This window comes from Symphalangus syndactylus, chromosome 1, assembly GCF_028878055.3.
Source record: "Symphalangus syndactylus isolate Jambi chromosome 1, NHGRI_mSymSyn1-v2.1_pri, whole genome shotgun sequence".
Lineage (NCBI taxonomy): Eukaryota > Metazoa > Chordata > Mammalia > Primates > Hylobatidae > Symphalangus > Symphalangus syndactylus.
Genome location: NC_072423.2, coordinates 2581523 through 2653611, shown reverse-complemented (window position 1 = coordinate 2653611; position 72089 = coordinate 2581523).

Here is a 72089-nt window from a genome sequence, read left to right as displayed (position 1 = left end):
TGTTGAAAATGCAACTGGACATTTGGAGCGCTAAGAGCGTAGTAGTGGAAAAAGGAATATATTCAAATATAAACTACACAGAAGCATTCTGTGAAACTTCTTTCTGATCTGAGCATTCAGCTAACAGAGTTAAACCATACTTTTTATTGAGCAGTTTTGAAACACTCTGTCTGTAGAAAATGCAACTGGACATTCGTAGCGCTAAGTGGGTAATAGTGGAAAAAAGAATATGTTCAAATATAAACTACACAGAAGCATTGTATGAAACTTCTTTCTGTTCTGTGCATTCAACTAACAGAGTTGAACCTTACTTTTGATTGAGCCTTTCTGAAACACTCTTTCTGTAGAAACTGCAATTGGACATTCTGAGCGCTAAGAGGCCTATATTGGGAAAAATAATATCTTCAAATAAAAACTACACAGAAGCATTGTGTGAAACTTATTTCTGATATGTTCATTAAGCTAACAGAGTTAAACCATACTTTTGATTGCGCAGTTCTGAACACTCTTTCTGTAGAAAATGCAAGTGGACATTCGGAGCGCTAAGAGGGTAATAGTGGAAAAAGGAATATATTCAATATAAACTACACAGTAGCATTCTGTGAAAATTCTTTCTGTTCTGTGCATTCAACTAACAGAGTTGAACCTTACTTTTGATTGAGCCGTTCTGAAACACTCTTTCTGTAGAAACTGCAATTGGACATGCTAAGCGCTAAAAGGCCTACATTGGGAAAAAGAATATCTTCAAATAAAAACTACACAGATGCATTCTGTGAAACTTATTTCTGATCTGTAAATTCAGTTAACAGAGATAAAACATATTTTTGATTGAGCAGTTATGAAACACTCTTTTTGTAGAAAATGCAAGTGGAGATTCGGAGTGCTAAGAGGGTAATAGTGGAAAAAGGAATGTCTTCAAATATAAACTACACAGAATCATTCGGTGAAACTTCTTTCTGATCTGTGCATTCAGCTAACAGAGTTAAACCATACTTTTGATTGAGCAGATCTGAACACTCTTTCTGTAGAAAATGCAACGGGACATTTGGAGCACTAAGAGCGTAGTAGTGGAAAAAGGAATATATTCAAATATAAACTACACAGAAGCATTCTGTGAAACTTCTTTCTGATCTGAGCATTCAGCTAACAGAGTTAAACCATACTTTTGATTGAGCAGTTTTGAAACACTCTGTCTGTAGAAAATGCAACTGGACATTCGTAGCGCTAAGTGGGTAATAGTGGAAAAAAGAATATGTTCAAATATAAACTACACAGAAGCATTGTATGAAACTTCTTTCTGTTCTGTGCATTCAACTAACAGAGTTGAACCTTACTTTTGATTGAGCCGTTCTGAAACACTCTTTCTGTAGAAACTGCAATTGGACATTCTGAGCGCTAAGAGGCCTATATTGGGAAAAAGAATGTCTACAAATAAAAACTACACAGAAGAATTGTGTGAAACTTCTTTCTGTTCTGTTTGTTCAACTAAAAGAGTTGAACCTTAGTTTTTATTGAGCCGTTCTGAAACACTCTTTCTGTAGAAAATGCAAGTGGAGATTCGGAGCGCTAAGAGGGTAATAGTGGAAAAAGGAATGTATCCAAATATAAACTACACAGAATCATTCTGTGAAACTTCTTTCTGATCTCTGCATTCAGCTAACAGAGTTAAACCATACTTTTGATTGAGCAGATCTGAACTCTCTTTCTGTAGAAAATGCAACTGGACATTTGGAGCGCTAAGAGAGTAGTAGTGGAAAAAGGAATATATTCAAATATAAACTACACAGAAGCATTCTGTGAAACTTCTTTCTGATCTGAGCATTCAGCTAACAGAGTTAAACCATACTTTTGATTGAGCAGTTTTGAAACACTCTGTAGAAAATGCAACTGGACATTCGTAGCACTAAGTGGGTAATAGTGGAAAAAAGAATATGTTCAAATATAAACTACACAGCAGCATTGTATGAAACTTCTTTCTGTTCTGTGCATTCAACTAACAGAGTTGAACCTTACTTTTGATTGAGCCGTTCTGAAACACTCTTTCTGTAGAAACTGCAATTGGACATTCTGAGCGCTAAGAGGCCTATATTGGGAAAAAGAATGTCTACAAATAAAAACTACACAGAAGGATTGTGTGAAACTTCTTTCTGTTCTGTTTGTTCAACTAAAAGAGTTGAACCTTAGTTTTGATTGAGCCGTTCTGAAACACTCTTTCTGTAGAAAATGCAAGTGGAGATTCGGAGCGCTAAGAGGGTAATAGTGGAAAAAGGAATATCTCCAAATATAAACTACACAGAATCATTCTGTGAAACTTCTTTCTGATCTGTGCATTCAGCTAACAGAGTTAAACCATACTTTTGATTGAGCAGATCTGAACTCTCTTTCTGTAGAAAATGCAACTGGACATTTGGAGCGCTAAGAGAGTAGTAGTGGAAAAAGGAATATATTCAAATATAAACTACACAGAAGCATTCTGTGAAACTTCTTTCTGATCTGAGCATTCAGCTAACAGAGTTAAACCATACTTTTGATTGAGCAGTTTTGAAACACTCTGTCTGTAGAAAATGCAACTGGACATTCGTAGCGCTAAGTGGGTAATAGTGGAAAAAAGAATATGTTCAAATATAAACTACACAGAAGCATTGTATGAAACTTCTTTCTGTTCTGTGCATTCAACTAACAGAGTTGAACCTTACTTTTGATTGAGCCGTTCTGAAACACTCTTTCTGTAGAAACTGCAATTGGACATTCTGAGCGCTAAGAGGCCTATATTGGGAAAAAGAATGTCTACAAATAAAAACTACACAGAAGAATTGTGTGAAACTTCTTTCTGTTCTGTTTGTTCAACTAAAAGAGTTGAACCTTAGTTTTGATTGAGCCGTTCTGAAACACTCTTTCTGTAGAAAATGCAAGTGGAGATTCAGAGCGCTAAGAGGGTAATAGTGGAAAAAGGAATGTCTCCAAATATAAACTACACAGAACCATTCTGTGAAACTTCTTTCTGATCTGTGCATTCAGCTAACAGAGTTAAACCATACTTTTGATTGAGCAGATCTGAACACTCTTTCTGTAGAAAATGCAACTGGACATTTGGAGCGCTAAGAGAGTAGTAGTGGAAAAAGGAATATGTTCAAATATAAACTACACAGAAGCATTCTGTGAAACTTCTTTCTGATCTGAGCATTCAGCTAACAGAGTTAAACCATACTTTTGATTGAGCAGTTTTGAAACACTCTGTCTGTAGAAAATGCAACTGGACATTCGTAGCGCTAAGTGGGTAATAGTGGAAAAAAGAATATGTTCAAATATAAACTACACAGAAGCATTGTATGAAACTTCTTTCTGTTCTGTGCATTCAACTAACAGAGTTGAACCTTACTTTTGATTGAGCCTTTCTGAAACACTCTTTCTGTAGAAACTGCAATTGGACATTCTGAGCGCTAAGAGGCCTCTATTGGGAAAAATAATATCTTCAAATAAAAACTACACAGAAGCATTGTGTGAAACTTATTTCTGATATGTTCATTAAGCTAACAGAGTTAAACCATACTTTTGATTGCACAGTTCTGAACACTCTTTCTGTAGAAAATGCAAGTGGACATTCGGAGCGCTAAGAGGGTAATAGTGGAAAAAGGAATATATTCAAATATAAACTACACAGTAGCATTCTGTGAAAATTCTTTCTGTTCTGTGCATTCAACTAACAGAGTTGAACCTTACTTTTGATTGAGCCGTTCTGAAACACTCTTTCTGTAGAAATTGCAATTGGACATGCTAAGCGCTAAGAGGCCTACATTGGGAAAAAGAATATCTTCAAATAAAAACTACACAGATGCACTCTGTAAAACTTATTTCTGATCTGTAAATTCAGTTAACAGAGATAAAACATAATTTTGATTGAGCAGTTATGAAACACTCTTTTTGTAGAAAATGCAAGTGGAGATTCGGAGCGCTAAGAGGGTAATAGTGGAAAAAGGAATGTCTTCAAATATAAACTACACAGAATCATTCGGTGAAACTTCTTTCTGATCTGTGCATTCAGCTAACAGTGTTAAACCATACTTTTGATTGAGCAGATCTGAACACTCTTTCTGTAGAAAATGCAAATGGACATTTGGAGCGCTAAGAGCGTCGTAGTGGAAAAAGGAATATATTCAAATATAAACTACACAGAAGCATTCTGTGAAACTTCTTTCTGATCTGAGCATTCAGCTAACAGAGTTAAACCATACATTTGATTGAGCAGTTTTGAAACACTCTGTCTGTAGAAAATGCAACTGGACATTCGTAGCGCTAAGTGGGTAATAGTGGAAAAAAGAATATGTTCAAATATAAACTACACAGAAACATTGTATGAAACTTCTTTCTGTTCTGTGCATTCAACTAACAGAGTTGAACCTTACTTTTGATTGAGCCGTTCTGAAACACTCTTTCTGTAGAAACTGCAATTGGACATTCTGAGCGCTAAGAGGCCTCTATTGGGAAAAAGAATCTCTACAAATAAAAACTACACAGAAGAATTGTGTGAAACTTCTTTCTGTTCTGTTTGTTCAACTAAATGAGTTGAACCTTAGTTTTTATTGAGCCGTTCTGAAACACTCTTTCTGTAGAAAATGCAAGTGGAGATTCGGAGCGCTAAGAGGGTAATAGTGGAAAAAGGAATGTCTCCAAATATAAACCACACAGAATCATTCTGTGAAACTTCTTTCTGATCTGTGCATTCAGCTAACAGATTTAAACCATACTTTTGATTGAGCAGATCTGAACTCTCTTTCTGTAGAAAATGCAACTGGACATTTGGAGCGCTAAGAGCGTATTAGTGGAAAAAGGAATATATTCAAATATAAACTACACAGAAGCATTCTGTGAAACTTCTTTCTGATCTGAGCATTCAGCTAACAGAGTTAAACCATACTTTTGATTGAGCAGTTTTGAAACACTCTGTCTGTAGAAAATGCAACTGGACATTCGTAGCGCTAAGTGGGTAATAGTGGAAAAAAGAATATGTTCAAATATAAACTACACAGAAGCATTGTATGAAACTTCTTTCTGTTCTGTGCATTCAACTAACAGAGTTGAACCTTACTTTTGATTGAGCCGTTCTGAAACACTCTTTCTGTAGAAACTGCAATTGGACATTCTGAGCGCTAAGAGGCCTATATTGGGAAAAAGAATGTCTACAAATAAAAACTACACCGAAGGATTGTGTGAAACTTCTTTCTGTTCTGTTTGTTCAACTAAAAGAGTTGAACCTTAGTTTTGATTGAGCCGTTCTGAAACACTCTTTCTGTAGAAAATGCAAGTGGAGATTCGGAGCGCTAAGAGGGTAATAGTGGAAAAAGGAATGTCTCCAAATATAAACTACACAGAATCATTCTGTGAAACTTCTTTCTGATCTGTGCATTCAGCTAACAGAGTTAAACCATACTTTTGATTGAGCAGATCTGAACTCTCTTTCTGTAGAAAATGCAACTGGACATTTGGAGCGCTAAGAGAGTAGTAGTGGAAAAAGGAATATATTCAAATATAAACTACACAGAAGCATTCTGTGAAACTTCTTTCTGATCTGAGCATTCAGCTAACAGAGTTAAACCATACTTTTGATTGAGCAGTTTTGAAACACTCTGTAGAAAATGCAACTGGACATTCGTAGCGCTAAGTGGGTAATAGTGGAAAAAAGAATATGTTCAAATATAAACTACACAGAAGCATTGTATGAAACTTCTTTCTGTTCTGTGCATTCAACTAACAGATTTGAACCTTACTTTTGATTGAGCCGTTCTGAAACACTCTTTCTGTAGAAACTGCAATTGGACATTCTGAGCGCTAAGAGGCCTATATTGGGAAAAAGAATGTCTACAAATAAAAACTACACAGAAGAATTGTGTGAAACTTCTTTCTGTTCTGTTTGTTCAACTAAAAGAGTTGAACCTTACTTTTGATTGAGCCGTTCTGAAACACTCTTTCTGTAGAAAATGCAAGTGGAGATTCAGAGCGCTAAGAAGGTAATAGTGGAAAAAGGAATTTCTCCAAATATAAACTACCCAGAATCATTCTGTGAAACTTCTTTCTGATCTGTGCATTCAGCTAACAGAGTTAAACCATACTTTTGATTGAGCAGATCTGAACACTCTTTCTGTAGAAAATGCAACTGGACATTTGGAGCGCTAAGGGAGTAGTAGTGGAAAAAGGAATATGTTCAAATACAAACTACACAGAAGCATTCTGTGAAACTTCTTTCTGATCTGAGCATTCAGCTAACAGAGTTAAACCATACTTTTGATTGAGCAGTTTTGAAACACTCTGTCTGTAGAAAATGCAACTGGACATTCGTAGCGCTAAGTGGGTAATAGTGGAAAAAAGAATATGTTCAAATATAAACTACACAGAAGCATTGTATGAAACTTCTTTCTGTTCTGTGCATTCAACTAACAGAGTTGAACCTTACTTTTGATTGAGCCTTTCTGAAACACTCTTTCTGTAGAAACTGCAATTGGACATTCTGAGCGCTAAGAGGCCTCTATTGGGAAAAATAATATCTTCAAATAAAAACTACACAGAAGCATTGTGTGAAACTTATTTCTGATATGTTCATTAAGCTAACAGAGTTAAACCATACTTTTGATTGCACAGTTCTGAACACTCTTTCTGTAGAAAATGCAAGTGGACATTCGGAGCGCTAAGAGGGTAATAGTGGAAAAAGGAATATATTCAAATATAAACTACACAGTAGCATTCTGTGAAAATTCTTTCTGTTCTGTGCATTCAACTAACAGAGTTGAACCTTACTTTTGATTGAGCCGTTCTGAAACACTCTTTCTGTAGAAACTGCAATTGGACATGCTAAGCGCTAAGAGGCCTACATTGGGAAAAAGAATATCTTCAAATAAAAACTACACAGATGCACTCTGTGAAACTTATTTCTGATCTGTAAATTCAGTTAACAGAGATAAAACATAATTTTGATTGAGCAGTTATGAAACACTCTTTTTGTAGAAAATGCAAGTGGAGATTCGGAGCGCTAAGAGGGTAATAGTGGAAAAAGGAATGTCTTCAAATATAAACTACACAGAATCATTCGGTGAAACTTCTTTCTGATCTGTGCATTCAGCTAACAGTGTTAAACCATACTTTTGATTGAGCAGATCTGAACACTCTTTCTGTAGAAAATGCAACTGGACATTTGGAGCGCTAAGAGCGTAGTAGTGGAAAAAGGAATATATTCAAATATAAACTACACAGAAGCATTCTGTGAAACTTCTTTCTGATCTGAGCATTCAGCTAACAGAGTTAAACCATACATTTGATTGAGCAGTTTTGAAACACTCTGTCTGTAGAAAATGCAACTGGACATTCGTAGCGCAAAGTGGGTAATAGTGGAAAAAAGAATATGTTCAAATATAAACTACACAGAAACATTGTATGAAACTTCTTTCTGTTCTGTGCATTCAACTAACAGAGTTGAACCTTACTTTTGATTGAGCCGTTCTGAAACACTCTTTCTGTAGAAACTGCAATTGGACATTCTGAGCGCTAAGAGGCCTCTATTGGGAAAAAGAATGTCTACAAATAAAAACTACACAGAAGAATTGTGTGAAACTTCTTTCTGTTCTGTTTGTTCAACTAAATGAGTTGAACCTTAGTTTTTATTGAGCCGTTCTGAAACACTCTTTCTGTAGAAAATGCAAGTGGAGATTCGGAGCGCTAAGAGGGTAATAGTGGAAAAAGGAATGTCTCCAAATATAAACCACACAGAATCATTCTGTGAAACTTCTTTCTGATCTGTGCATTCAGCTAACAGATTTAAACCATACTTTTGATTGAGCAGATCTGAACTCTCTTTCTGTAGAAAATGCAACTGGACATTTGGAGCGCTAAGAGCGTAGTAGTGGAAAAAGGAATATATTCAAATATAAACTACACAGAAGCATTCTGTGAAACTTTTTTCTGATCTGAGCATTCAGCTAACAGAGTTAAACCATACTTTTGATTGAGCAGTTTTGAAACACTCTGTCTGTAGAAAATGCTACTGGACATTCGTAGCGCTAAGTGGGTAATAGTGGAAAAAAGAATATGTTCAAATATAAACTACACAGAAGCATTGTATGAAACTTCTTTCTGTTCTGTGCATTCAACTAACAGAGTTGAACCTTACTTTTGATTGAGCCGTTCTGAAACACTCTTTCTGTAGAAACTGCAATTGGACATTCTGAGCGCTAAGAGGCCTATATTGGGAAAAAGAATGTCTACAAATAAAAACTACACCGAAGGATTGTGTGAAACTTCTTTCTGTTCTGTTTGTTCAACTAAAAGAGTTGAACCTTAGTTTTGATTGAGCCGTTCTGAAACACTCTTTCTGTAGAAAATGCAAGTGGAGATTCGGAGCGCTAAGAGGGTAATAGTGGAAAAAGGAATGTCTCCAAATATAAACTACACAGAATCATTCTGTGAAACTTCTTTCTGATCTGTGCATTCAGCTAACAGAGTTAAACCATACTTTTGATTGAGCAGATCTGAACTCTCTTTCTGTAGAAAATGCAACTGGACATTTGGAGCGCTAAGAGAGTAGTATTGGAAAAAGGAATATATTCAAATATAAACTACACAGAAGCATTCTGTGAAACTTCTTTCTGATCTGAGCATTCAGCTAACAGAGTTAAACCATACTTTTGATTGAGCAGTTTTGAAACACTCTGTCTGTAGAAAATGCAACTGGACATTCGTAGCGCTAAGTGGGTAATAGTGGAAAAAAGAATATGTTCAAATATAAACTACACAGAAGCATTGTATGAAACTTCTTTCTGTTCTGTGCATTCAACTAACAGAGTTGAACCTTACTTTTGATTGAGCCGTTCTGAAAAACTCTTTCTGTAGAAACTGCAATTGGACATTCTGAGCGCTAAGAGGCCTATATTGGGAAAAAGAATGTCTACAAATAAAAACTACACAGAAGAATTGTGTGAAACTTCTTTCTGTTCTGTTTGTTCAACTAAAAGAGTTGAACCTTAGTTTTTATTGAGCCTTTCTGAAACACTCTTTCTGTAGAAAATGCAAGTGGAGATTCGGAGCGCTAAGAGGGTAATAGTGGAAAAAGGAATGTCTCCAAATATAAACTACACAGAATCATTCTGTGAAACTTCTTTCTGATGTGTGCATTCAGCTAACAGAGTTAAACCATACTTTTGATTGAGCAGATCTGAACTCTCTTTCTGTAGAAAATGCAACTGGACATTTGGAGCGCTAAGAGAGTACTAGTAGAAAAAGGAATATATTCAAATATAAACTACACAGAAGCATTCTGTGAAACTTCTTTCTGATCTGAGCATTCAGCTAACAGAGTTAAACCATACTTTTGATTGCGCAGTTTTGAAACACTCTGTAGAAAATGCAACTGGACATTCGTAGCGCTAAGTGGGTAATAGTGGAAAAAAGAATATGTTCAAATATAAACTACACAGAAGCATTGTATGAAACTTCTTTCTGTTCTGTGCATTCAACTAACAGATTTGAACCTTACTTTTGATTGAGCCGTTCTGAAACACTCTTTCTGTAGAAACTGCAATTGGACATTCTGAGCGCTAAGAGGCCTATATTGGGAAAAAGAATGTCTACAAATAAAAACTACACAGAAGAATTGTGTGAAACTTCTTTCTGTTCTGTTTGTTCAACTAAAAGAGTTGAACCTTAGTTTTGATTGAGCCGTTCTGAAACACTCTTTCTGTAGAAAATGCAAGTGGAGATTCAGAGCGCTAAGAAGGTAATAGTGGAAAAAGGAATTTCTCCAAATATAAACTACACAGAATCATTCTGTGAAACTTCTTTCTGATCTGTGCATTCAGCTAACAGAGTTAAACCATACTTTTGATTGAGCAGATCTGAACACTCTTTCTGTAGAAAATGCAACTGGACATTTGGAGCGCTAAGGGAGTAGTATTGGAAAAAGGAATATGTTCAAATATAAACTACACAGAAGCATTCTCTGAAACTTCTTTCTGATCTGAGCATTCAGCTAACAGAGTTAAACCATACTTTTGATTGAGCAGTTTTGAAACCCTCTGTCTGTAGAAAATGCAACTGGACATTCGTAGCGCTAAGTGGGTAAGTGGAAAAAAGAATATGTTCAAATATAAACTACACAGAAGCATTTTATGAAACTTCTTTCTGTTCTGTGCATTCAACTAACAGAGTTGAACCTTACTTTTGATTGAGCCTTTCTGAAACACTCTTTCTGTAGAAACTGCAATTGGACAGTCTGAGCGCTAAGAGGCCTCTATTGGGAAAAATAATATCTTCAAATAAAAACTACACAGAAGCATTGTGTGAAACTTATTTCTGATATGTTCATTAAGCTAACAGAGTTAAACCATACTTTTGATTGCACAGTTCTGAACACTCTTTCTGTAGAAAATGCAAGTGGACATTCGGAGCGCTAAGAGGGTAATACTGGAAAAAGGAATATATTCAAATATAAACTACACAGTAGCATTCTGTGAAAATTCTTTCTGTTCTGTGCATTCAACTAACAGAGTTGAACCTTACTTTTGATTGAGCCGTTCTGAAACACTCTTTCTGTAGAAACTGCAATTGGACATGCTAAGCGCTAAGAGGCCTACATTGGGAAAAAGAATATCTTCAAATAAAAACTACACAGATGCACTCTGTGAAACTTATTTCTGATCTGTAAATTCAGTTAACAGAGATAAAACATAATTTTGATTGAGCAGTTATGAAACACTCTTTTTGTAGAAAATACAAGTGGAGATTCGGAGCGCTAAGAGGGTCATAGTGGAAAAAGGAATGTCTTCAAATATAAACTACACAGAATCATTCGGTGAAACTTCTTTCTGATCTGTGCATTCAGCTAACAGAGTTAAACCATACTTTTGATTGAGCAGATCTGAACACTCTTTCTGTAGAAAATGCAACTGAACATTTGGAGCGCTAAGAGCGTAGTAGTGGAAAAAGGAATATATTCAAATATAAACTACACAGAAGCATTCTGTGAAACTTCTTTCTGATCTGAGCATTCAGCTAACAGAGTTAAACCATACTTTTGATTGAGCAGTTTTGAAACACTCTGTCTGTAGAAAATGCAACTGGACATTCGTAGCGCTAAGTGGGTAATAGTGGAAAAAAGAATATGTTCAAATATAAACTACACAGAAGCATTGTATGAAACTTCTTTCTGTTCTGTGCATTCAACTAACAGAGTTGAACCTTAATTTTGATTGAGCCGTTCTGAAACACTCTTTCTGTAGAAACTGCAATTGGACATTCTGAGCGCTAAGAGGCCTATATTGGGAAAAAGAATGTCTACAAATAAAAACTACACAGAAGGATTGTGTGAAACTTCTTTCTGTTCTGTTTGTTCAACTAAAAGAGTTGAATCTTAGTTTTGATTGAGCCGTTCTGAAACACTCTTTCTGTAGAAAATGCAAGTGGAGATTCGGAGCGCTAAGAGGGTAATAGTGGAAAAAGGAATGTCTCCAAATATAAACTACACAGAATCATTCTGTGAAACTTCTTTCTGATCTGTGCATTCAGCTAACAGAGTTAAACCATACTTTTGATTGAGCAGATCTGAACTCTCTTTCTGTAGAAAATGCAACTGGACATTTGGAGCGCTAAGAGAGTAGTAGTGGAAAAAGGAATATATTCAAATATAAACTACACAGAAGCATTCTGTGAAACTTCTTTCTGATCTGAGCATTCAGCTAACAGAGTTAAACCATACTTTTGATTGAGCAGTTTTGAAACACTCTGTCTGTAGAAAATGCAACTGGACATTCGTAGCGCTAAGTGGGTAATAGTGGAAAAAAGAATATGTTCAAATATAAACTACACAGAAGCATTGTATGAAACTTCTTTCTGTTCTGTGCATTCAACTAACAGAGTTGAACCTTACTTTTGATTGAGCCGTTCTGAAACACTCTTTCTGTAGAAACTGCAATTGGACATTCTGAGCGCTAAGAGGCCTATATTGGGAAAAAGAATGTCTACAAATAAAAACTACAAAGAAGAATTGTGTGAAACTTCTTTCTGTTCTGTTTGTTCAACTAAAAGAGTTGAACCTTAGTTTTGATTGAGCCGTTCTGAAACACTCTTTCTGTAGAAAATGCAAGTGGAGATTCGGAGCGCTAAGAGGGTAATAGTGGAAAAAGGAATGTCTCCAAATATAAACTACACAGAATCATTCTGTGAAACTTCTTTCTGATCTCTGCATTCAGCTAACAGAGTTAAACCATACTTTTGATTGAGCAGATCTGAACTCTCTTTCTGTAGAAAATGCAACTGGACATTTGGAGCGCTAAGAGAGTAGTAGTGGAAAAAGGAATATATTCAAATATAAACTACACAGAAGCATTCTGTGAAACTTCTTTCTGATCTGAGCATTCAGCTAACAGAGTTAAACCATACTTTTGATTGAGCAGTTTTGAAACACTCTGTAGAAAATGCAACTGGACATTCGTAGCGCTAAGTGGGTAATAGTGGAAAAAAGAATATGTTCAAATATAAACTACACAGAAGCATTGTATGAAACTTCTTTCTGTTCTGTGCATTCAACTAACAGAGTTGAACCTTACTTTTGATTGAGCCGTTCTGAAACACTCTTTCTGTAGAAACTGCAATTGGACATTCTGAGCGCTAAGAGGCCTATATTGGGAAAAAGAATGTCTACAAATAAAAACTACACAGAAGAGTTGTGTGAAACTTCTTTCTGTTCTGTTTGTTCAACTAAAAGAGTTGAACCTTAGTTTTGATTGAGCCGTTCTGAAACACTCTTTCTGTAGAAAATGCAAGTGGAGATTCAGAGCGCTAAGAAGGTAATAGTGGAAAAAGGAATGTCTCCAAATATAAACTACACAGAATCATTCTGTGAAACTTCTTTCTGATCTGTGCATTCAGCTAACAGAGTTAAACCATACTTTTGATTGAGCAGATCTGAACTCTCTTTCTGTAGAAAATGCAACTGGACATTTGGAGCGCTAAGAGAGTAGTAGTGGAAAAAGGAATATATTCAAATATAAACTAAACAGAAGCATTCTGTGAAACTTCTTTCTGATCTGAGCATTCACCTAACAGAGTTAAACCATACTTTTGATTGAGCAGTTTTGAAACACTCTGTCTGTAGAAAATGCAACTGGACATTCGCAGCGCTAAGTGGGTAATAGTGGAAAAAAGAATATGTTCAAATATAAACTACACAGAAGCATTGTATGAAACTTCTTTCTGTTCTGTGCATTCAACTAACAGAGTTGAACCTTACTTTTGATTGAGCCGTTCTGAAACACTCTTTCTGTAGAAACTGCAATTGGACATTCTGAGCGCTAAGAGGCCTATATTGGGAAAAAGAATGTCTACAAATAAAAACTACACAGAAGGATTGTGTGAAACTTCTTTCTGTTCTGTTTGTTCAACTAAAAGAGTTGAACCTTAGTTTTGATTGAGCCGTTCTGAAACACTCTTTCTGTAGAAAATGCAAGTGGAGATTCGGAGCGCTAAGAGGGTAATAGTGGAAAAAGGAATGTCTCCAAATATAAACTACACAGAATCATTCTGTGAAACTTCTTTCTGATCTCTGCATTCAGCTAACAGAGTTAAACCATACTTTTGATTGAGCAGATCTGAACTCTCTTTCTGTAGAAAATGCAACTGGACATTTGGAGCGCTAAGAGAGTAGTAGTGGAAAAAGGAATATATTCAAATATAAACTACACAGAAGCATTCTGTGAAACTTCTTTCTGATCTGAGCATTCAGCTAACAGAGTTAAACCATACTTTTGATTGAGCAGTTTTGAAACACTCTGTAGAAAATGCAACTGGACATTCGTAGCGCTAAGTGGGTAATAGTGGAAAAAAGAATATGTTCAAATATAAACTACACAGAAGCATTGTATGAAACTTCTTTCTGTTCTGTGCATTCAACTAACAGAGTTGAACCTTACTTTTGATTGAGCCGTTCTGAAACACTCTTTCTGTAGAAACTGCAATTGGACATTCTGAGCGCTAAGAGGCCTATATTGGGAAAAAGAATGTCTACAAATAAAAACTACACAGAAGAGTTGTGTGAAACTTCTTTCTGTTCTGTTTGTTCAACTAAAAGAGTTGAACCTTAGTTTTGATTGAGCCGTTCTGAAACACTCTTTCTGTAGAAAATGCAAGTGGAGATTCAGAGCGCTAAGAAGGTAATAGTGGAAAAAGGAATGTCTCCAAATATAAACTACACAAAATCATTCTGTGAAACTTCTTTCTGATCTGTGCATTCAGCTAACAGAGTTAAACCATACTTTTGATTGAGCAGATCTGAACACTCTTTCTGTAGAAAATGCAACTGGACATTTGGAGCGCTAAGGGAGTAGTAGTGGAAAAAGGAATATGTTCAAATATAAACTACACAGAAGCATTCTCTGAAACTTCTTTCTGATCTGAGCATTCAGCTAACAGAGTTAAACCATACTTTTGATTGAGCAGTTTTGAAACACTCTGTCTGTAGAAAATGCAACTGGACATTCGTAGCCCTAAGTGGGTAATAGTGGAAAAAAGAATATGTTCAAATATAAACTACACAGAAGCATTGTATGAAACTTCTTTCTGTTCTGTGCATTCAACTAACAGAGTTGAACCTTACTTTTGATTGAGCCTTTCTGAAACACTCTTTCTGTAGAAACTGCAATTGGACATTCTGAGCGCTAAGAGGCCTCTATTGGGAAAAATAATATCTTCAAATAAAAACTACACAGAAGCATTGTGTGAAACTTATTTCTGATATGTTCATTAAGCTAACAGAGTTAAACCATACTTTTGATTGCACAGTTCTGAACACTCTTTCTGTAGAAAATGCAAGTGGACATTCGGAGCGCTAAGAGGGTAATAGTGGAAAAAGGAATATATTCAAATATAAACTACACAGTAGCATTCTGTGAAAATTCTTTCTGTTCTGTGCATTCAACTAACAGAGTTGAACCTTACTTTTGATTGAGCCGTTCTGAAACACTCTTTCTGTAGAAACTGCAATTGGACATGCTAAGCGCTAAGAGGCCTACATTGGGAAAAAGAATATCTTCAAATAAAAACTACACAGATGCACTCTGTGAAACTTATTTCTGATCTGTAAATTCAGTTAACAGAGATAAAACATAATTTTGATTGAGCAGTTATGAAACACTCTTTTTGTAGAAAATACAAGTGGAGATTCGGAGCGCTAAGAGGGTCATAGTGGAAAAAGGAATGTCTTCAAATATAAACTACACAGAATCATTCGGTGAAACTTCTTTCTGATCTGTGCATTCAGCTAACAGAGTTAAACCATACTTTTGATTGAGCAGATCTGAACACTCTTTCTGTAGAAAATGCAACTGGACATTTGGAGCGCTAAGAGCGTAGTAGTGGAAAAAGGAATATATTCAAATATAAACTACACAGAAGCATTCTGTGAAACTTCTTTCTGATCTGAGCATTCAGCTAACAGAGTTAAACCATACTTTTGATTGAGCAGTTTTGAAACACTCTGTCTGTAGAAAATGCAACTGGACATTCGTAGCGCTAAGTGGGTAATAGTGGAAAAAAGAATATGTTCAAATATAAACTACACAGAAGCATTGTATGAAACTTCTTTCTGTTCTGTGCATTCAACTAACAGAGTTGAACCTTAATTTTGATTGAGCCGTTCTGAAACACTCTTTCTGTAGAAACTGCAATTGGACATTCTGAGCGCTAAGAGGCCTATATTGGGAAAAAGAATGTCTACAAATAAAAACTACACAGAAGGATTGTGTGAAACTTCTTTCTGTTCTGTTTGTTCAACTAAAAGAGTTGAACCTTAGTTTTGATTGAGCCGTTCTGAAACACTCTTTCTGTAGAAAATGCAAGTGGAAATTCGGAGCGCTAAGAGGGTAATAGTGGAAAAGGGAATGTCTCCAAATATAAACTACACAGAATCATTCTGTGAAACTTCTTTCTGATCTGTGCATTCAGCTAACAGAGTTAAACCATACTTTTGATTGAGCAGATCTGAACTCTCTTTCTGTAGAAAATGCAACTGGACATTTGGAGCGCTAAGAGAGTAGTAGTGGAAAAAGGAATATATTCAAATATAAACTACACAGAGGCATTCTGTGAAACTTCTTTCTGATCTGAGCATTCAGCTAACAGAGTTAAACCATACTTTTTATTGAGCAGTTTTGAAACACTCTGTCTGTAGAAAATGCAACTGGACATTCGTAGCGCTAAGTGGGTAATAGTGGAAAAAAGAATATGTTCAAATATAAACTACACAGAAGCATTGTATGAAACTTCTTTCTGTTCTGTGCATTCAACTAACAGAGTTGAACCTTACTTTTGATTGAGCCGTTCTGAAACACTCTTTCTGTAGAAACTGCAATTGGACATTCTGAGCGCTAAGAGGCCTATATTGGGAAAAAGAATGTCTACAAATAAAAACTACACAGAAGAATTGTGTGAAACTTCTTTCTGTTCTGTTTGTTCAACTAAAAGACTTGAACCTTAGTTTTGATTGAGCCGTTCTGGAACACTCTTTCTGTAGAAAATGCAAGTGGAGATTCGGAGCGCTAAGAGGGTAATAGTGGAAAAAGGAATGTCTCCAAATATAAACTACACAGAATCATTCTGTGAAACTTCTTTCTGATCTGTGCATTCAGCTAACAGAGTTAAACCATACTTTTGATTGAGCAGATCTGAACTCTCTTTCTGTAGAAAATGCAACTGGACATTTGGAGCGCTAAGAGAGTAGTAGTGGAAAAAGGAATATATTCAAATATAAACTACACAGAAGCATTCTGTGAAACTTCTTTCTGATCTGAGCATTCACCTAACAGAGTTAAACCATACTTTTGATTGAGCAGTTTTGAAACACTCTGTCTGTAGAAAATGCAACTGGACATTCGCAGCGCTAAGTGGGTAATAGTGGAAAAAAGAATATGTTCAAATATAAACTACACAGAAGCATTGTATGAAACTTCTTTCTGTTCTGTGCATTCAACTAACAGAGTTGAACCTTACTTTTGATTGAGCCGTTCTGAAACACTCTTTCTGTAGAAACTGCAATTGGACATTCTGAGCGCTAAGAGGCCTATATTGGGAAAAAGAATGTCTACAAATAAAAACTACACAGAAGAATTGTGTGAAACTTCTTTCTGTTCTGTTTGTTCAACTAAAAGAGTTGAACCTTAGTTTTTATTGAGCCGTTCTGAAACACTCTTTCTGTAGAAAATGCAAGTGGAGATTCGGAGCGCTAAGAGGGTAATAGTGGAAAAAGGAATGTATCCAAATATAAACTACACAGAATCATTCTGTGAAACTTCTTTCTGATCTCTGCATTCAGCTAACAGAGTTAAACCATACTTTTGATTGAGCAGATCTGAACTCTCTTTCTGTAGAAAATGCAACTGGACATTTGGAGCGCTAAGAGAGTAGTAGTGGAAAAAGGAATATATTCAAATATAAACTACACAGAAGCATTCTGTGAAACTTCTTTCTGATCTGAGCATTCAGCTAACAGAGTTAAACCATACTTTTGATTGAGCAGTTTTGAAACACTCTGTCTGTAGAAAATGCAACTGGACATTCGTAGCACTAAGTGGGTAATAGTGGAAAAAAGGATATGTTCAAATATAAACTACACAGAAGCATTGTATGAAACTTCTTTCTGTTCTGTGCATTCAACTAACAGAGTTGAACCTTACTTTTGATTGAGCCGTTCTGAAACACTCTTTCTGTAGAAACTGCAATTGGACATTCTGAGCGCCTAGAGGCCTATATTGGGAAAAAGAATGTCTACAAATAAAAACTACACAGAAGGATTGTGTGAAACTTCTTTCTGTTCTGTTTGTTCAACTAAAAGAGTTGAACCTTAGTTTTGATTGAGCCGTTCTGAAACACTCTTTCTGTAGAAAATGCAAGTGGAGATTCGGAGCGCTAAGAGGGTAATAGTGGAAAAAGGAATGTCTCCAAATATAAACTACACAGAATCATTCTGTGAAACTTCTTTCTGATCTGTGCATTCAGCTAACAGAGTTAAACCATACTTTTGATTGAGCAGATCTGAACTCTCTTTCTGTAGAAAATGCAACTGGACATTTGGAGCGCTAAGAGAGTAGTAGTGGAAAAAGGAATATATTCAAATATAAACTACACAGAAGCATTCTGTGAAACTTCTTTCTGATCTGAGCATTCAGCTAACAGAGTTAAACCATACTTTTGATTGAGCAGTTTTGAAACACTCTGTCTGTAGAAAATGCAACTGGACATTCGTAGCGCTAAGTGGGTAATAGTGGAAAAAAGAATATGTTCAAATATAAACTACACAGAAGCATTGTATGAAACTTCTTTCTGTTCTGTGCATTCAACTAACAGAGTTGAACCTTACTTTTGATTGAGCCGTTCTGAAACACTCTTTCTGTAGAAACTGCAATTTTACATTCTGAGCGCTAAGAGGCCTATATTGGGAAAAAGAATGTCTACAAATAAAAACTACACAGAAGAATTGTGTGAAACTTCTTTCTGTTCTGTTTGTTCAACTAAAAGAGTTGAACCTTTGTTTTGATTGAGCCGTTCTGAAACACTCTTTCTGTAGAAAATGCAAGTGGAGATTCGGAGCGCTAAGAGGGTAATAGTGGAAAAAGGAATGTCTCCAAATATAAACTACACAGAATCATTCTGTGAAACTTCTTTCTGATCTCTGCATTCAGCTAACAGAGTTAAACCATACTTTTGATTGAGCAGATCTGAACTCTCTTTCTGTAGAAAATGCAACTGGACATTTGGAGCGCTAAGAGAGTAGTAGTGGAAAAAGGAATATATTCAAATATAAACTACACAGAAGCATTCTGTGAAACTTCTTTCTGATCTGAGCATTCAGCTAACAGAGTTAAACCATACTTTGATTGAGCAGTTTTGAAACACTCTGTCTGTAGAAAATGCAACTGGACATTCGTAGCGCTAAGTGGGTAATAGTGGAAAAAAGAATATGTTCAAATATAAACTACACAGAAGCATTGTATGAAACTTCTTTCTGTTCTGTGCATTCAACTAACAGAGTTGAACCTTACTTTTGATTGAGCCTTTCTGAAACACTCTTTCTGTAGAAACTGCAATTGGACATTCTGAGCGCTAAGAGGCCTCTATTGGGAAAAATAATATCTTCAAATAAAAACTACACAGAAGCATTGTGTGAAACTTATTTCTGATATGTTCATTAAGCTAACAGAGTTAAACCATACTTTTGATTGCACAGTTCTGAACACTCTTTCTGTAGAAAATGCAAGTGGACATTCGGAGCGCTAAGAGGGTAATAGTGGAAAAAGGAATATATTCAAATATAAACTACACAGTAGCATTCTGTGAAAATTCTTTCTGTTCTGTGCATTCAACTAACAGAGTTGAACCTTACTTTTGATTGAGCCGTTCTGAAACACTCTTTCTGTAGAAACTGCAATTGGACATGCTAAGCGCTAAGAGGCCTACATTGGGAAAAAGAATATCTTCAAATAAAAACTACACAGATGCACTCTGTGAAACTTATTTCTGATCTGTAAATTCAGTTAACAGAGATAAAACATAATTTTGATTGAGCAGTTATGAAACACTCTTTTTGTAGAAAATGCAAGTGGAGATTCGGAGCGCTAAGAGGGTCATATTGGAAAAAGGAATGTCTTCAAATATAAACTACACAGAATCATTCGGTGAAACTTCTTTCTGATCTGTGCATTCAGCTAACAGTGTTAAACCATACTTTTGATTGAGCAGATCTGAACACTCTTTCTGTAGAAAATGCACTGGACATTTGGAGCGCTAAGAGCGTAGTAGTGGAAAAAGGAATATATTCAAATATAAACTACACAGAAGCATTCTGTGAAACTTCTTTCTGATCTGAGCATTCAGCTAACAGAGTTAAACCATACTTTTGATTGAGCAGTTTTGAAACACTCTGTCTGTAGAAAATGCAACTGGACCTTCGTAGCGCGAAGTGGGTAATAGTGGAAAAAAGAATATGTTCAAATATAAACTACACAGAAGCATTGTATGAAACTTCTTTCTGTTCTGTGCATTCAACTAACAGAGTTGAACCTTACTTTTGATTGAGCCTTTCTGAAACACTCTTTCTGTAGAAACTGCAATTGGACATTCTGAGCGCTAAGAGGCCTCTATTGGGAAAAATAATATCTTCAAATAAAAACTACACAGAAGCATTGTGTGAAACTTATTTCTGATATGTTCATTAAGCTAACAGAGTTAAACCATACTTTTGATTGCACAGTTCTGAACACTCTTTCTGTAGAAAATGCAAGTGGACATTCGGAGCGCTAAGAGGGTAATAGTGGAAAAAGGAATATATTCAAATATAAACTACACAGTAGCATTCTGTGAAAATTCTTTCTGTTCTGTGCATTCAACTAACAGAGTTGAACCTTACTTTTGATTGAGCCGTTCTGAAACACTCTTTCTGTAGAAACTGCAATTGGACATGCTAAGCGCTAAGAGGCCTACATTGGGAAAAAGAATATCTTCAAATAAAAACTACACAGATGCACTCTGTGAAACTTATTTCTGATCTGTAAATTCAGTTAACAGAGATAAAACATAATTTTGATTGAGCAGTTATGAAACACTCTTTTTGTAGAAAATGCAAGTGGAGATTCGGAGCGCTAAGAGGGTCATAGTGGAAAAAGGAATGTCTTCAAATATAAACTACACAGAATCATTCGGTGAAACTTCTTTCTGATCTGTGCATTCAGCTAACAGAGTTAAACCATACTTTTGATTGAGCAGATCTGAACACTCTTTCTGTAGAAAATGCAACTGGACATTTGGAGCGCTAACAGCGTAGTAGTGGAAAAAGGAATATATTCAAATATAAACTACACAGAAGCATTCTGTGAAACTTCTTTCTGATCTGAGCATTCAGCTAACAGAGTTAAACCATACTTTTGATTGAGCAGTTTTGAAACACACTGTCTGTAGAAAATGCAACTGGACATTCGTAGCGCTAAGTGGGTAATAGTGGAAAAAAGAATATGTTCAAATATAAACTACACAGAAACATTGTATGAAACTTCTTTCTGTTCTGTGCATTCAACTAACAGAGTTGAACCTTACTTTTGATTGGGCCGTTCTGAAACACTCTTTCTGTAGAAACTGCAATTGGACATTCTGAGCGCTAAGAGGCCTCTATTGGGAAAATGAATGTCTACAAATAAAAACTACACAGAAGAATTGTGTGAAACTTCTTTCTGTTCTGTTTGTTCAACTAAAAGAGTTGAACCTTAGTTTTTATTGAGCCGTTCTGAAACACTCTTTCTGTAGAAAATGCAAGTGGAGATTCGGAGCGCTAAGAGGGTAATAGTGGAAAAAGGAATGTCTCCAAATATAAACTACACAGAATCATTCTGTGAAACTTCTTTCTGATCTGTGCATTCAGCTAACAGATTTAAACCATACTTTTGATTGAGCAGATCTGAACTCTCTTTCTGTAGAAAATGCAACTGGACATTTGGAGCGCTAAGAGCGTAGTAGTGGAAAAAGGAATATATTCAAATATAAACTACACAGAAGCATTCTGTGAAACTACTTTCTGATCTGAGCATTCAGCTAACAGAGTTAAACCATACTTTTGATTGAGCAGTTTTGAAACACTCTGTCTGTAGAAAATGCAACTGGACATTCGTAGCGCTAAGTGGGTAATAGTGGAAAAAAGAATATGTTCAAATATAAACTACACAGAAGCATTGTATGAAACTTCTTTCTGTTCTGTGCATTCAACTAACAGAGTTGAACCTTACTTTTGATTGAGCCGTTCTGAAACACTCTTTCTGTAGAAACTGCAATTGGACATTCTGAGCGCTAAGAGGCCTATATTGGGAAAAATAATATCTTCAAATAAAAACTACACAGAAGCATTGTGTGAAACTTATTTCTGATATGTTCATTAAGCTAACAGAGTTAAACCATACTTTTGATTGCACAGTTCTGAACACTCTTTCTGTAGAAAATGCAAGTGGACATTCGGAGCGCTAAGAGGGTAATAGTGGAAAAAGGAATATATTCAAATATAAACTACACAGTAGCATTCTGTGAAAATTCTTTCTGTTCTGTGCATTCAACTAACAGAGTTGAACCTTACTTTTGATTGAGCCGTTCTGAAACACTCTTTCTGTAGAAACTGCAATTGGACATGCTAAGCGCTAAGAGGCCTACATTGGGAAAAAGAATATCTTCAAATAAAAACTACACAGATGCACTCTGTGAAACTTATTTCTGATCTGTAAATTCAGTTAACAGAGATAAAACATAATTTTGATTGAGCAGTTATGAAACACTCTTTTTGTAGAAAATGCAAGTGGAGATTCGGAGCGCTAAGAGGGTCATATTGGAAAAAGGAATGTCTTCAAATATAAACTACACAGAATCATTCGGTGAAACTTCTTTCTGATCTGTGCATTCAGCTAACAGTGTTAAACCATACTTTTGATTGAGCAGATCTGAACACTCTTTCTGTAGAAAATGCAACTGGACATTTGGAGCGCTAAGAGCGTAGTAGTGGAAAAAGGAATATATTCAAATATAAACTACACAGAAGCATTCTGTGAAACTTCTTTCTGATCTGAGCATTCAGCTAACAGAGTTAAACCATACTTTTGATTGAGCAGTTTTGAAACACTCTGTCTGTAGAAAATGCAACTGGACCTTCGTAGCGCGAAGTGGGTAATAGTGGAAAAAAGAATATGTTCAAATATAAACTACACAGAAACATTGTATGAAACTTCTTTCTGTTCTGTGCATTCAACTAACAGAGTTGAACCTTACTTTTGATTGAGCCGTTCTGAAACACTCTTTCTGTAGAAACTGCAATTGGACATTCTGAGCGCTAAGAGGCCTCTATTGGGAAAAAGAATGTCTACAAATAAAAACTACACAGAAGAATTGTGTGAAACTTCTTTCTGTTCTGTTTGTTCAACTAAAAGAGTTGAACCTTAGTTTTTATTGAGCCGTTCTGAAACACTCTTTCTGTAGAAAATGCAAGTGGAGATTCGAAGCGCTAAGAGGGTAATAGTGGAAAAAGGAATGTCTCCAAATATAAACTACACAGAATCATTCTGTGAAACTTCTTTCTGATCTGTGCATTCAGCTAACAGATTTAAACCATACTTTTGATTGAGCAGATCTGAACTCTCTTTCTGTAGAAAATGCAACTGGACATTTGGAGCGCTAAGAGAGTAGTAGTGGAAAAAGGAATATATTCAAATATAAACTACACAGAAGCATTCTGTGAAACTTCTTTCTGATCTGAGCATTCAGCTAACAGAGTTAAACCATACTTTTGATTGAGCAGTTTTGAAACACTCTGTCTGTAGAAAATGCAACTGGACATTCGTAGCGCTAAGTGGGTAATAGTGGAAAAAAGAATATGTTCAAATATAAACTACACAGAAACATTGTATGAAACTTCTTTCTGTTCTGTGCATTCAACTAACAGAGTTGAACCTTACTTTTGATTGAGCCGTTCTAAAACACTCTTTCTGTAGAAACTGCAATTGGACATTCTGAGCGCTAAGAGGCCTCTATTGGGAAAAAGAATGTCTACAAATAAAAACTACACAGAAGAATTGTGTGAAACTCCTTTCTGTTCTGTTTGTTCAACTAAAAGAGTTGAACCTTAGTTTTTATTGAGCCGTTCTGAAACACTCTTTCTGTAGAAAATGCAAGTGGAGATTCGGAGCGCTAAGAGGGTAATAGTGGAAAAAGGAATGTCTCCAAATATAAACTACACAGAATCATTCTGTGAAACTTCTTTCTGATCTGTGCATTCAGCTAACAGATTTAAACCATACTTTTGATTGAGCAGATCTGAACTCTCTTTCTGTAGAAAATGCAACTGGACATTTGGAGCGCTAAGAGCGTAGTAGTGGAAAAAGGAATATATTCAAATATAAACTACACAGAAGCATTCTGTGAAACTACTTTCTGATCTGAGCATTCAGCTAACAGAGTTAAACCATACTTTTGATTGAGCAGTTTTGAAACACTCTGTCTGTAGAAAATGCAACTGGACATTCGTAGCGCTAAGTGGGTAATAGTGGAAAAAAGAATATGTTCAAATATAAACTACACAGAAGCATTGTATGAAACTTCTTTCTGTTCTGTGCATTCAACTAACAGAGTTGAACCTTACTTTTGATTGAGCCGTTCTGAAACACTCTTTCTGTAGAAACTGCAATTGGACATTCTGAGCGCTAAGAGGCCTCTATTGGGAAAAAGAATGTCTACAAATAAAAACTACACCGAAGGATTGTGTGAAACTTCTTTCTGTTCTGTTTGTTCAACTAAAAGAGTTGAACCTTAGTTTTGATTGAGCCGTTCTGAAACACTCTTTCTGTAGAAAATGCAAGTGGAGATTCGGAGCGCTAAGAGGGTAATAGTGGAAAAAGGAATGTCTCCAAATATAAACTACACAGAATCATTCTGTGAAACTTCTTTCTGATCTGTGCATTCAGCTAACAGAGTTAAACCATACTTTTGATTGAGCAGATCTGAACTCTCTTTCTGTAGAAAATGCAACTGGACATTTGGAGCGCTAAGAGAGTAGTAGTGGAAAAAGGAATATATTCAAATATAAACTACACAGAAGCATTCTGTGAAACTTCTTTCTGATCTGAGCATTCAGCTAACAGAGTTAAACCATACTTTTGATTGAGCAGTTTTGAAACACTCTGTCTGTAGAAAATGCAACTGGACATTCGTAGCGCTAAGTGGGTAATAGTGGAAAAAAGAATATGTTCAAATATAAACTACACAGAAGCATTGTATGAAACTTCTTTCTGTTCTGTCCATTCAACTAACAGAGTTGAACCATACTTTTGATTGAGCCGTTCTGAAACACTCTTTCTGTAGAAACTGCAATTGGACATTCTGAGCGCTAAGAGGCCTACATTGAGAAAAAGAATGTCTACAAATAAAAACTACACAGAAGAATTGTGTGAAACTTCTTTCTGTTCTGTTTGTTCAACTAAAAGAGTTGAACCTTAGTTTTGATTGAGCCGTTCTGAAACACTCTTTCTGTAGAAAATGCAAGTGGAGATTCAGAGCGCTAAGAGGGTAATAGTGGAAAAAGGAATGTCTCCAAATATAAACTACACAGAATCATTCTGTGAAACTTCTTTCTGATCTGTGCATTCAGCTAACAGAGTTAAACCATACTTTTGATTGAGCAGATCTGAACACTCTTTCTGTAGAAAATGCAACTGGACATTTGGAGCGCTAAGAGAGTAGTAGTGGAAAAAGGAATATGTTCAAATATAAACTACACAGAAGCATTCTGTGAAACTTCTTTCTGATCTGAGCATTCAGCTAACAGAGTTAAACCATACTTTTGATTGAGCAGTTTTGAAACACTCTGTCTGTAGAAAATGCAACTGGACATTCGTAGCGCTAAGTGGGTAATAGTGGAAAAAAGAATATGTTCAAATATAAACTACACAGAAGCATTGTATGAAACTTCTTTCTGTTCTGTGCATTCAACTAACAGAGTTGAACCTTACTTTTGATTGAGCCTTTCTGAAACACTCTTTCTGTAGAAACTGCAATTGGACATTCTGAGCGCTAAGAGGTCTCTATTGGGAAAAATAATATCTTCAAATAAAAACTACACAGAAGCATTGTGTGAAACTTATTTCTGATATGTTCATTAAGCTAACAGAGTTAAACCATACTTTTGATTGCACAGTTCTGAACACTCTTTCTGTAGAAAATGCAAGTGGACATTCGGAGCGCTAAGAGGGTAATAGTGGAAAAAGGAATATATTCAAATATAAACTACACAGTAGCATTCTGTGAAAATTCTTTCTGTTCTGTGCATTCAACTAACAGAGTTGAACCTTACTTTTGATTGAGCCGTTCTGAAACACTCTTTCTGTAGAAACTGCAATTGGACATGCTAAGCGCTAAGAGGCCTACATTGGGAAAAAGAATATCTTCAAATAAAAACTACACAGATGCACTCTGTGAAACTTATTTCTGATCTGTAAATTCAGTTAACAGAGATAAAACATAATTTTGATTGAGCAGTTATGAAACACTCTTTTTGTAGAAAATGCAAGTGGAGATTCGGAGCGCTAAGAGGGTCATATTGGAAAAATGAATGTCTTCAAATATAAACTACACAGAATCATTCGGTGAAACTTCTTTCTGATCTGTGCATTCAGCTAACAGTGTTAAACCATACTTTTGATTGAGCAGATCTGAACACTCTTTCTGTAGAAAATGCAACTGGACATTTGGAGCGCTAAGAGCGTAGTAGTGGAAAAAGGAATATATTCAAATATAAACTACACAGAAGCATTCTGTGAAACTTCTTTCTGATCTGAGCATTCAGCTAACAGAGTTAAACCATACTTTTGATTGAGCAGTTTTGAAACACTCTGTCTGTAGAAAATGCAACTGGACATTCGTAGCGCTAAGTGGGTAATAGTGGAAAAAAGAATATGTTCAAATATAAACTACACAGAAACATTGTATGAAACTTCTTTCTGTTCTGTGCATTCAACTAACAGAGTTGAACCTTACTTTTGATTGAGCCGTTCTGAAACACTCTTTCTGTAGAAACTGCAATTGGACATTCTGAGTGCTAAGAGGCCTCTATTGGGGAAAAGAATGTCTACAAATAAAAACTAAACAGAAGAATTGTGTGAAACTTCTTTCTGTTCTGTTTGTTCAACTAAAAGAGTTGAACCTTAGTTTTTATTGAGCCGTTCTGAAACACTCTTTCTGTAGAAAATGCAAGTGGAGATTCGGAGCGCTAAGAGGGTAATAGTGGAAAAAGGAATGTCTCCAAATATAAACTACACAGAATCATTCTGTGAAACTTCTTTCTGATCTGTGCATTCAGCTAACAGATTTAAACCATACTTTTGATTGAGCAGATCTGAACTCTCTTTCTGTAGAAAATGCAACTGGACATTTGGCGCGCTAAGAGAGTAGTAGTGGAAAAAGGAATATATTCAAATATAAACTACACAGAAGCATTCTGTGAAACTTCTTTCTGATCTCAGCATTCAGCTAACAGAGTTAAACCATACTTTTGATTGAGCAGTTTTGAAACACTCTGTCTGTAGAAAATGCAACTGGACATTCGTAGCGCTAAGAGGGTAATAGTGGAAAAAAGAATATGTTCAAATATAAACTACACAGAAACATTGTATGAAACTTCTTTCTGTTCTGTGCATTCAACTAACAGAGTTGAACCTTACTTTTGATTGAGCCGTTCTGAAACACTCTTTCTGTAGAAACTGCAATTGGACATTCTGAGCGCTAAGAGGCCTCTATTGGGAAAAAGAATGTCTACAAATAAAAACTACACAGAAGAATTGTGTGAAACTTCTTTCTGTTCTGTTTGTTCAACTAAAAGAGTTGAACCTTAGTTTTTATTGAGCCGTTCTGAAACACTCTTTCTGTAGAAAATGCAAGTGGAGATTCGGAGCGCTAAGAGGGTAATAGTGGAAAAAGGAATGTCTCCAAATATAAACTACACAGAATCATTCTGTGAAACTTCTTTCTGATCTGTGCATTCAGCTAACAGAGTTAAACCATACTTTTGATTGAGCAGATCTGAACTCTCTTTCTGTAGAAAATGCAACTGGACATTTGGAGCGCTAAGAGAGTAGTAGTGGAAAAAGGAATATATTCAAATATAAACTACACAGAAGCATTCTGTGAAACTTCTTTCTGATCTGAGCATTCAGCTAACAGAGTTAAACCATACTTTTGATTGAGCAGTTTTGAAACACTCTGTCTGTAGAAAATGCAACTGGACATTCGTAGCGCTAAGTGGGTAATAGTGGAAAAAAGAATATGTTCAAATATAAACTACACAGAAGCATTGTATGAAACTTCTTTCTGTTCTGTCCATTCAACTAACAGAGTTGAACCATACTTTTGATTGAGCCGTTCTGAAACACTCTTTCTGTAGAAACTGCAATTGGACATTCTGAGCGCTAAGAGGCCTACATTGAGAAAAAGAATGTCTACAAATAAAAACTACACAGAAGAATTGTGTGAAACTTCTTTCTGTTCTGTTTGTTCAACTAAAAGAGTTGAACCTTAGTTTTGATTGAGCCGTTCTGAAACACTCTTTCTGTAGAAAATGCAAGTGGAGATTCAGAGCGCTAAGAGGGTAATAGTGGAAAAAGGAATGTCTCCAAATATAAACTACACAGAATCATTCTGTGAAACTTCTTTCTGATCTGTGCATTCAGCTAACAGAGTTAAACCATACTTTTGATTGAGCAGATCTGAACACTCTTTCTGTAGAAAATGCAACTGGACATTTGGAGCGCTAAGAGAGTAGTAGTGGAAAAAGGAATATGTTCAAATATAAACTACACAGAAGCATTCTGTGAAACTTCTTTCTGATCTGAGCATTCAGCTAACAGAGTTAAACCATACTTTTGATTGAGCAGTTTTGAAACACTCTGTCTGTAGAAAATGCAACTGGACATTCGTAGCGCTAAGTGGGTAATAGTGGAAAAAAGAATATGTTCAAATATAAACTACACAGAAGCATTGTATGAAACTTCTTTCTGTTCTGTGCATTCAACTAACAGAGTTGAACCTTACTTTTGATTGAGCCTTTCTGAAACACTCTTTCTGTAGAAACTGCAATTGGACATTCTGAGCGCTAAGAGGACTCTATTGGGAAAAATAATATCTTCAAATAAAAACTACACAGAAGCATTGTGTGAAACTTATTTCTGATATGTTCATTAAGCTAACAGAGTTAAACCATACTTTTGATTGCACAGTTCTGAACACTCTTTCTGTAGAAAATGCAAGTGGACATTCGGAGCGCTAAGAGGGTAATAGTGGAAAAAGGAATATATTCAAATATAAACTACACAGTAGCGTTCTGTGAAAATTCTTTCTGTTCTGTGCATTCAACTAACAGAGTTGAACCTTACTTTTGATTGAGCCGTTCTGAAACACTCTTTCTGTAGAAACTGCAATTGGACATGCTAAGTGCTAAGAGGCCTACATTGGGAAAAAGAATATCTTCAAATAAAAACTACACAGATGCACTCTGTGAAACTTATTTCTGATCTGTAAATTCAGTTAACAGAGATAAAACATAATTTTGATTGAGCAGTTATGAAACACTCTTTTTGTAGAAAATGCAAGTGGAGATTCGGAGCGCTAAGAGGGTCATAGTGGAAAAAGGAATGTCTTCAAATATAAACTACACAGAATCATTCGGTGAAACTTCTTTCTGATCTGTGCATTCAGCTAACAGTGTTAAACCATACTTTTGATTGAGCAGATCTGAACACTCTTTCTGTAGAAAATGCAACTGGACATTTGGAGCGCTAAGAGCGTAGTAGTGGAAAAAGGAATATATTCAAATATAAACTACACAGAAGCATTCTGTGAAACTTCTTTCTGATCTGAGCATTCAGCTAACAGAGTTAAACCATACTTTTGATTGAGCAGTTTTGAAACACTCTGTCTGTAGAAAATGCAACTGGACATTCGTAGCGCTAAGTGGGTAATAGTGGAAAAAAGAATATGTTCAAATATAAACTACACAGAAACATTGTATGAAACTTCTTTCTGTTCTGTGCATTCAACTAACAGAGTTGAACCTTACTTTTGATTGGGCCGTTCTGAAACACTCTTTCTGTAGAAACTGCAATTGGACATTCTGAGCGCTAAGAGGCCTCTATTGGGAAAAAGAATGTCTACAAATAAAAACTACACAGAAGAATTGTGTGAAACTTCTTTCTGTTCTGTTTGTTCAACTAAAAGAGTTGAACCTTAGTTTTTATTGAGCCGTTCTGAAACACTCTTTCTGTAGAAAATGCAAGTGGAGATTCGGAGCGCTAAGAGGGTAATAGTGGAAAAAGGAATGTCTCCAAATATAAACTACACAGAATCATTCTGTGAAACTTCTTTCTGATCTGTGCATTCAGCTAACAGATTTAAACCATACTTTTGATTGAGCAGATCTGAACTCTCTTTCTGTAGAAAATGCAACTGGACATTTGGAGCGCTAAGAGCGTAGTAGTGGAAAAAGGAATATATTCAAATATAAACTACACAGAAGCATTCTGTGAAACTACTTTCTGATCTGAGCATTCAGCTAACAGAGTTAAACCATACTTTTGATTGAGCAGTTTTGAAACACTCTGTCTGTAGAAAATGCAACTGGACATTCGTAGCGCTAAGTGGGTAATAGTGGAAAAAAGAATATGTTCAAATATAAACTACACAGAAGCATTGTATGAAACTTCTTTCTGTTCTGTGCATTCAACTAACAGAGTTGAACCTTACTTTTGATTGAGCCGTTCTGAAACACTCTTTCTGTAGAAACTGCAATTGGACATTCTGAGCGCTAAGAGGCCTCTATTGGGAAAAAGAATGTCTACAAATAAAAACTACACCGAAGGATTGTGTGAAACTTCTTTCTGTTCTGTTTATTCAACTAAAAGAGTTGAACCTTAGTTTTGATTGAGCCGTTCTGAAACACTCTTTCTGTAGAAAATGCAAGTGGAGATTCGGAGCGCTAAGAGGGTAATAGTGGAAAAAGGAATGTCTCCAAATATAAACTACACAGAATCATTCTGTGAAACTTCTTTCTGATCTGTGCATTCAGCTAACAGAGTTAAACCATACTTTTGATTGAGCAGATCTGAACATTCTTTCTGTAGAAAATGCAACTGGACATTTGGAGCGCTAAGAGAGTGGTAGTGGAAAAAGGAATATGTTCAAATATAAACTACACAGAAGCATTCTGTGAAACTTCTTTCTGATCTGAGCATTCAGCTAACAGAGTTAAACCATACTTTGATTGAGCAGTTTTGAAACACTCTGTCTGTAGAAAATGCAACTGGACATTCGTAGCGCTAAGTGGGTAATAGTGGAAAAAAGAATATGTTCAAATATAAACTACACAGAAGCATTGTATGAAACTTCTTTCTGTTCTGTGCATTCAACTAACAGAGTTGAACCTTACTTTTGATTGAGCCTTTCTGAAACACTCTTTCTGTAGAAACTGCAATTGGACATTCTGAGCGCTAAGAGGCCTCTATTGGGAAAAATAATATCTTCAAATAAAAACTACACAGAAGCATTGTGTGAAACTTATTTCTGATATGTTCATTAAGCTAACAGAGTTAAACCATACTTTTGATTGCACAGTTCTGAACACTCTTTCTGTAGAAAATGCAAGTGGACATTCGGAGCGCTAAGAGGGTAATAGTGGAAAAAGGAATATATTCAAATATAAACTACACAGTAGCATTCTGTGAAAATTCTTTCTGTTCTGTGCATTCAACTAACAGAGTTGAACCTTACTTTTGATTGAGCCGTTCTGAAACACTCTTTCTGTAGAAACTGCAATTGGACATGCTAAGCGCTAAGAGGCCTACATTGGGAAAAAGAATATCTTCAAATAAAAACTACACAGATGCACTCTGTGAAACTTATTTCTGATCTGTAAATTCAGTTAACAGAGATAAAACATAATTTTGATTGAGCAGTTATGAAACACTCTTTTTGTAGAAAATGCAAGTGGAGATTCGGAGCGCTAAGAGGGTCATATTGGAAAAAGGAATGTCTTCAAATATAAACTACACAGAATCATTCGGAGAAACTTCTTTCTGATCTGTGCATTCAGCTAACAGTGTTAAACCATACTTTTGATTGAGCAGATCTGAACACTCTTTCTGTAGAAAATGCAACTGGACATTTGGAGCGCTAAGAGCGTAGTAGTGGAAAAAGGAATATATTCAAATATAAACTACACAGAAGCATTCTGTGAAACTTCTTTCTGATCTGAGCATTCAGCTAACAGAGTTAAACCATACTTTTGATTGAGCAGTTTTGAAACACTCTGTCTGTAGAAAATGCAACTGGACCTTCGTAGCGCGAAGTGGGTAATAGTGGAAAAAAGAATATGTTCAAATATAAACTACACAGAAGCATTGTATGAAACTTCTTTCTGTTCTGTGCATTCAACTAACAGAGTTGAACCTTACTTTTGATTGAGCCTTTCTGAAACACTCTTTCTGTAGAAACTGCAATTGGACATTCTGAGCGCTAAGAGGCCTCTATTGGGAAAAATAATATCTTCAAATAAAAACTACACAGAAGCATTGTGTGAAACTTATTTCTGATATGTTCATTAAGCTAACAGAGTTAAACCATACTTTTGATTGCACAGTTCTGAACACTCTTTCTGTAGAAAATGCAAGTGGACATTCGGAGCGCTAAGAGGGTAATAGTGGAAAAAGGAATATATTCAAATATAAACTACACAGTAGCATTCTGTGAAAATTCTTTCTGTTCTGTGCATTCAACTAACAGAGTTGAACCTTACTTTTGATTGAGCCGTTCTGAAACACTCTTTCTGTAGAAACTGCAATTGGACATGCTAAGCGCTAAGAGGCCTACATTGGGAAAAAGAATATCTTCAAATAAAAACTACACAGATGCACTCTGTGAAACTTATTTCTGATCTGTAAATTCAGTTAACAGAGATAAAACATAATTTTGATTGAGCAGTTATGAAACACTCTTTTTGTAGAAAATGCAAGTGGAGATTCGGAGCGCTAAGAGGGTCATAGTGGAAAAAGGAATGTCTTCAAATATAAACTACACAGAATCATTCGGTGAAACTTCTTTCTGATCTGTGCATTCAGCTAACAGAGTTAAACCATACTTTTGATTGAGCAGATCTGAACACTCTTTCTGTAGAAAATGCAACTGGACATTTGGAGCGCTAAGAGCGTAGTAGTGGAAAAAGGAATATATTCAAATATAAACTACACAGAAGCATTCTGTGAAACTTCTTTCTGATCTGAGCATTCAGCTAACAGAGTTAAACCATACTTTTGATTGAGCAGTTTTGAAACACTCTGTCTGTAGAAAATGCAACTGGACATTCGTAGCGCTAAGTGGGTAATAGTGGAAAAAATAATATGTTCAAATATAAACTACACAGAAACATTGTATGAAACTTCTTTCTTTTCTGTGCATTCAACTAACAGAGTTGAACCTTACTTTTGATTGGGCCGTTCTGAAACACTCTTTCTGTAGAAACTGCAATTGGACATTCTGAGCGCTAAGAGGCCTCTATTGGGAAAAAGAATGTCTACAAATAAAAACTACACAGAAGAATTGTGTGAAACTTCTTTCTGTTCTGTTTGTTCAACTAAAAGAGTTGAACCTTAGTTTTTATTGAGCCGTTCTGAAACACTCTTTCTGTAGAAAATGCAAGTGGAGATTCGGAGCGCTAAGAGGGTAATAGTGGAAAAAGGAATGTCTCCAAATATAAACTACACAGAATCATTCTGTGAAACTTCTTTCTGATCTGTGCATTCAGCTAACAGATTTAAACCATACTTTTGATTGAGCAGATCTGAACTCTCTTTCTGTAGAAAATGCAACTGGACATTTGGAGCGCTAAGAGCGTAGTAGTGGAAAAAGGAATATATTCAAATATAAACTACACAGAAGCATTCTGTGAAACTACTTTCTGATCTGAGCATTCAGCTAACAGAGTTAAACCATACTTTTGATTGAGCAGTTTTGAAACACTCTGTCTGTAGAAAATGCAACTGGACATTCGTAGCGCTAAGTGGGTAATAGTGGAAAAAAGAATATTTTCAAATATAAACTACACAGAAGCATTGTATGAAACTTCTTTCTGTTCTGTGCATTCAACTAACAGAGTTGAACCTTACTTTTGATTGAGCCGTTCTGAAACACTCTTTCTGTAGAAACTGCAATTGGACATTCTGAGCGCTAAGAGGCCTATATTGGGAAAAATAATATCTTCAAATAAAAACTACACAGAAGCATTGTGTGAAACTTATTTCTGATATGTTCATTAAGCTAACAGAGTTAAACCATACTTTTGATTGCACAGTTCTGAACACTCTTTCAGTAGAAAATGCAAGTGGACATTCGGAGCGCTAAGAGGGTAATAGTGGAAAAAGGAATATATTCAAATATAAACTACACAGTAGCATTCTGTGAAAATTCTTTCTGTTCTGTGCATTCAACTAACAGAGTTGAACCTTACTTTTGATTGAGCCGTTCTGAAACACTCTTTCTGTAGAAACTGCAATTGGACATGCTAAGCGCTAAGAGGCCTACATTGGGAAAAAGAATATCTTCAAATAAAAACTACACAGATGCACTCTGTGAAACTTATTTCTGATCTGTAAATTCAGTTAACAGAGATAAAACATAATTTTGATTGAGCAGTTATGAAACACTCTTTTTGTAGAAAATGCAAGTGGAGATTCGGAGCGCTAAGAGGGTCATATTGGAAAAAGGAATGTCTTCAAATATAAACTACACAGAATCATTCGGTGAAACTTCTTTCTGATCTGTGCATTCAGCTAACAGTGTTAAACCATACTTTTGATTGAGCAGATCTGAACACTCTTTCTGTAGAAAATGCACTGGACATTTGGAGCGCTAAGAGCGTAGTAGTGGAAAAAGGAATATATTCAAATATAAACTACACAGAAGCATTCTGTGAAACTTCTTTCTGATCTGAGCATTCAGCTAACAGAGTTAAACCATACTTTTGATTGAGCAGTTTTGAAACACTCTGTCTGTAGAAAATGCAACTGGACCTTCGTAGCGCGAAGTGGGTAATAGTGGAAAAAAGAATATGTTCAAATATAAACTACACAGAAACATTGTATGAAACTTCTTTCTGTTCTGTGCATTCAACTAACAGAGTTGAACCTTACTTTTGATTGAGCCGTTCTGAAACACTCTTTCTGTAGAAACTGCAATTGGACATTCTGAGCGCTAAGAGGCCTCTATTGGGAAAAAGAATGTCTACAAATAAAAACTACACAGAAGAATTGTGTGAAACTTCTTTCTGTTCTGTTTGTTCAACTAAAAGAGTTGAACCTTAGTTTTTATTGAGCCGTTCTGAAACACTCTTTCTGTAGAAAATGCAAGTGGAGATTCGAAGCGCTAAGAGGGTAATAGTGGAAAAAGGAATGTCTCCAAATATAAACTACACAGAATCATTCTGTGAAACTTCTTTCTGATCTGTGCATTCAGCTAACAGATTTAAACCATACTTTTGATTGAGCAGATCTGAACTCTCTTTCTGTAGAAAATGCAACTGGACATTTGGAGCGCTAAGAGAGTAGTAGTGGAAAAAGGAATATATTCAAATATAAACTACACAGAAGCATTCTGTGAAACTTCTTTCTGATCTGAGCATTCAGCTAACAGAGTTAAACCATACTTTTGATTGAGCAGTTTTGAAACACTCTGTCTGTAGAAAATGCAACTGGACATTCGTAGCGCTAAGTGGGTAATAGTGGAAAAAAGAATATGTTCAAATATAAACTACACAGAAACATTGTATGAAACTTCTTTCTGTTCTGTGCATTCAACTAACAGAGTTGAACCTTACTTTTGATTGAGCCGTTCTAAAACACTCTTTCTGTAGAAACTGCAATTGGACATTCTGAGCGCTAAGAGGCCTCTATTGGGAAAAAGAATGTCTACAAATAAAAACTACACAGAAGAATTGTGTGAAACTCCTTTCTGTTCTGTTTGTTCAACTAAAAGAGTTGAACCTTAGTTTTTATTGAGCCGTTCTGAAACACTCTTTCTGTAGAAAATGCAAGTGGAGATTCGGAGCGCTAAGAGGGTAATAGTGGAAAAAGGAATGTCTCCAAATATAAACTACACAGAATCATTCTGTGAAACTTCTTTCTGATCTGTGCATTCAGCTAACAGATTTAAACCATACTTTTGATTGAGCAGATCTGAACTCTCTTTCTGTAGAAAATGCAACTGGACATTTGGAGCGCTAAGAGCGTAGTAGTGGAAAAAGGAATATATTCAAATATAAACTACACAGAAGCATTCTGTGAAACTACTTTCTGATCTGAGCATTCAGCTAACAGAGTTAAACCATACTTTTGATTGAGCAGTTTTGAAACACTCTGTCTGTAGAAAATGCAACTGGACATTCGTAGCGCTAAGTGGGTAATAGTGGAAAAAAGAATATGTTCAAATATAAACTACACAGAAGCATTGTATGAAACTTCTTTCTGTTCTGTGCATTCAACTAACAGAGTTGAACCTTACTTTTGATTGAGCCGTTCTGAAACACTCTTTCTGTAGAAACTGCAATTGGACATTCTGAGCGCTAAGAGGCCTCTATTGGGAAAAAGAATGTCTACAAATAAAAACTACACCGAAGGATTGTGTGAAACTTCTTTCTGTTCTGTTTATTCAACTAAAAGAGTTGAACCTTAGTTTTGATTGAGCCGTTCTGAAACACTCTTTCTGTAGAAAATGCAAGTGGAGATTCGGAGCGCTAAGAGGGTAATAGTGGAAAAAGGAATGTCTCCAAATATAAACTACACAGAATCATTCTGTGAAACTTCTTTCTGATCTGTGCATTCAGCTAACAGAGTTAAACCATACTTTTGATTGAGCAGATCTGAACATTCTTTCTGTAGAAAATGCAACTGGACATTTGGAGCGCTAAGAGAGTGGTAGTGGAAAAAGGAATATGTTCAAATATAAACTACACAGAAGCATTCTGTGAAACTTCTTTCTGATCTGAGCATTCAGCTAACAGAGTTAAACCATACTTTGATTGAGCAGTTTTGAAACACTCTGTCTGTAGAAAATGCAACTGGACATTCGTAGCGCTAAGTGGGTAATAGTGGAAAAAAGAATATGTTCAAATATAAACTACACAGAAGCATTGTATGAAACTTCTTTCTGTTCTGTGCATTCAACTAACAGAGTTGAACCTTACTTTTGATTGAGCCTTTCTGAAACACTCTTTCTGTAGAAACTGCAATTGGACATTCTGAGCGCTAAGAGGCCTCTATTGGGAAAAATAATATCTTCAAATAAAAACTACACAGAAGCATTGTGTGAAACTTATTTCTGATATGTTCATTAAGCTAACAGAGTTAAACCATACTTTTGATTGCACAGTTCTGAACACTCTTTCTGTAGAAAATGCAAGTGGACATTCGGAGCGCTAAGAGGGTAATAGTGGAAAAAGGAATATATTCAAATATAAACTACACAGTAGCATTCTGTGAAAATTCTTTCTGTTCTGTGCATTCAACTAACAGAGTTGAACCTTACTTTTGATTGAGCCGTTCTGAAACACTCTTTCTGTAGAAACTGCAATTGGACATGCTAAGCGCTAAGAGGCCTACATTGGGAAAAAGAATATCTTCAAATAAAAACTACACAGATGCACTCTGTGAAACTTATTTCTGATCTGTAAATTCAGTTAACAGAGATAAAACATAATTTTGATTGAGCAGTTATGAAACACTCTTTTTGTAGAAAATGCAAGTGGAGATTCGGAGCGCTAAGAGGGTCATATTGGAAAAAGGAATGTCTTCAAATATAAACTACACAGAATCATTCGGAGAAACTTCTTTCTGATCTGTGCATTCAGCTAACAGTGTTAAACCATACTTTTGATTGAGCAGATCTGAACACTCTTTCTGTAGAAAATGCAACTGGACATTTGGAGCGCTAAGAGCGTAGTAGTGGAAAAAGGAATATATTCAAATATAAACTACACAGAAGCATTCTGTGAAACTTCTTTCTGATCTGAGCATTCAGCTAACAGAGTTAAACCATACTTTTGATTGAGCAGTTTTGAAACACTCTGTCTGTAGAAAATGCAACTGGACCTTCGTAGCGCGAAGTGGGTAATAGTGGAAAAAAGAATATGTTCAAATATAAACTACACAGAAGCATTGTATGAAACTTCTTTCTGTTCTGTGCATTCAACTAACAGAGTTGAACCTTACTTTTGATTGAGCCTTTCTGAAACACTCTTTCTGTAGAAACTGCAATTGGACATTCTGAGCGCTAAGAGGCCTCTATTGGGAAAAATAATATCTTCAAATAAAAACTACACAGAAGCATTGTGTGAAACTTATTTCTGATATGTTCATTAAGCTAACAGAGTTAAACCATACTTTTGATTGCACAGTTCTGAACACTCTTTCTGTAGAAAATGCAAGTGGACATTCGGAGCGCTAAGAGGGTAATAGTGGAAAAAGGAATATATTCAAATATAAACTACACAGTAGCATTCTGTGAAAATTCTTTCTGTTCTGTGCATTCAACTAACAGAGTTGAACCTTACTTTTGATTGAGCCGTTCTGAAACACTCTTTCTGTAGAAACTGCAATTGGACATGCTAAGCGCTAAGAGGCCTACATTGGGAAAAAGAATATCTTCAAATAAAAACTACACAGATGCACTCTGTGAAACTTATTTCTGATCTGTAAATTCAGTTAACAGAGATAAAACATAATTTTGATTGAGCAGTTATGAAACACTCTTTTTGTAGAAAATGCAAGTGGAGATTCGGAGCGCTAAGAGGGTCATAGTGGAAAAAGGAATGTCTTCAAATATAAACTACACAGAATCATTCGGTGAAACTTCTTTCTGATCTGTGCATTCAGCTAACAGAGTTAAACCATACTTTTGATTGAGCAGATCTGAACACTCTTTCTGTAGAAAATGCAACTGGACATTTGGAGCGCTAAGAGCGTAGTAGTGGAAAAAGGAATATATTCAAATATAAACTACACAGAAGCATTCTGTGAAACTTCTTTCTGATCTGAGCATTCAGCTAACAGAGTTAAACCATACTTTTGATTGAGCAGTTTTGAAACACTCTGTCTGTAGAAAATGCAACTGGACATTCGTAGCGCTAAGTGGGTAATAGTGGAAAAAATAATATGTTCAAATATAAACTACACAGAAACATTGTATGAAACTTCTTTCTTTTCTGTGCATTCAACTAACAGAGTTGAACCTTACTTTTGATTGGGCCGTTCTGAAACACTCTTTCTGTAGAAACTGCAATTGGACATTCTGAGCGCTAAGAGGCCTCTATTGGGAAAAAGAATGTCTACAAATAAAAACTACACAGAAGAATTGTGTGAAACTTCTTTCTGTTCTGTTTGTTCAACTAAAAGAGTTGAACCTTAGTTTTTATTGAGCCGTTCTGAAACACTCTTTCTGTAGAAAATGCAAGTGGAGATTCGGAGCGCTAAGAGGGTAATAGTGGAAAAAGGAATGTCTCCAAATATAAACTACACAGAATCATTCTGTGAAACTTCTTTCTGATCTGTGCATTCAGCTAACAGATTTAAACCATACTTTTGATTGAGCAGATCTGAACTCTCTTTCTGTAGAAAATGCAACTGGACATTTGGAGCGCTAAGAGCGTAGTAGTGGAAAAAGGAATATATTCAAATATAAACTACACAGAAGCATTCTGTGAAACTACTTTCTGATCTGAGCATTCAGCTAACAGAGTTAAACCATACTTTTGATTGAGCAGTTTTGAAACACTCTGTCTGTAGAAAATGCAACTGGACATTCGTAGCGCTAAGTGGGTAATAGTGGAAAAAAGAATATTTTCAAATATAAACTACACAGAAGCATTGTATGAAACTTCTTTCTGTTCTGTGCATTCAACTAACAGAGTTGAACCTTACTTTTGATTGAGCCGTTCTGAAACACTCTTTCTGTAGAAACTGCAATTGGACATTCTGAGCGCTAAGAGGCCTATATTGGGAAAAATAATATCTTCAAATAAAAACTACACAGAAGCATTGTGTGAAACTTATTTCTGATATGTTCATTAAGCTAACAGAGTTAAACCATACTTTTGATTGCACAGTTCTGAACACTCTTTCAGTAGAAAATGCAAGTGGACATTCGGAGCGCTAAGAGGGTAATAGTGGAAAAAGGAATATATTCAAATATAAACTACACAGTAGCATTCTGTGAAAATTCTTTCTGTTCTGTGCATTCAACTAACAGAGTTGAACCTTACTTTTGATTGAGCCGTTCTGAAACACTCTTTCTGTAGAAACTGCAATTGGACATGCTAAGCGCTAAGAGGCCTACATTGGGAAAAAGAATATCTTCAAATAAAAACTACACAGATGCACTCTGTGAAACTTATTTCTGATCTGTAAATTCAGTTAACAGAGATAAAACATAATTTTGATTGAGCAGTTATGAAACACTCTTTTTGTAGAAAATGCAAGTGGAGATTCGGAGCGCTAAGAGGGTCATATTGGAAAAAGGAATGTCTTCAAATATAAACTACACAGAATCATTCGGTGAAACTTCTTTCTGATCTGTGCATTCAGCTAACAGTGTTAAACCATACTTTTGATTGAGCAGATCTGAACACTCTTTCTGTAGAAAATGCACTGGACATTTGGAGCGCTAAGAGCGTAGTAGTGGAAAAAGGAATATATTCAAATATAAACTACACAGAAGCATTCTGTGAAACTTCTTTCTGATCTGAGCATTCAGCTAACAGAGTTAAACCATACTTTTGATTGAGCAGTTTTGAAACACTCTGTCTGTAGAAAATGCAACTGGACCTTCGTAGCGCGAAGTGGGTAATAGTGGAAAAAAGAATATGTTCAAATATAAACTACACAGAAACATTGTATGAAACTTCTTTCTGTTCTGTGCATTCAACTAACAGAGTTGAACCTTACTTTTGATTGAGCCGTTCTGAAACACTCTTTCTGTAGAAACTGCAATTGGACATTCTGAGCGCTAAGAGGCCTCTATTGGGAAAAAGAATGTCTACAAATAAAAACTACACAGAAGAATTGTGTGAAACTTCTTTCTGTTCTGTTTGTTCAACTAAAAGAGTTGAACCTTAGTTTTTATTGAGCCGTTCTGAAACACTCTTTCTGTAGAAAATGCAAGTGGAGATTCGAAGCGCTAAGAGGGTAATAGTGGAAAAAGGAATGTCTCCAAATATAAACTACACAGAATCATTCTGTGAAACTTCTTTCTGATCTGTGCATTCAGCTAACAGATTTAAACCATACTTTTGATTGAGCAGATCTGAACTCTCTTTCTGTAGAAAATGCAACTGGACATTTGGAGCGCTAAGAGAGTAGTAGTGGAAAAAGGAATATATTCAAATATAAACTACACAGAAGCATTCTGTGAAACTTCTTTCTGATCTGAGCATTCAGCTAACAGAGTTAAACCATACTTTTGATTGAGCAGTTTTGAAACACTCTGTCTGTAGAAAATGCAACTGGACATTCGTAGCGCTAAGTGGGTAATAGTGGAAAAAAGAATATGTTCAAATATAAACTACACAGAAACATTGTATGAAACTTCTTTCTGTTCTGTGCATTCAACTAACAGAGTTGAACCTTACTTTTGATTGAGCCGTTCTAAAACACTCTTTCTGTAGAAACTGCAATTGGACATTCTGAGCGCTAAGAGGCCTCTATTGGGAAAAAGAATGTCTACAAATAAAAACTACACAGAAGAATTGTGTGAAACTCCTTTCTGTTCTGTTTGTTCAACTAAAAGAGTTGAACCTTAGTTTTTATTGAGCCGTTCTGAAACACTCTTTCTGTAGAAAATGCAAGTGGAGATTCGGAGCGCTAAGAGGGTAATAGTGGAAAAAGGAATGTCTCCAAATATAAACTACACAGAATCATTCTGTGAAACTTCTTTCTGATCTGTGCATTCAGCTAACAGATTTAAACCATACTTTTGATTGAGCAGATCTGAACTCTCTTTCTGTAGAAAATGCAACTGGACATTTGGAGCGCTAAGAGCGTAGTAGTGGAAAAAGGAATATATTCAAATATAAACTACACAGAAGCATTCTGTGAAACTACTTTCTGATCTGAGCATTCAGCTAACAGAGTTAAACCATACTTTTGATTGAGCAGTTTTGAAACACTCTGTCTGTAGAAAATGCAACTGGACATTCGTAGCGCTAAGTGGGTAATAGTGGAAAAAAGAATATGTTCAAATATAAACTACACAGAAGCATTGTATGAAACTTCTTTCTGTTCTGTGCATTCAACTAACAGAGTTGAACCTTACTTTTGATTGAGCCGTTCTGAAACACTCTTTCTGTAGAAACTGCAATTGGACATTCTGAGCGCTAAGAGGCCTATATTGGGAAAAAGAATGTCTACAAATAAAAACTACACCGAAGGATTGTATGAAACTTCTTTCTGTTCTGTTTGTTCAACTAAAAGAGTTGAACCTTAGTTTTGATTGAGCCGTTCTGAAACACTCTTTCTGTAGAAAATGCAAGTGGAGATTCGGAGCGCTAAGAGGGTAATAGTGGAAAAAGGAATGTCTCCAAATATAAACTACACAGAATCATTCTGTGAAACTTCTTTCTGATCTGTGCATTCAGCTAACAGTGTTAAACCATACTTTTGATTGAGCAGATCTGAACTCTCTTTCTGTAGAAAATGCAACTGGACATTTGGAGCGCTAAGAGAGTAGTAGTGGAAAAAGGAATATATTCAAATATAAACTACACAGAAGCATTCTGTGAAACTTCTTTCTGATCTGAGCATTCAGCTAACAGAGTTAAACCATACTTTTGATTGAGCAGTTTTGAAACACTCTGTCTGTAGAAAATGCAACTGGACATTCGTAGCGCTAAGTGGGTAATAGTGGAAAAAAGAATATGTTCAAATATAAACTACACAGAAGCATTGTATGAAACTTCTTTCTGTTCTGTCCATTCAACTAACAGAGTTGAACCATACTTTTGATTGAGCCGTTCTGAAACACTCTTTCTGTAGAAACTGCAATTGGACATTCTGAGCGCTAAGAGGCCTACATTGAGAAAAAGAATGTCTACAAATAAAAACTACACAGAAGAATTGTGTGAAACTTCTTTCTGTTCTGTTTGTTCAACTAAAAGAGTTGAACCTTAGTTTTGATTGAGCCGTTCTGAAACACTCTTTCTGTAGAAAATGCAAGTGGAGATTCAGAGCGCTAAGAGGGTAATAGTGGAAAAAGGAATGTCTCCAAATATAAACTACACAGAATCATTCTGTGAAACTTCTTTCTGATCTGTGCATTCAGCTAACAGAGTTAAACCATACTTTTGATTGAGCAGATCTGAACACTCTTTCTGTAGAAAATGCAACTGGACATTTGGAGCGCTAAGAGAGTAGTAGTGGAAAAAGGAATATGTTCAAATATAAACTACACAGAAGCATTCTGTGAAACTTCTTTCTGATCTGAGCATTCAGCTAACAGAGTTAAACCATACTTTTGATTGAGCAGTTTTGAAACACTCTGTCTGTAGAAAATGCAACTGGACATTCGTAGCGCTAAGTGGGTAATAGTGGAAAAAAGAATATGTTCAAATATAAACTACACAGAAGCATTGTATGAAACTTCTTTCTGTTCTGTGCATTCAACTAACAGAGTTGAACCTTACTTTTGATTGAGCCTTTCTGAAACACTCTTTCTGTAGAAACTGCAATTGGACATTCTGAGCGCTAAGAGGTCTCTATTGGGAAAAATAATATCTTCAAATAAAAACTACACAGAAGCATTGTGTGAAACTTATTTCTGATATGTTCATTAAGCTAACAGAGTTAAACCATACTTTTGATTGCACAGTTCTGAACACTCTTTCTGTAGAAAATGCAAGTGGACATTCGGAGCGCTAAGAGGGTAATAGTGGAAAAAGGAATATATTCAAATATAAACTACACAGTAGCATTCTGTGAAAATTCTTTCTGTTCTGTGCATTCAACTAACAGAGTTGAACCTTACTTTTGATTGAGCCGTTCTGAAACACTCTTTCTGTAGAAACTGCAATTGGACATGCTAAGCGCTAAGAGGCCTACATTGGGAAAAAGAATATCTTCAAATAAAAACTACACAGATGCACTCTGTGAAACTTATTTCTGATCTGTAAATTCAGTTAACAGAGATAAAACATAATTTTGATTGAGCAGTTATGAAACACTCTTTTTGTAGAAAATGCAAGTGGAGATTCGGAGCGCTAAGAGGGTCATATTGGAAAAATGAATGTCTTCAAATATAAACTACACAGAATCATTCGGTGAAACTTCTTTCTGATCTGTGCATTCAGCTAACAGTGTTAAACCATACTTTTGATTGAGCAGATCTGAACACTCTTTCTGTAGAAAATGCAACTGGACATTTGGAGCGCTAAGAGCGTAGTAGTGGAAAAAGGAATATATTCAAATATAAACTACACAGAAGCATTCTGTGAAACTTCTTTCTGATCTGAGCATTCAGCTAACAGAGTTAAACCATACTTTTGATTGAGCAGTTTTGAAACACTCTGTCTGTAGAAAATGCAACTGGACATTCGTAGCGCTAAGTGGGTAATAGTGGAAAAAAGAATATGTTCAAATATAAACTACACAGAAACATTGTATGAAACTTCTTTCTGTTCTGTGCATTCAACTAACAGAGTTGAACCTTACTTTTGATTGAGCCGTTCTGAAACACTCTTTCTGTAGAAACTGCAATTGGACATTCTGAGTGCTAAGAGGCCTCTATTGGGGAAAAGAATGTCTACAAATAAAAACTACACAGAAGAATTGTGTGAAACTTCTTTCTGTTCTGTTTGTTCAACTAAAAGAGTTGAACCTTAGTTTTTATTGAGCCGTTCTGAAACACTCTTTCTGTAGAAAATGCAAGTGGAGATTCGGAGCGCTAAGAGGGTAATAGTGGAAAAAGGAATGTCTCCAAATATAAACTACACAGAATCATTCTGTGAAACTTCTTTCTGATCTGTGCATTCAGCTAACAGATTTAAACCATACTTTTGATTGAGCAGATCTGAACTCTCTTTCTGTAGAAAATGCAACTGGACATTTGGAGCGCTAAGAGAGTAGTAGTGGAAAAAGGAATATATTCAAATATAAACTACACAGAAGCATTCTGTGAAACTTCTTTCTGATCTCAGCATTCAGCTAACAGAGTTAAACCATACTTTTGATTGAGCAGTTTTGAAACACTCTGTCTGTAGAAAATGCAACTGGACATTCGTAGCGCTAAGAGGGTAATAGTGGAAAAAAGAATATGTTCAAATATAAACTACACAGAAACATTGTATGAAACTTCTTTCTGTTCTGTGCATTCAACTAACAGAGTTGAACCTTACTTTTGATTGAGCCGTTCTGAAACACTCTTTCTGTAGAAACTGCAATTGGACATTCTGAGCGCTAAGAGGCCTCTATTGGGAAAAAGAATGTCTACAAATAAAAACTACACAGAAGAATTGTGTGAAACTTCTTTCTGTTCTGTTTGTTCAACTAAAAGAGTTGAACCTTAGTTTTTATTGAGCCGTTCTGAAACACTCTTTCTGTAGAAAATGCAAGTGGAGATTCGGAGCGCTAAGAGGGTAATAGTGGAAAAAGGAATGTCTCCAAATATAAACTACACAGAATCATTCTGTGAAACTTCTTTCTGATCTGTGCATTCAGCTAACAGATTTAAACCATACTTTTGATTGAGCAGATCTGAACTCTCTTTCTGTAGAAAATGCAACTGGACATTTGGAGCGCTAAGAGCGTAGTAGTGGAAAAAGGAATATATTCAAATATAAACTACACAGAAGCATTCTGTGAAACTACTTTCTGATCTGAGCATTCAGCTAACAGAGTTAAACCATACTTTTGATTGAGCAGTTTTGAAACACTCTGTCTGTAGAAAATGCAACTGGACATTCGTAGCGCTAAGTGGGTAATAGTGGAAAAAAGAATATGTTCAAATATAAACTACACAGAAGCATTGTATGAAACTTCTTTCTGTTCTGTGCATTCAACTAACAGAGTTGAACCTTACTTTTGATTGAGCCGTTCTGAAACACTCTTTCTGTAGAAACTGCAATTGGACATTCTGAGTGCTAAGAGGCCTATATTGGGAAAAAGAATGTCTACAAATAAAAACTACACCGAAGGATTGTGTGAAACTTCTTTCTGTTCTGTTTGTTCAACTAAAAGAGTTGAACCTTTGTTTTGATTGAGCCGTTCTGAAACACTCTTTCTGTAGAAAATGCAAGTGGAGATTCGGAGCGCTAAGAGGGTAATAGTGGAAAAAGGAATGTCTCCAAATATAAACTACACAGAATCATTCTGTGAAACTTCTTTCTGATCTGTGCATTCAGCTAACAGAGTTAAACCATACTTTTGATTGAGCAGATCTGAACTCTCTTTCTGTAGAAAATGCAACTGGACATTTGGAGCGCTAAGAGAGTAGTAGTGGAAAAAGGAATATATTCAAATATAAACTACACAGAAGCATTCTGTGAAACTTCTTTCTGATCTGAGCATTCAGCTAACAGAGTTAAACCATACTTTTGATTGAGCAGTTTTGAAACACTCTGTCTGTAGAAAATGCAACTGGACATTCGTAGCGCTAAGTGGGTAATAGTGGAAAAAAGAATATGTTCAAATATAAACTACACAGAAGCATTGTATGAAACTCCTTTCTGTTCTGTCCATTCAACTAACAGAGTTGAACCATACTTTTGATTGAGCCGTTCTGAAACACTCTTTCTGTAGAAACTGCAATTGGACATTCTGAGCGCTAAGAGGCCTACATTGAGAAAAAGAATGTCTACAAATAAAAACTACACAGAAGAATTGTGTGAAACTTCTTTCTGTTCTGTTTGTTCAACTAAAAGAGTTGAACCTTAGTTTTGATTGAGCCGTTCTGAAACACTCTTTCTGTAGAAAATGCAAGTGGAGATTCAGAGCGCTAAGAGGGTAATAGTGGAAAAAGGAATGTCTCCAAATATAAACTACACAGAATCATTCTGTGAAACTTCTTTCTGATCTGTGCATTCAGCTAACAGAGTTAAACCATACTTTTGATTGAGCAGATCTGAACACTCTTTCTGTAGAAAATGCAACTGGACATTTGGAGCGCTAAGAGAGTAGTAGTGGAAAAAGGAATATGTTCAAATATAAACTACACAGAAGCATTCTGTGAAACTTCTTTCTGATCTGAGCATTCAGCTAACAGAGTTAAACCATACTTTTGATTGAGCAGTTTTGAAACACTCTGTCTGTAGAAAATGCAACTGGACATTCGTAGCGCTAAGTGGGTAATAGTGGAAAAAAGAATATGTTCAAATATAAACTACACAGAAGCATTGTATGAAACTTCTTTCTGTTCTGTGCATTCAACTAACAGAGTTGAACCTTACTTTTGATTGAGCCTTTCTGAAACACTCTTTCTGTAGAAACTGCAATTGGACATTCTGAGCGCTAAGAGGCCTCTATTGGGAAAAATAATATCTTCAAATAAAAACTACACAGAAGCATTGTGTGAAACTTATTTCTGATATGTTCATTAAGCTAACAGAGTTAAACCATACTTTTGATTGCACAGTTCTGAACACTCTTTCTGTAGAAAATGCAAGTGGACATTCGGAGCGCTAAGAGGGTAATAGTGGAAAAAGGAATATATTCAAATATAAACTACACAGTAGCATTCTGTGAAAATTCTTTCTGTTCTGTGCATTCAACTAACAGAGTTGAACCTTACTTTTGATTGAGCCGTTCTGAAACACTCTTTCTGTAGAAACTGCAATTGGACATGCTAAGCGCTAAGAGGCCTACATTGGGAAAAAGAATATCTTCAAATAAAAACTACACAGATGCACTCTGTGAAACTTATTTCTGATCTGTAAATTCAGTTAACAGAGATAAAACATAATTTTGATTGAGCAGTTATGAAACACTCTTTTTGTAGAAAATACAAGTGGAGATTCGGAGCGCTAACAGGGTCATAGTGGAAAAAGGAATGTCTTCAAATATAAACTACACAGAATCATTCGGTGAAACTTCTTTCTGATCTGTGCATTCAGCTAACAGGGTTAAACCATACTTTTGATTGAGCAGATCTGAACACACTTTCTGTAGAAAATGCAACTGGACATTTGGAGCGCTAAGAGCGTAGTAGTGGAAAAAGGAATATATTCAAATATAAACTACACAGAAGCATTCTGTGAAACTTCTTTCTGATCTGAGCATTCAGCTAACAGAGTTAAACCATACTTTTGATTGAGCAGTTTTGAAACACTCTGTCTGTAGAAAATGCAACTGGACATTCGTAGCGCTAAGTGGGTAATAGTGGAAAAAAGAATATGTTCAAATATAAACTACACAGAAGCATTGTATGAAACTTCTTTCTGTTCTGTCCATTCAACTAACAGAGTTGAACCATACTTTTGATTGAGCCGTTCTGAAACACTCTTTCTGTAGAAACTGCAATTGGACATTCTGAGCGCTAAGAGGCCTACATTGAGAAAAAGAATGTCTACAAATAAAAACTACACAGAAGAATTGTGTGAAACTTCTTTCTGTTCTGTTTGTTCAACTAAAAGAGTTGAACCTTAGTTTTGATTGAGCCGTTCTGAAACACTCTTTCTGTAGAAAATGCAAGTGGAGATTCAGAGCGCTAAGAGGGTAATAGTGGAAAAAGGAATGTCTCCAAATATAAACTACACAGAATCATTCTGTGAAACTTCTTTCTGATCTGTGCATTCAGCTAACAGAGTTAAACCATACTTTTGATTGAGCAGATCTGAACACTCTTTCTGTAGAAAATGCAACTGGACATTTGGAGCGCTAAGAGAGTAGTAGTGGAAAAAGGAATATGTTCAAATATAAACTACACAGAAGCATTCTGTGAAACTTCTTTCTGATCTGAGCATTCAGCTAACAGAGTTAAACCATACTTTTGATTGAGCAGTTTTGAAACACTCTGTCTGTAGAAAATGCAACTGGACATTCGTAGCGCTAAGTGGGTAATAGTGGAAAAAAGAATATGTTCAAATATAAACTACACAGAAGCATTGTATGAAACTTCTTTCTGTTCTGTGCATTCAACTAACAGAGTTGAACCTTACTTTTGATTGAGCCTTTCTGAAACACTCTTTCTGTAGAAACTGCAATTGGACATTCTGAGCGCTAAGAGGCCTCTATTGGGAAAAATAATATCTTCAAATAAAAACTACACAGAAGCATTGTGTGAAACTTATTTCTGATATGTTCATTAAGCTAACAGAGTTAAACCATACTTTTGATTGCACAGTTCTGAACACTCTTTCTGTAGAAAATGCAAGTGGACATTCGGAGCGCTAAGAGGGTAATAGTGGAAAAAGGAATATATTCAAATATAAACTACACAGTAGCATTCTGTGAAAATTCTTTCTGTTCTGTGCATTCAACTAACAGAGTTGAAGCTTACTTTTGATTGAGCCGTTCTGAAACACTCTTTCTGTAGAAACTGCAATTGGACATGCTAAGCGCTAAGAGGCCTACATTGGGAAAAAGAATATCTTCAAATAAAAACTACACAGATGCACTCTGTGAAACTTATTTCTGATCTGTAAATTCAGTTAACAGAGATAAAACATAATTTTGATTGAGCAGTTATGAAACACTCTTTTTGTAGAAAATGCAAGTGGAGATTCGGAGCGCTAAGAGGGTCATATTGGAAAAATGAATGTCTTCAAATATAAACTACACAGAATCATTCGGTGAAACTTCTTTCTGATCTGTGCATTCAGCTAACAGTGTTAAACCATACTTTTGATTGAGCAGATCTGAACACTCTTTCTGTAGAAAATGCAACTGGACATTTGGAGCGCTAAGAGCGTAGTAGTGGAAAAAGGAATATATTCAAATATAAACTACACAGAAGCATTCTGTGAAATTTCTTTCTGATCTGAGCATTCAGCTAACAGAGTTAAACCATACTTTTGATTGAGCAGTTTTGAAACACTCTGTCTGTAGAAAATGCAACTGGACATTCGTAGCGCTAAGTGGGTAATAGTGGAAAAAAGAATATGTTCAAATATAAACTACACAGAAGCATTGTATGAAACTTCTTTCTGTTCTGTGCATTCAACTAACAGAGTTGAACCTTACTTTTGATTGAGCCGTTCTGAAACACTCTTTCTGTAGAAACTGCAATTGGACATTCTGAGCGCTAAGAGGCCTATATTGGGAAAAAGAATGTCTACAAATAAAAACTACACAGAAGAATTGTGTGAAACTTCTTTCTGTTCTGTTTGTTCAACTAAAAGAGTTGAACCTTAGTTTTTATTGAGCCGTTCTGAAACACTCTTTCTGTAGAAAATGCAAGTGGAGATTCGGAGCGCTAAGAGGGTAATAGTGGAAAAAGGAATGTCTCCAAATATAAACTACACAGAATCATTCTGTGAAACTTCTTTCTGATCTGTGCATTCAGCTAACAGATTTAAACCATACTTTTGATTGAGCAGATCTGAACTCTCTTTCTGTAGAAAATGCAACTGGACATTTGGAGCGCTAAGAGAGTAGTAGTGGAAAAAGGAATATATTCAAATATAAACTACACAGAAGCATTCTGTGAAACTTCTTTCTGATCTCAGCATTCAGCTAACAGAGTTAAACCATACTTTTGATTGAGCAGTATTGAAACACTCTGTCTGTAGAAAATGCAACTGGACATTCGTAGCGCTAAGTGGGTAATAGTGGAAAAAAGAATATGTTCAAATATAAACTACACAGAAGCATTGTATGAAACTTCTTTCTGTTCTGTGCATTCAACTAACAGAGTTGAACCTTACTTTTGATTGAGCCGTTCTGAAACACTCTTTCTGTAGAAACTGCAATTGGACATTCTGAGCGCTAAGAGGCCTATATTGGGAAAAAGAATGTCTACAAATAAAAACTACACAGAAGAATTGTGTGAAACTTCTTTCTGTTCTGTTTGTTCAACTAAAAGAGTTGAACCTTTGTTTTTATTGAGCCGTTCTGAAACACTCTTTCTGTAGAAAATGCAAGTGGAGATTCGGAGCGCTAAGAGGGTAATAGTGGAAAAAGGAATGTCTCCAAATATAAACTACACAGAATCATTCTGTGAAACTTCTTTCTGATCTCTGCATTCAGCTAACAGAGTTAAACCATACTTTTGATTGAGCAGATCTGAACTCTCTTTCTGTAGAAAATGCAACTGGACATTTGGAGCGCTAAGAGAGTAGTAGTGGAAAAAGGAATATATTCAAATATAAACTACACAGAAGCATTCTGTGAAACTTCTTTCTGATCTGAGCATTCAGCTAACAGAGTTAAACCATACTTTTGATTGAGCAGTTTTGAAACACTCTGTAGAAAATGCAACTGGACATTCGTAGCGCTAAGTGGGTAATAGTGGAAAAAAGAATATGTTCAAATATAAACTACACAGAAGCATTGTATGAAACTTCTTTCTGTTCTGTGCATTCAACTAACAGAGTTGAACCTTACTTTTGATTGAGCCGTTCTGAAACACTCTTTCTGTAGAAACTGCAATTGGACATTCTGAGCGCTAAGAGGCCTATATTGGGAAAAAGAATGTCTACAAATAAAAACTACACAGAAGAGTTGTGTGAAACTTCTTTCTGTTCTGTTTGTTCAACTAAAAGAGTTGAACCTTAGTTTTGATTGAGCCGTTCTGAAACACTCTTTCTGTAGAAAATGCAAGTGGAGATTCAGAGCGCTAAGAAGGTAATAGTGGAAAAAGGAATGTCTCCAAATATAAACTACACAGAATCATTCTGTGAAACTTCTTTCTGATCTGTGCATTCAGCTAACAGAGTTAAACCATACTTTTGATTGAGCAGATCTGAACACTCTTTCTGTAGAAAATGCAACTGGACATTTGGAGCGCTAAGGGAGTAGTAGTGGAAAAAGGAATATGTTCAAATATAAACTACACAGAAGCATTCTCTGAAACTTCTTTCTGATCTGAGCATTCAGCTAACAGAGTTAAACCATACTTTTGATTGAGCAGTTTTGAAACACTCTGTCTGTAGAAAATGCAACTGGACATTCGTAGCGCTAAGTGGGTAATAGTGGAAAAAAGAATATGTTCAAATATAAACTACACAGAAGCATTGTATGAAACTTCTTTCTGTTCTGTGCATTCAACTAACAGAGTTGAACCTTACTTTTGATTGAGCCTTTCTGAAACACTCTTTCTGTAGAAACTGCAATTGGACATTCTGAGCGCTAAGAGGCCTCTATTGGGAAAAATAATATCTTCAAATAAAAACTACACAGAAGCATTGTGTGAAACTTATTTCTGATATGTTCATTAAGCTAACAGAGTTAAACCATACTTTTGATTGCACAGTTCTGAACACTCTTTCTGTAGAAAATGCAAGTGGACATTCGGAGCGCTAAGAGGGTAATAGTGGAAAAAGGAATATATTCAAATATAAACTACACAGTAGCATTCTGTGAAAATTCTTTCTGTTCTGTGCATTCAACTAACAGAGTTGAACCTTACTTTTGATTGAGCCGTTCTGAAACACTCTTTCTGTAGAAACTGCAATTGGACATGCTAAGCGCTAAGAGGCCTACATTGGGAAAAAGAATATCTTCAAATAAAAACTACACAGATGCACTCTGTGAAACTTATTTCTGATCTGTAAATTCAGTTAACAGAGATAAAACATAATTTTGATTGAGCAGTTATGAAACACTCTTTTTGTAGAAAATACAAGTGGAGATTCGGAGCGCTAAGAGGGTCATAGTGGAAAAAGGAATGTCTTCAAATATAAACTACACAGAATCATTCGGTGAAACTTCTTTCTGATCTGTGCATTCAGCTAACAGAGTTAAACCATACTTTTGATTGAGCAGATCTGAACACTCTTTCTGTAGAAAATGCAACTGGACATTTGGAGCGCTAAGAGCGTAGTAGTGGAAAAAGGAATATATTCAAATATAAACTACACAGAAGCATTCTGTGAAACTTCTTTCTGATCTGAGCATTCAGCTAACAGAGTTAAACCATACTTTTGATTGAGCAGTTTTGAAACACTCTGTCTGTAGAAAATGCAACTGGACATTCGTAGCGCTAAGTGGGTAATAGTGGAAAAAAGAATATGTTCAAATATAAACTACACAGAAGCATTGTATGAAACTTCTTTCTGTTCTGTGCATTCAACTAACAGAGTTGAACCTTACTTTTGATTGAGCCGTTCTGAAACACTCTTTCTGTAGAAACTGCAATTGGACATTCTGAGCGCTAAGAGGCCTATATTGGGAAAAAGAATGTCTACAAATAAAAACTACACAGAAGGATTGTGTGAAACTTCTTTCTGTTCTGTTCGTTCAACTAAAAGAGTTGAACCTTAGTTTTGATTGAGCCGTTCTGAAACACTCTTTCTGTAGAAAATGCAAGTGGAGATTCGGAGCGCTAAGAGGGTAATAGTGGAAAAAGGAATGTCTCCAAATATAAACTACACAGAATCATTCTGTGAAACTTCTTTCTGATCTGTTCATTCAGCTAACAGAGTTAAACCATACTTTTGATTGAGCAGATCTGAACTCTCTTTCTGTAGAAAATGCAACTGGACATTTGGAGCGCTAAGAGAGTAGTAGTGGAAAAAGGAATATATTCAAATATAAACTACACAGAAGCATTCTGTGAAACTTCTTTCTGATCTGAGCATTCAGCTAACAGAGTTAAACCATACTTTTGATTGAGCAGTTTTGAAACACTCTGTCTGTAGAAAATGCAACTGGACATTCGTAGCGCTAAGTGGGTAATAGTGGAAAAAAGAATATGTTCAAATATAAACTACACAGAAGCATTGTATGAAACTTCTTTCTGTTCTGTGCATTCAACTAACAGAGTTGAACCTTACTTTTGATTGAGCCGTTCTGAAACACTCTTTCTGTAGAAACTGCAATTGGACATTCTGAGCGCTAAGAGGCCTATATTGGGAAAAAGAATATCTACAAATAAAAACTACACAGAAGAATTGTGTGAAACTTCTTTCTGTTCTGTTTGTTCAACTAAAACAGTTGAACCTTAGTTTTGATTGAGCCGTTCTGAAACACTCTTTCTGTAGAAAATGCAAGTGGAGATTCAGAGCGCTAAGAGGGTAATAGTGGAAAAAGGAATGTCTCCAAATATAAACTACACAGAATCATTCTGTGAAACTTCTTTCTGATCTGTGCATTCAGCTAACAGAGTTAAACCATACTTTTGATTGAGCAGATCTGAACACTCTTTCTGTAGAAAATGCAACTGGACATTTGGAGCGCTAAGAGAGTAGTAGTGGAAAAAGGAATATGTTCAAATATAAACTACACAGAAGCATTCTGTGAAACTTCTTTCTGATCTGAGCATTCAGCTAACAGAGTTAAACCATACTTTTGATTGAGCAGTTTTGAAACACTCTGTCTGTAGAAAATGCAACTGGACATTCGTAGCGCTAAGTGGGTAATAGTGGAAAAAAGAATATGTTCAAATATAAACTACACAGAAGCATTGTATGAAACTTCTTTCTGTTCTGTGCATTCAACTAACAGAGTTGAACCTTACTTTTGATTGAGCCGTTCTGAAACACTCTTTCTGTAGAAACTGCAATTGGACATTCTGAGCGCTAAGAGGCCTATATTGGGAAAAAGAATGTCTACAAATAAAAACTACACCGAAGGATTGTGTGAAACTTCTTTCTGTTCTGTTTGTTCAACTAAAAGAGTTGAACCTTAGTTTTGATTGAGCCGTTCTGAAACACTCTTTCTGTAGAAAATGCAAGTGGAGATTCGGAGCGCTAAGAGGGTAATAGTGGAAAAAGGAATGTCTCCAAATATAAACTACACAGAATCATTCTGTGAAACTTCTTTCTGATCTGTGCATTCAGCTAACAGAGTTAAACCATACTTTTGATTGAGCAGATCTGAACTCTCTTTCTGTAGAAAATGCAACTGGACATTTGGAGCGCTAAGAGAGTAGTAGTGGAAAAAGGAATATATTCAAATATAAACTACACAGAAGCATTCTGTGAAACTTCTTTCTGATCTGAGCATTCAGCTAACAGAGTTAAACCATACTTTTGATTGAGCAGTTTTGAAACACTCTGTCTGTAGAAAATGCAACTGGACATTCGTAGCGCTAAGTGGGTAATAGTGGAAAAAAGAATATGTTCAAATATAAACTACACAGAAGCATTGTATGAAACTTCTTTCTGTTCTGTCCATTCAACTAACAGAGTTGAACCATACTTTTGATTGAGCCGTTCTGAAACACTCTTTCTGTAGAAACTGCAATTGGACATTCTGAGCGCTAAGAGGCCTACATTGAGAAAAAGAATGTCTACAAATAAAAACTACACAGAAGAATTGTGTGAAACTTCTTTCTGTTCTGTTTGTTCAACTAAAAGAGTTGAACCTTAGTTTTGATTGAGCCGTTCTGAAACACTCTTTCTGTAGAAAATGCAAGTGGAGATTCAGAGCGCTAAGAGGGTAATAGTGGAAAAAGGAATGTCTCCAAATATAAACTACACAGAATAATTCTGTGAAACTTCTTTCTGATCTGTGCATTCAGCTAACAGAGTTAAACCATACTTTTGATTGAGCAGATCTGAACACTCTTTCTGTAGAAAATGCAACTGGACATTTGGAGCGCTAAGAGAGTAGTAGTGGAAAAAGGAATATGTTCAAATATAAACTACACAGAAGCATTCTGTGAAACTTCTTTCTGATCTGAGCATTCAGCTAACAGAGTTAAACCATACTTTTGATTGAGCAGTTTTGAAACACTCTGTCTGTAGAAAATGCAACTGGACATTCGTAGCGCTAAGTGGGTAATAGTGGAAAAAAGAATATGTTCAAATATAAACTACACAGAAGCATTGTATGAAACTTCTTTCTGTTCTGTGCATTCAACTAACAGAGTTGAACCTTACTTTTGATTGAGCCTTTCTGAAACACTCTTTCTGTAGAAACTGCAATTGGACATTCTGAGCGCTAAGAGGCCTCTATTGGGAAAAATAATATCTTCAAATAAAAACTACACAGAAGCATTGTGTGAAACTTATTTCTGATATGTTCATTAAGCTAACAGAGTTAAACCATACTTTTGATTGCACAGTTCTGAACACTCTTTCTGTAGAAAATGCAAGTGGACATTCGGAGCGCTAAGAGGGTAATAGTGGAAAAAGGAATATATTCAAATATAAACTACACAGTAGCATTCTGTGAAAATTCTTTCTGTTCTGTGCATTCAACTAACAGAGTTGAAGCTTACTTTTGATTGAGCCGTTCTGAAACACTCTTTCTGTAGAAACTGCAATTGGACATGCTAAGCGCTAAGAGGCCTACATTGGGAAAAAGAATATCTTCAAATAAAAACTACACAGATGCACTCTGTGAAACTTATTTCTGATCTGTAAATTCAGTTAACAGAGATAAAACATAATTTTGATTGAGCAGTTATGAAACACTCTTTTTGTAGAAAATGCAAGTGGAGATTCGGAGCGCTAAGAGGGTCATATTGGAAAAATGAATGTCTTCAAATATAAACTACACAGAATCATTCGGTGAAACTTCTTTCTGATCTGTGCATTCAGCTAACAGTGTTAAACCATACTTTTGATTGAGCAGATCTGAACACTCTTTCTGTAGAAAATGCAACTGGACATTTGGAGCGCTAAGAGCGTAGTAGTGGAAAAAGGAATATATTCAAATATAAACTACACAGAAGCATTCTGTGAAATTTCTTTCTGATCTGAGCATTCAGCTAACAGAGTTAAACCATACTTTTGATTGAGCAGTTTTGAAACACTCTGTCTGTAGAAAATGCAACTGGACATTCGTAGCGCTAAGTGGGTAATAGTGGAAAAAAGAATATGTTCAAATATAAACTACACAGAAGCATTGTATGAAACTTCTTTCTGTTCTGTGCATTCAACTAACAGAGTTGAACCTTACTTTTGATTGAGCCGTTCTGAAACACTCTTTCTGTAGAAACTGCAATTGGACATTCTGAGCGCTAAGAGGCCTATATTGGGAAAAAGAATGTCTACAAATAAAAACTACACAGAAGAATTGTGTGAAACTTCTTTCTGTTCTGTTTGTTCAACTAAAAGAGTTGAACCTTAGTTTTTATTGAGCCGTTCTGAAACACTCTTTCTGTAGAAAATGCAAGTGGAGATTCGGAGCGCTAAGAGGGTAATAGTGGAAAAAGGAATGTCTCCAAATATAAACTACACAGAATCATTCTGTGAAACTTCTTTCTGATCTGTGCATTCAGCTAACAGATTTAAACCATACTTTTGATTGAGCAGATCTGAACTCTCTTTCTGTAGAAAATGCAACTGGACATTTGGAGCGCTAAGAGAGTAGTAGTGGAAAAAGGAATATATTCAAATATAAACTACACAGAAGCATTCTGTGAAACTTCTTTCTGATCTCAGCATTCAGCTAACAGAGTTAAACCATACTTTTGATTGAGCAGTATTGAAACACTCTGTCTGTAGAAAATGCAACTGGACATTCGTAGCGCTAAGTGGGTAATAGTGGAAAAAAGAATATGTTCAAATATAAACTACACAGAAGCATTGTATGAAACTTCTTTCTGTTCTGTGCATTCAACTAACAGAGTTGAACCTTACTTTTGATTGAGCCGTTCTGAAACACTCTTTCTGTAGAAACTGCAATTGGACATTCTGAGCGCTAAGAGGCCTATATTGGGAAAAAGAATGTCTACAAATAAAAACTACACAGAAGAATTGTGTGAAACTTCTTTCTGTTCTGTTTGTTCAACTAAAAGAGTTGAACCTTTGTTTTTATTGAGCCGTTCTGAAACACTCTTTCTGTAGAAAATGCAAGTGGAGATTCGGAGCGCTAAGAGGGTAATAGTGGAAAAAGGAATGTCTCCAAATATAAACTACACAGAATCATTCTGTGAAACTTCTTTCTGATCTCTGCATTCAGCTAACAGAGTTAAACCATACTTTTGATTGAGCAGATCTGAACTCTCTTTCTGTAGAAAATGCAACTGGACATTTGGAGCGCTAAGAGAGTAGTAGTGGAAAAAGGAATATATTCAAATATAAACTACACAGAAGCATTCTGTGAAACTTCTTTCTGATCTGAGCATTCAGCTAACAGAGTTAAACCATACTTTTGATTGAGCAGTTTTGAAACACTCTGTAGAAAATGCAACTGGACATTCGTAGCGCTAAGTGGGTAATAGTGGAAAAAAGAATATGTTCAAATATAAACTACACAGAAGCATTGTATGAAACTTCTTTCTGTTCTGTGCATTCAACTAACAGAGTTGAACCTTACTTTTGATTGAGCCGTTCTGAAACACTCTTTCTGTAGAAACTGCAATTGGACATTCTGAGCGCTAAGAGGCCTATATTGGGAAAAAGAATGTCTACAAATAAAAACTACACAGAAGAGTTGTGTGAAACTTCTTTCTGTTCTGTTTGTTCAACTAAAAGAGTTGAACCTTAGTTTTGATTGAGCCGTTCTGAAACACTCTTTCTGTAGAAAATGCAAGTGGAGATTCAGAGCGCTAAGAAGGTAATAGTGGAAAAAGGAATGTCTCCAAATATAAACTACACAGAATCATTCTGTGAAACTTCTTTCTGATCTGTGCATTCAGCTAACAGAGTTAAACCATACTTTTGATTGAGCAGATCTGAACACTCTTTCTGTAGAAAATGCAACTGGACATTTGGAGCGCTAAGGGAGTAGTAGTGGAAAAAGGAATATGTTCAAATATAAACTACACAGAAGCATTCTCTGAAACTTCTTTCTGATCTGAGCATTCAGCTAACAGAGTTAAACCATACTTTTGATTGAGCAGTTTTGAAACACTCTGTCTGTAGAAAATGCAACTGGACATTCGTAGCGCTAAGTGGGTAATAGTGGAAAAAAGAATATGTTCAAATATAAACTACACAGAAGCATTGTATGAAACTTCTTTCTGTTCTGTGCATTCAACTAACAGAGTTGAACCTTACTTTTGATTGAGCCTTTCTGAAACACTCTTTCTGTAGAAACTGCAATTGGACATTCTGAGCGCTAAGAGGCCTCTATTGGGAAAAATAATATCTTCAAATAAAAACTACACAGAAGCATTGTGTGAAACTTATTTCTGATATGTTCATTAAGCTAACAGAGTTAAACCATACTTTTGATTGCACAGTTCTGAACACTCTTTCTGTAGAAAATGCAAGTGGACATTCGGAGCGCTAAGAGGGTAATAGTGGAAAAAGGAATATATTCAAATATAAACTACACAGTAGCATTCTGTGAAAATTCTTTCTGTTCTGTGCATTCAACTAACAGAGTTGAACCTTACTTTTGATTGAGCCGTTCTGAAACACTCTTTCTGTAGAAACTGCAATTGGACATGCTAAGCGCTAAGAGGCCTACATTGGGAAAAAGAATATCTTCAAATAAAAACTACACAGATGCACTCTGTGAAACTTATTTCTGATCTGTAAATTCAGTTAACAGAGATAAAACATAATTTTGATTGAGCAGTTATGAAACACTCTTTTTGTAGAAAATACAAGTGGAGATTCGGAGCGCTAAGAGGGTCATAGTGGAAAAAGGAATGTCTTCAAATATAAACTACACAGAATCATTCGGTGAAACTTCTTTCTGATCTGTGCATTCAGCTAACAGAGTTAAACCATACTTTTGATTGAGCAGATCTGAACACTCTTTCTGTAGAAAATGCAACTGGACATTTGGAGCGCTAAGAGCGTAGTAGTGGAAAAAGGAATATATTCAAATATAAACTACACAGAAGCATTCTGTGAAACTTCTTTCTGATCTGAGCATTCAGCTAACAGAGTTAAACCATACTTTTGATTGAGCAGTTTTGAAACACTCTGTCTGTAGAAAATGCAACTGGACATTCGTAGCGCTAAGTGGGTAATAGTGGAAAAAAGAATATGTTCAAATATAAACTACACAGAAGCATTGTATGAAACTTCTTTCTGTTCTGTGCATTCAACTAACAGAGTTGAACCTTACTTTTGATTGAGCCGTTCTGAAACACTCTTTCTGTAGAAACTGCAATTGGACATTCTGAGCGCTAAGAGGCCTATATTGGGAAAAAGAATGTCTACAAATAAAAACTACACAGAAGGATTGTGTGAAACTTCTTTCTGTTCTGTTCGTTCAACTAAAAGAGTTGAACCTTAGTTTTGATTGAGCCGTTCTGAAACACTCTTTCTGTAGAAAATGCAAGTGGAGATTCGGAGCGCTAAGAGGGTAATAGTGGAAAAAGGAATGTCTCCAAATATAAACTACACAGAATCATTCTGTGAAACTTCTTTCTGATCTGTTCATTCAGCTAACAGAGTTAAACCATACTTTTGATTGAGCAGATCTGAACTCTCTTTCTGTAGAAAATGCAACTGGACATTTGGAGCGCTAAGAGAGTAGTAGTGGAAAAAGGAATATATTCAAATATAAACTACACAGAAGCATTCTGTGAAACTTCTTTCTGATCTGAGCATTCAGCTAACAGAGTTAAACCATACTTTTGATTGAGCAGTTTTGAAACACTCTGTCTGTAGAAAATGCAACTGGACATTCGTAGCGCTAAGTGGGTAATAGTGGAAAAAAGAATATGTTCAAATATAAACTACACAGAAGCATTGTATGAAACTTCTTTCTGTTCTGTGCATTCAACTAACAGAGTTGAACCTTACTTTTGATTGAGCCGTTCTGAAACACTCTTTCTGTAGAAACTGCAATTGGACATTCTGAGCGCTAAGAGGCCTATATTGGGAAAAAGAATATCTACAAATAAAAACTACACAGAAGAATTGTGTGAAACTTCTTTCTGTTCTGTTTGTTCAACTAAAACAGTTGAACCTTAGTTTTGATTGAGCCGTTCTGAAACACTCTTTCTGTAGAAAATGCAAGTGGAGATTCAGAGCGCTAAGAGGGTAATAGTGGAAAAAGGAATGTCTCCAAATATAAACTACACAGAATCATTCTGTGAAACTTCTTTCTGATCTGTGCATTCAGCTAACAGAGTTAAACCATACTTTTGATTGAGCAGATCTGAACACTCTTTCTGTAGAAAATGCAACTGGACATTTGGAGCGCTAAGAGAGTAGTAGTGGAAAAAGCAATATGTTCAAATATAAACTACACAGAAGCATTCTGTGAAACTTCTTTCTGATCTGAGCATTCAGCTAACAGAGTTAAACCATACTTTTGATTGAGCAGTTTTGAAACACTCTGTCTGTAGAAAATGCAACTGGACATTCGTAGCGCTAAGTGGGTAATAGTGGAAAAAAGAATATGTTCAAATATAAACTACACAGAAGCATTGTGTGAAACTTCTTTCTGTTCTGTGCATTCAACTAACAGAGTTGAACCTTACTTTTGATTGAGCCTTTCTGAAACACTCTTTCTGTAGAAACTGCAATTGGACATTCTGAGCGCTAAGAGGCCTCTATTGGGAAAAATAATATCTTCAAATAAAAACTACACAGAAGCATTGTGTGAAACTTATTTCTGATATGTTCATTAAGCTAACAGAGTTAAACCATACTTTTGATTGCACAGTTCTGAACACTCTTTCTGTAGAAAATGCAAGTGGACATTCGGAGCGCTAAGAGGGTAATAGTGGAAAAAGGAATATATTCAAATATAAACTACACAGTAGCATTCTGTGAAAATTCTTTCTGTTCTGTGCATTCAACTAACAGAGTTGAACCTTACTTTTGATTGAGCCGTTCTGAAACACTCTTTCTGTAGAAACTGCAATTGGACATGCTAAGCGCTAAGAGGCCTACATTGGGAAAAAGAATATCTTCAAATAAAAACTACACAGATGCACTCTGTGAAACTTATTTCTGATCTGTAAATTCAGTTAACAGAGATAAAACATAATTTTGATTCAGCAGTTATGAAACACTCTTTTTGTAGAAAATGCAAGTGGAGATTCGGAGCGCTAAGAGGGTCATATTGGAAAAAGGAATGTCTTCAAATATAAACTACACAGAATCATTCGGTGAAACTTCTTTCTGATCTGTGCATTCAGCTAACAGTGTTAAACCATACTTTTGATTGAGCAGATCTGAACACTCTTTCTGTAGAAAATGCAACTGGACATTTGGAGCGCTAAGAGCGTAGTAGTGGAAAAAGGAATATATTCAAATATAAACTACACAGAAGCATTCTGTGAAACTTCTTTCTGATCTGAGCATTCAGCTAACAGAGTTAAACCATACTTTTGATTGAGCAGTTTTGAAACACTCTGTCTGTAGAAAATGCAACTGGACCTCCGTAGCGCTAAGTGGGTAATAGTGGAAAAAAGAATATGTTCAAATATAAACTACACAGAAACATTGTATGAAACTTCTTTCTGTTCTGTGCATTCAACTAACAGAGTTGAACCTTACTTTTGATTGAGCCGTTCTGAAACACTCTTTCTGTAGAAACTGCAATTGGACATTCTGAGCGCTAAGAGGCCTCTATTGGGAAAAAGAATGTCTACAAATAAAAACTACACAGAAGAATTGTGTGAAACTTCTTTCTGTTCTGTTTGTTCAACTAAAAGAGTTGAACCTTAGTTTTTATTGAGCCGTTCTGAAACACTCTTTCTGTAGAAAATGCAAGTGGAGATTCGGAGCGCTAAGAGGGTAATAGTGGAAAAAGGAATGTCTCCAAATATAAACTACACAGAATCATTCTGTGAAACTTCTTTCTGATCTGTGCATTCAGCTAACAGATTTAAACCATACTTTGATTGAGCAGATCTGAACTCTCTTTCTGTAGAAAATGCAACTGGACATTTGGAGCGCTAAGAGAGTAGTAGTGGAAAAAGGAATATATTCAAATATAAACTACACAGAAGCATTCTGTGAAACTTCTTTCTGATCTGAGCATTCAGCTAACAGAGTTAAACCATACTTTTGATTGAGCAGTTTTGAAACACTCTGTCTGTAGAAAATGCAACTGGACATTCGTAGCGCTAAGTGGGAAATAGTGGAAAAAAGAATATGTTCAAATATAAACTACACAGAAACATTGTATGAAACTTCTTTCTGTTCTGTGCATTCAACTAACAGAGTTGAACCTTACTTTTGATTGAGCCGTTCTAAAACACTCTTTCTGTAGAAACTGCAATTGGACATTCTGAGCGCTAAGAGGCCTCTATTGGGAAAAAGAATGTCTACAAATAAAAACTACACAGAAGAATTGTGTGAAACTTCTTTCTGTTCTGTTTGTTCAACTAAAAGAGTTGAACCTTAGTTTTGATTGAGCCGTTCTGAAACACTCTTTCTGTAGAAAATGCAAGTGGAGATTCGGAGCGCTAAGAGGGTAATAGTGGAAAAAGGAATGTCTCCAAATATAAACTACACGGAATCATTCTGTGAAACTTCTTTCTGATCTGTGCATTCAGCTAACAGAGTTAAACCATACTTTTGATTGAGCAGATCTGAACTCTCTTTCTGTAGAAAATGCAACTGGACATTTGGAGCGCTAAGAGAGTAGTAGTGGAAAAAGGAATATATTCAAATATAAACTACACAGAAGCATTCTGTGAAACTTCTTTCTGATCTGAGCATTCAGCTAACAGAGTTAAACCATACTTTTGATTGAGCAGTTTTGAAACACTCTGTCTGTAGAAAATGCAACTGGACATTCGTAGCGCTAAGTGGGTAATAGTGGAAAAAAGAATATGTTCAAATATAAACTACACAGAAGCATTGTATGAAACTTCTTTCTGTTCTGTCCATTCAACTAACAGAGTTGAACCATACTTTTGATTGAGCCGTTCTGAAACACTCTTTCTGTAGAAACTGCAATTGGACATTCTGAGCGCTAAGAGGCCTACATTGAGAAAAAGAATGTCTACAAATAAAAACTACACAGAAGAATTGTGTGAAACTTCTTTCTGTTCTGTTTGTTCAACTAAAAGAGTTGAACCTTAGTTTTGATTGAGCCGTTCTGAAACACTCTTTCTGTAGAAAATGCAAGTGGAGATTCAGAGCGCTAAGAGAGTAATAGTGGAAAAAGGAATGTCTCCAAATATAAACTACACAGAATCATTCTGTGAAACTTCTTTCTGATCTGTGCATTCAGCTAACAGAGTTAAACCATACTTTTGATTGAGCAGATCTGAACACTCTTTCTGTAGAAAATGCAACTGGACATTTGGAGCGCTAAGAGAGTAGTAGTGGAAAAAGGAATATGTTCAAATATAAACTACACAGAAGCATTCTGTGAAACTTCTTTCTGATCTGAGCATTCAGCTAACAGAGTTAAACCATACTTTTGATTGAGCAGTTTTGAAACACTCTGTCTGTAGAAAATGCAACTGGACATTCGTAGCGCTAAGTGGGTAATAGTGGAAAAAAGAATATGTTCAAATATAAACTACACAGAAGCATTGTATGAAACTTCTTTCTGTTCTGTGCATTCAACTAACAGAGTTGAACCTTACTTTTGATTGAGCCTTTCTGAAACACTCTTTCTGTAGAAACTGCAATTGGACATTCTGAGCGCTAAGAGGCCTCTATTGGGAAAAATAATATCTTCAAATAAAAACTACACAGAAGCATTGTGTGAAACTTATTTCTGATATGTTCATTAAGCTAACAGAGTTAAACCATACTTTTGATTGCACAGTTCTGAACACTCTTTCTGTAGAAAATGCAAGTGGACATTCGGAGCGCTAAGAGGGTAATAGTGGAAAAAGGAATATATTCAAATATAAACTACACAGTAGCATTCTGTGAAAATTCTTTCTGTTCTGTGCATTCAACTAACAGAGTTGAACCTTACTTTTGATTGAGCCGTTCTGAAACACTCTTTCTGTAGAAACTGCAATTGGACATGCTAAGCGCTAAGAGGCCTACATTGGGAAAAAGAATATCTTCAAATAAAAACTAAACAGATGCACTCTGTGAAACTTATTTCTGATCTGTAAATTCAGTTAACAGAGATAAAACATAATTTTGATTGAGCAGTTATGAAACACTCTTTTTGTAGAAAATGCAAGTGGAGATTCGGAGCGCTAAGAGGGTCATATTGGAAAAATGAATGTCTTCAAATATAAACTACACAGAATCATTCGGTGAAACTTCTTTCTGATCTGTGCATTCAGCTAACAGTGTTAAACCATACTTTTGATTGAGCAGATCTGAACACTCTTTCTGTAGAAAATGCAACTGGACATTTGGAGCGCTAAGAGCGTAGTAGTGGAAAAAGGAATATATTCAAATATAAACTACACAGAAGCATTCTGTGAAATTTCTTTCTGATCTGAGCATTCAGCTAACAGAGTTAAACCATACTTTTGATTGAGCAGTTTTGAAACACTCTGTCTGTAGAAAATGCAACTGGACATTCGTAGCGCTAAGTGGGTAATAGTGGAAAAAAGAATATGTTCAAATATAAACTACACAGAAGCATTGTATGAAACTTCTTTCTGTTCTGTGCATTCAACTAACAGAGTTGAACCTTACTTTTGATTGAGCCGTTCTGAAACACTCTTTCTGTAGAAACTGCAATTGGACATTCTGAGCGCTAAGAGGCCTATATTGGGAAAAAGAATGTCTACAAATAAAAACTACACAGAAGAATTGTGTGAAACTTCTTTCTGTTCTGTTTGTTCAACTAAAAGAGTTGAACCTTAGTTTTTATTGAGCCGTTCTGAAACACTCTTTCTGTAGAAAATGCAAGTGGAGATTCGGAGCGCTAAGAGGGTAATAGTGGAAAAAGGAATGTCTCCAAATATAAACTACACAGAATCATTCTGTGAAACTTCTTTCTGATCTGTGCATTCAGCTAACAGATTTAAACCATACTTTTGATTGAGCAGATCTGAACTCTCTTTCTGTAGAAAATGCAACTGGACATTTGGAGCGCTAAGAGAGTAGTAGTGGAAAAAGGAATATATTCAAATATAAACTACACAGAAGCATTCTGTGAAACTTCTTTCTGATCTCAGCATTCAGCTAACAGAGTTAAACCATACTTTTGATTGAGCAGTTTTGAAACACTCTGTCTGTAGAAAATGCAACTGGACATTCGTAGCGCTAAGAGGGTAATAGTGGAAAAAAGAATATGTTCAAATATAAACTACACAGAAACATTGTATGAAACTTCTTTCTGTTCTGTGCATTCAACTAACAGAGTTGAACCTTACTTTTGATTGAGCCGTTCTGAAACACTCTTTCTGTAGAAACTGCAATTGGACATTCTGAGCGCTAAGAGGCCTATATTGGGAAAAAGAATGTCTACAAATAAAAACTACACCGAAGGATTGTGTGAAACTTCTTTCTGTTCTGTTTGTTCAACTAAAATATTTGAACCTTAGTTTTGATTGAGCCGTTCTGAAACACTCTTTCTGTAGAAAATGCAAGTGGAGATTCGGAGCGCTAAGAGGGTAATAGTGGAAAAAGGAATGTCTCCAAATATAAACTACACAGAATCATTCTGTGAAACTTCTTTCTGATCTGTGCATTCAGCTAACAGAGTTAAACCATACTTTTGATTGAGCAGATCTGAACTCTCTTTCTGTAGAAAATGCAACTGGACATTTGGAGCGCTAAGAGAGTAGTAGTGGAAAAAGGAATATATTCAAATATAAACTACACAGAAGCATTCTGTGAAACTTCTTTCTGATCTGAGCATTCAGCTAACAGAGTTAAACCATACTTTTGATTGAGCAGTTTTGAAACACTCTGTCTGTAGAAAATGCAACTGGACATTCGTAGCGCTAAGTGGGTAATAGTGGAAAAAAGAATATGTTCAAATATAAACTACACAGAAGCATTGTATGAAACTTCTTTCTGTTCTGTCCATTCAACTAACAGAGTTGAACCATACTTTTGATTGAGCCGTTCTGAAACACTCTTTCTATAGAAACTGCAATTGGACATTCTGAGCGCTAAGAGGCCTACATTGAGAAAAAGAATGTCTACAAATAAAAACTACACAGAAGAATTGTGTGAAACTTCTTTCTGTTCTGTTTGTTCAACTAAAAGAGTTGAACCTTAGTTTTGATTGAGCCGTTCTGAAACACTCTTTCTGTAGAAAATGCAAGTGGAGATTCAGAGCGCTAAGAGGGTAATAGTGGAAAAAGGAATGTCTCCAAATATAAACTACACAGAATCATTCTGTGAAACTTCTTTCTGATCTGTGCATTCAGCTAACAGAGTTAAACCATACTTTTGATTGAGCAGATCTGAACACTCTTTCTGTAGACAATGCAACTGGACATTTGGAGCGCTAAGAGAGTAGTAGTGGAAAAAGGAATATATTCAAATATAAACTACACAGAAGCATTCTGTGAAACTTCTTTCTGATCTGAGCATTCAGCTAACAGAGTTAAACCATACTTTTGATTGAGCAGTTTTGAAACACTCTGTCTGTAGAAAATGCAACTGGACATTCGTAGCGCTAAGAGGGTAATAGTGGAAAAAAGAATATGTTCAAATATAAACTACACAGAAACATTGTATGAAACTTCTTTCTGTTCTGTGCATTCAACTAACAGAGTTGAACCTTACTTTTGATTGAGCCGTTCTGAAACACTCTTTCTGTAGAAACTGCAATTGGACATTCTGAGCGCTAAGAGGCCTCTATTGGGAAAAAGAATGTCTACAAATAAAAACTACACAGAAGAATTGTGTGAAACTTCTTTCTGTTCTGTTTGTTCAACTAAAAGAGTTGAACCTTAGTTTTTATTGAGCCGTTCTGAAACACTCTTTCTGTAGAAAATGCAAGTGGAGATTCGGAGCGCTAAGAGGGTAATAGTGGAAAAAGGAATGTCTCCAAATATAAACTACACAGAATCATTCTGTGAAACTTCTTTCTGATCTGTGCATTCAGCTAACAGATTTAAACCATACTTTTGATTGAGCAGATCTGAACTCTCTTTCTGTAGAAAATGCAACTGGACATTTGGAGCGCTAAAAGCGTAGTAGTGGAAAAAGGAATATATTCAAATATAAACTACACAGAAGCATTCTGTGAAACTACTTTCTGATCTGAGCATTCAGCTAACAGAGTTAAACCATACTTTTGATTGAGCAGTTTTGAAACACTCTGTCTGTAGAAAATGCAACTGGACATTCGTAGCGCTAAGTGGGTAATAGTGGAAAAAAGAATATGTTCAAATATAAACTACACAGAAGCATTGTATGAAACTTCTTTCTGTTCTGTGCATTCAACTAACAGAGTTGAACCTTACTTTTGATTGAGCCGTTCTGAAACACTCTTTCTGTAGAAACTGCAATTGGACATTCTGAGCGCTAAGAGGCCTATATTGGGAAAAAGAATGTCTACAAATAAAAACTACACCGAAGGATTGTGTGAAACTTCTTTCTGTTCTGTTTGTTCAACTAAAAGAGTTGAACCTTAGTTTTGATTGAGCCGTTCTGAAACACTCTTTCTGTAGAAAATGCAAGTGGAGATTCGGAGCGCTAAGAGGGTAATAGTGGAAAAAGGAATGTCTCCAAATATAAACTACACAGAATCATTCTGTGAAACTTCTTTCTGATCTGTGCATTCAGCTAACAGAGTTAAACCATACTTTTGATTGAGCAGATCTGAACTCTCTTTCTGTAGAAAATGCAAGTGGACATTTGGAGCGCTAAGAGAGTAGTAGTGGAAAAAGGAATATATTCAAATATAAACTACACAGAAGCATTCTGTGAAACTTCTTTCTGATCTGAGCATTCAGCTAACAGAGTTAAACCATACTTTTGATTGAGCAGTTTTGAAACACTCTGTCTGTAGAAAATGCAACTGGACATTCGTAGCGCTAAGTGGGTAATAGTGGAAAAAAGAATTTGTTCAAATATAAACTACACAGAAGCATTGTATGAAACTTCTTTCTGTTCTGTCCATTCAACTAACAGAGTTGAACCATACTTTTGATTGAGCCGTTCTGAAACACTCTTTCTGTAGAAACTGCAATTGGACATTCTGAGCGCTAAGAGGCCTACATTGAGAAAAAGAATGTCTACAAATAAAAACTACACAGAAGAATTGTGTGAAACTTCTTTCTGTTCTGTTTGTTCAACTAAAAGAGTTGAACCTTAGTTTTGATTGAGCCGTTCTGAAACACTCTTTCTGTAGAAAATGCAAGTGGAGATTCAGAGCGCTAAGAGGGTAATAGTGGAAAAAGGAATGTCTCCAAATATAAACTACACAGAATCATTCTGTGAAACTTCTTTCTGATCTGTGCATTCAGCTAACAGAGTTAAACCATACTTTTGATTGAGCAGATCTGAACACTCTTTCTGTAGAAAATGCAACTGGACATTTGGAGCGCTAAGAGAGTAGTAGTGGAAAAAGGAATATGTTCAAATATAAACTACACAGAAGCATTCTGTGAAACTTCTTTCTGATCTGAGCATTCAGCTAACAGAGTTAAACCATACTTTTGATTGAGCAGTTTTGAAACACTCTGTCTGTAGAAAATGCAACTGGACATTCGTAGCGCTAAGTGGGTAATAGTGGAAAAAAGAATATGTTCAAATATAAACTACACAGAAGCATTGTATGAAACTTCTTTCTGTTCTGTGCATTCAACTAACAGAGTTGAACCTTACTTTTGATTGAGCCTTTCTGAAACACTCTTTCTGTAGAAACTGCAATTGGACATTCTGAGCGCTAAGAGGCCTCTATTGGGAAAAATAATATCTTCAAATAAAAACTACACAGAAGCATTGTGTGAAACTTATTTCTGATATGTTCATTAAGCTAACAGAGTTAAACCATACTTTTGATTGCACAGTTCTGAACACTCTTTCTGTAGAAAATGCAAGTGGACATTCGGAGCGCTAAGAGGGTAAGAGTGGAACAAGGAATATATTCAAATATAAACTACACAGTAGCATTCTGTGAAAATTCTTTCTGTTCTGTGCATTCAACTAACAGAGTTGAACCTTACTTTTGATTGAGCCGTTCTGAAACACTCTTTCTGTAGAAACTGCAATTGGACATGCTAAGCGCTAAGAGGCCTACATTGGGAAAAAGAATATCTTCAAATAAAAACTACACAGATGCACTCTGTGAAACTTATTTCTGATCTGTAAATTCAGTTAACAGAGATAAAACATAATTTTTATTGAGCAGTTATGAAACACTCTTTTTGTAGAAAATGCAAGTGGAGATTCGGAGCGCTAAGTGGGTCATATTGGAAAAATGAATGTCTTCAAATATAAACTACACAGAATCATTCGGTGAAACTTCTTTCTGATCTGTGCATTCAGCTAACAGTGTTAAACCATACTTTTGATTGAGCAGATCTGAACACTCTTTCTGTAGAAAATGCAACTGGACATTTGGAGCGCTAAGAGCGTAGTAGTGGAAAAAGGAATATATTCAAATATAAACTACACAGAAGCATTCTGTGAAACTTCTTTCTGATCTGAGCATTCAGCTAACAGAGTTAAACCATACTTTTGATTGAGCAGTTTTGAAACACTCTGTCTGTAGAAAATGCAACTGGACATTCGTAGCGCTAAGTGGGTAATAGTGGAAAAAAGAATATGTTCAAATATAAACTACACAGAAACATTGTATGAAACTTCTTTCTGTTCTGTGCATTCAACTAACAGAGTTGAACCTTACTTTTGATTGAGCCGTTCTGAAACACTCTTTCTGTAGAAACTGCAATTGGACATTCTGAGCGCTAAGAGGCCTCTATTGGGAAAAAGAATGTCTACAAATAAAAACTACACAGAAGAATTGTGTGAAACTTCTTTCTGTTCTGTTTGTTCAACTAAAAGAGTTGAACCTTAGTTTTTATTGAGCCGTTCTGAAACACTCTTTCTGTAGAAAATGCAAGTGGAGATTCGGAGCGCTAAGAGGGTAATAGTGGAAAAAGGAATGTCTCCAAATATAAACTACACAGAATCATTCTGTGAAACTTCTTTCTGATCTGTGCATTCAGCTAACAGATTTAAACCATACTTTTGATTGAGCAGATCTGAACTCTCTTTCTGTAGAAAATGCAACTGGACATTTGGAGCGCTAAGAGAGTAGTAGTGGAAAAAGGAATATATTCAAATATAAACTACACAGAAGCATTCTGTGAAACTTCTTTCTGATCTCAGCATTCAGCTAACAGAGTTAAACCATACTTTTGATTGAGCAGTTTTGAAACACTCTGTCTGTAGAAAATGCAACTGGACATTCGTAGCGCTAAGTGGGTAATAGTGGAAAAAAGAATATGTTCAAATATAAACTACACAGAAGCATTGTATGAAACTTCTTTCTGTTCTGTGCATTCAACTAACAGAGTTGAACCTTACTTTTGATTGAGCCGTTCTGAAACACTCTTTCTGTAGAAACTGCAATTGGACATTCTGAGCGCTAAGAGGCCTATATTGGGAAAAAGAATGTCTACAAATAAAAACTACACCGAAGGATTGTGTGAAACTTCTTTCTGTTCTGTTTGTTCAACTAAAAGAGTTGAACCTTAGTTTTGATTGAGCCGTTCTGAAACACTCTTTCTGTAGAAAATGCAAGTGGAGATTCGGAGCGCTAAGAGGGTAATAGTGGAAAAAGGAATGTCTCCAAATATAAACTACACAGAATCATTCTGTGAAACTTCTTTCTGATCTGTGCATTCAGCTAACAGAGTTAAACCATACTGTTGATTGAGCAGATCTGAACTCTCTTTCTGTAGAAAATGCAACTGGACATTTGGAGCGCTAAGAGAGTAGTAGTGGAAAAAGGAATATATTCAAATATAAACTACACAGAAGCATTCTGTGAAACTTCTTTCTGATCTGAGCATTCAGCTAACAGAGTTAAACCATACTTTTGATTGAGCAGTTTTGAAACACTCTGTCTGTAGAAAATGCAACTGGACATTCGTAGCGCTAAGTGGGTAATAGTGGAAAAAAGAATATGTTCAAATATAAACTACACAGAAGCATTGTATGAAACTTCTTTCTGTTCTGTGCATTCAACTAACAGAGTTGAACCTTACTTTTGATTGAGCCTTTCTGAAACACTCTTTCTGTAGAAACTGCAATTGGACATTCTGAGCGCTAAGAGGCCTCTATTGGGAAAAATAATATCTTCAAATAAAAACTACACAGAAGCATTGTGTGAAACTTATTTCTGATATGTTCATTAAGCTAACAGAGTTAAACCATACTTTTGATTGCACAGTTCTGAACACTCTTTCTGTAGAAAATGCAAGTGGACATTCGGAGCGCTAAGAGGGTAAGAGTGGAACAAGGAATATATTCAAATATAAACTACACAGTAGCATTCTGTGAAAATTCTTTCTGTTCTGTGCATTCAACTAACAGAGTTGAACCTTACTTTTGATTGAGCCGTTCTGAAACACTCTTTCTGTAGAAACTGCAATTGGACATGCTAAGCGCTAAGAGGCCTACATTGGGAAAAAGAATATCTTCAAATAAAAACTACACAGAT